This window comes from Sturnira hondurensis, unplaced genomic scaffold (assembly GCF_014824575.4).
Source record: "Sturnira hondurensis isolate 20B ecotype Veracruz unplaced genomic scaffold, ASM1482457v3 Scaffold0008850, whole genome shotgun sequence".
Lineage (NCBI taxonomy): Eukaryota > Metazoa > Chordata > Mammalia > Chiroptera > Phyllostomidae > Sturnira > Sturnira hondurensis.
This window is the reverse complement of record NW_028081481.1, coordinates 36427-108515: the sequence shown is the minus strand read 5'-3', so window position 1 is coordinate 108515 and position 72089 is coordinate 36427. Positions and strand designations below refer to the sequence as shown.

General features: G+C 42.0%; 1 protein-coding gene across 1 annotated transcript; it reads right to left on the bottom strand.

Annotated features, from left to right (window-relative positions):
* Nucleotides 1–42381: 42381 nt before the first annotated feature.
* LOC118993672 (isoniazid-induced protein IniB-like) lies at nucleotides 42382–55255 on the bottom strand (the record flags this gene model as incomplete). Its single annotated transcript, XM_037056161.1, has 8 exons — nucleotides 42382–42484; nucleotides 45315–45391; nucleotides 47151–47163; nucleotides 47499–47595; nucleotides 49715–49776; nucleotides 49944–49997; nucleotides 54819–54956; nucleotides 55179–55255. Coding segments are annotated over 8 exons (621 nt in total), but the record flags the coding sequence as incomplete, so codon positions are not given.
* Nucleotides 55256–72089: the final 16834 nt, after the last annotated feature.

Here is a 72089-nt window from a genome sequence, read left to right as displayed (position 1 = left end):
AAGAACACTTGGCAGAAGTGCCAGAAAAATTGAAGTATTTCAAAGAACATTGCATTTCTGTACCTCTTAAACGAGGAAGAGGTGAAACGCTTCACTATGCAGTTAACACTGTGCAATGCTCTAAGAGGCCCACAATGGTATCCTAGTATCCGATTCCCTTACAGCTTCCTATTTCTGTTCAACGTTGCATAGAATGTTCTAGATGCACTTCTTAGTTACGCTTCGCATTACTTCTTGAAAAAACACTTTAGACCTAGACTGCGAGTTACTTGCTTCCTGTGTGTTCCAGATGATATATTCTTGTGTGTGAATGCTCCCGTCTCGGCTGGCAGAAAAGTAATTACACAGCCCCCTCGCTACAGAACCTATTGCAACTCTGACTGCAGAAAAATACTTCTGCACCAGTGGTGCAATACGGTATTTATTGCCAGAGAAAACACCCGTCTCAACTTTCCCAGAACAGACTATAATTACTAAGCATTTTAAACACTCCAGACAGACTACTTCCATTGTTCTTGGCAAAAAACTTCGTGAAAGCCCAGTGATTTCAAAGATCACTGTGGTTTATCAGTGATACATCCTTGTAAGAAAAGAGAGAAATGCACTTGGTGTTAGCTTTATATTTCTTTTTGACAGTCAAACAAGAATTTCTTCACTATTCAGAGAACACTCAGTGCTTGGAAGTCTGAGCTACTCTGTTCTTTGTACAGAAAGATTCCCGGGAGGATACTCTACTGCGCGTGATTATTCCACTTAAAATGCACCACATTCTAGTGAATATTCACTCCTTTGAGGATAGAAAATAGCTTTCATGGTAAAACGAACTGCAGAACATATATTTCTGTAAGGCACTTGAAAGAAGTGATGAAAACAGTAAGGATTGCCATCCCTTTTTCAATTTGACTTCTGTTGAAATGACCTTTAACTCCCAGCTTTATAATGAATGCCACAACACCTGTATATGGTAAAGCCATTTTGAAAAAGAAAAACAGTCTCATTCTGGGAAGATATGTAATTCTGTCTCTGATTCATTCTACTTTATCATAAAGAAATGCCCTCACGACTCAAAGTAAACGGTGAGCACCTCTTTCCTTTAGACACTTAGAAGAGCTGTGCCAAGCAGGCCTTCGCATTTCTGTTCAAAGTTGCATTGTACACTCTAGATGCATTTGTTAGTTAGGCTTCACTTTACTTCTTGAAAAGCACTTTTCATCCAGACTGTGAGTTACTTGCTTCCTGTGTGTCACACATGATATATTCTTGTGTGTGAGTGTTCCCTTTTGGCCTGGCAGAAAGGTAATTCCATAGCCCCCTCGCTACCAAACCTACTGCAACCGTGACTGCAGAAAAATAGTTTTACGCAAGTGGTATCAAACAGTATTTATTGATAGAGACAAAACCCATTTCAACTTTCCAGGAATAGACTTCAATGACCAAGCATTTTAAACACACCAGACACACTACTTCCATTTTTCTTGGTGCAAAATATGGTGAAAGCCCAGTGATTTGGAATGGTTCCTTCAATTCATCAGTGTAAGAAAAGAGAGAAATGCACTTGGTGTTAGCTTCATATTTCTTTTTGACAGTCACACAAAAATTTCTTCACTAGTCAGACAGCACTCAGTGATGGAAGTCTGAGTTACCTGTTCTTTGTACAGAAAGATTCCGGGAAGGATACTCCACTGGGCATGATGATTCCATTTAAAATGCGCCACATTCTAGTGAATATTCACTCCTTTGAAGGCAGAAAATAGCTTTCACTATACTTTCGCGGTAAAACTAACTGCAGAACATATATTTCTATAAGGCACTTGAAAAGAAGTGATGAAAACAGTAAGGATTGCCATCCCTTTTTCAATTTTACTTCTGTTGAAGTGACCTTTAACTCCTAGCTTTATAATGAATGCCACCACGCGTGTGTATGGTAAAGCTGCTTTGAAAAAGAAAAACAATCTCATTCTGGGAATATGTGTAAGGCTGTCTCTGATTCATTCTACTTTATCATAAAGAAATGCACTCATGACTGAAAGTAAACGGTGAGCATCACTTTCCTTTTGACACTTAGAAAAGCTGTGCTAAGCAGGCCTTCGCATTTCTGTTCAAAGTTGCATAGTACATTGTAAATGTACTTCTTAGTTAGGCATCACATTTGTTCTTCAAAAACACTTTTGATCCATACTGCGAGTTACTTGCTTCCTCTGTGTCACAGATGATATATTCTTGTGTGTGAGTGGTCACTTTTTGGCTAGCAGAAAGGTAATTCCACACCCCCCTCCGTACCGAACCTACCGCAACCGTGACTGCAGAAAAATTCTTCTACACAAGTGGTACAAAACAGTATTTATTGCCAGAGACAACACCCGTTTCAACTTTCCCAGAACAGACTACAATGACTAAGCATTTTAAACGCAGCAGACACACTACTTCCATTGTTCTTGGCGCACAATATGGTGAAAGCCCAGTGATTTGTAAAGGTTCATTCAATTCATCACTGTAAGAAAAGAAAGAAATGCACTTGGTGTTAGCTTCATATTTCTTTTTGACAGTCAAACAAGAATTTCTTCACTATTCAGAGAGCACTCAGTGCTTGGAAGTCTGAGCTACTCTGTTCTTTGTACAGAAAGATTCCCGGGAGGATACTCTACTGTGCTTGATTATTCCACTTAAAATGCACCGCATTCTAGTGAATATTCACTCCTTTGAGGACAGAAAATAGCTTTCATTATGCTTTCACAGTAAAACTAACTGCAAAACATATATTTCTGTAAGGCACTTGAAAAGAAGTGATGAAAACAGTCAGGATTGCCATCCCTTTTCAATTTAACTTCTGTTGAAATGACCTTTTACTCCTAGATTTATAATGAATGGCACAACACCTGTATATGGTGAAGCCGCTTTGAAAAAGAAAAACAGTCTCATTCTGGGAAGATTTGTAAGGCTGTCTCTGATTCATTCTACTTTATCATAAAGAAATGCACTCAGGACTGAAAATAAATGGTGAGCATCTCTTTCCTTTAGACACTTAGAAGAGCTGTGCAAAGCAGGCCATCGCATTTCTGTTCAAAGTTGCATAGAACATTCTAGATTCTCTTCTTAGTTAAGTTTTGCATTTCTCCTTGAAAAACACGTTTGATCCAGAGTGCAAGTGACACACTTGCTTGACACACACTTGACACACACTTGCTTCCTGTGTGTCACACATGATATATTCTTGTGTGTGAGTGTTCCCTTTTTGCCTGTCAGAAAGGTAATTCCATAGCCCCCTCGCTACCCAACCTACCGCAACCATGACTGCAGAAAAATACTTTTACACAAGTGGTACAAAACAGTATTTATTGCCAGAGACAACACCCGTTTCAACTTTCCCAGAACAGACTACAATGACTAAGCATTTTAAACACAGCAGACACACTACTTCCATTTTTTTTTGGCGCAATATATCGTGAAAGCCCAGTGATTTGGAATGGTTCATTCAATTCATCAGTGTAAGAAAAGAGAGAAATGCACTTGGTGTTACCTTCATATTTCTTTTTTACAGTCACACAAGAATTTCTTCACTATTCAGAGAGCACTCAGTGCTTGGAAGTGTCAGTTACTCTCTTGTTTGTACAGAAAGATTCCCAGGAGGATACTCTACTGTGCATGATTATTCCACTCAAAATGTGGCACATATTAGTGAATATTCACTCCTTGAGGACAGAAAATAGCTTTCACGGTAAAACTGACTGCAGAACATATATTTCTCTAAGGCACTTGAAAAGAAGTGATGAAAACAGTAAGGATTGTCATCCCTTTTTCAATTTAACTTCTGTTGAAATGACCTTTAACTCCTAGCTTTATAATGAATGCCACCACAGGCGACTATGGTAAAGCCGCTTTGGAAAAGAAAAACAGTCTCATTCTGGGAAGATTTGTAAGGCTGTCTCTGATTCATTCTACTTTATCATAAAGAAATGCACTCAGGACTGAAAATAAACGGTGAGCATCTCTTTCCTTTCTAAACTTAGAAGAGCTGTGCCAAGCAGGCCTTGGGCTCTGCCTGCATGGCTTGGTGTAGCTATGTTTTTTTCTGGTGAAAAAGATACCTAGGAGAACACTGTACTCTGGGGGCAACTTTTACTTAGAACATCACCCAGTCCCTGGCTATCGCTCAACATTTGCTGATGGAGAATCCTTTCTGAACCTCTTTTGCTATCATGCACTCCTCAGAATTGATCTTTCAGGGAGATTCTTCAACACAATGCTAAACACAGTACATTCATTCTCAGACACCACCTACCTCATCTTCTTCTACAGTGAGTAAAATCATAAGGCCCACACTGCGTGGATATGTTTTGTTGCAATCCAGCTTGATAGCAATAGTTCCCATTTCCCAGTAACGAGGAAGAGCCGAAACGCTTCACTATGCAGTTAAGACAGTGCAATGCTCTGGGATCCCCAAACGGTTTCCCTAGTATCCGATTCCCTTAGGCCTTCGCACTTCTGTTCAAAGTTGCATAGTACATTCTAGATGCACTTCTTAGTTAGGCTTCTCTTTTCTTCTTGAAAAACACTTTTGACCCAGACTGTGAGTTACTTGCTTCCTGTGTGTCACAGATGATATATTCTTGTGTGTGAGTGTTCCCTTTTTGGCTGGCAGAAAGGTAATTCCACAGCCCTCTTGCTACCGAACCTTCCACAACCATGACTGTAGAAAAATACTTCTACACTAGTGGTACAAAACAGTATTTATTGCCAGAGACAACACCCATTTCAACTTTCCCAGAACAGACTACAATGACTAAGCATTTTAAACACAGCAGACACACTACTTCCATTGTTCTTGGCACCAAACTTGGTGAAAGCCCAGTGATTTGGAATGGTTCATTCAAATCATCAGTGTAAGAAAAGAGAGAAATGCACTTGGTGTTAGCTTTATATTTCTTTTGGACAGTCACACAAGAATTTCTTCACTATTCAGAGAGCACTCAGTGCTTGGAACTCTGAACTTCTCTATTCTGTTGTTCAGAAAGATTACCGGGAGAATACTCTACTGCTTATTATTCTACTTATAATGCACCACAGGCTTCTGAACTAAGCCCTCAATTAAGAAGAGAAAATAACTTTCACTATGCTTTCACAGTCAATCTAACACCAAAACACATATTTCTGTAAGACAAATTGTAAAAAAGTAATGAAAACAGTAAGGTTTATCATGCCCTTTTCATTTTAACTTCTGTTGCAATGACCTTTAACCTCTCCCTTTATTATTAATACCAGAAAATATGTATATAGTAAAGCTTCTTTGATAAAGAAAAACTTTCTCATTCTGGTTAGATTTGTAAGGGTTTCTCTGATTCATTCTACTTTATCATAAACAGATTCACCCATGACAGAATCTGAAGGGTTAGCATCTTTTTTACTTCAACAGTAAGAAGAGCTGTGCAAAGCAGGCCATAGGCCCTGCCTGCATGCCTTTGTGTAGCTATGTTTTACTGGTGAAAATGATGCCTTGGAAAACACTCAACTCTAAGACCAACATCTACTTAGAAGTTCACACAGTAAATGGTAGTCGCTAAACATTTGCTGATGGAGAATCCTTTCTGAACCTCTTTTGCTATGAAACACTCGTTAGAATTGATACTTGAGGGAGATACTTCAACACAGTGCTAAACACAGTGCATACATTCTCAGATACCACCTACTTCACCTTGTTCTAACGTAAGTAATACCATAACACAACACATGGTATACATATCTTTTGTTTCAAATCTGCTTGATGGCAAAAGAACCTATTGCTCAGTAACTGGAAATATCGATGCACTTCACTATACAGTTAACACAGTGCAATGCTCTCTGAGTCCCAATGTGGTTTCCCTAGAATCCTATTTTCTTCGGCCTTCGCAATTCTGTTCAAAGTTGAATGCTACATTCTAGATGCACTTCTTATTAGGCTTCGCTTTACTTCTTGAAAAACACTTCTGTTCTAGGCTGCGAGTTACTTGCCTACTGTTTATCACAGATGATATATTCCTGTGCGTGAGTGTTCCCTTTTTGACTGGCAGAAAGGTAATACCACAGCCCTCTCGCTATCGAAACTACCGCAAGAGTGACTGCAGAAAATACTTCTACACAATTGGTACAAAAGAGTGTTTATCGGCAGAGACACCACCTTTTTCAGCTTTCCCGGAATAGACTACAATGACTAAGCATTTTAATCGCAGCAGACACAATATATCCATTGGTCTTGCTGCAAAACATGGTGACTGGCCAGTGATTTAGAAGAAATCTTTTCACAATGCTTCTACTTAGAAAATCACACCTTCCCTGGGTATAGCTCAGGATTTGCTCATGGAAAATCATTTCCAAATGTGTTTTGCCCTCAAGCACTCCCTATAATTGATACTTCAGGAAGATACTTCAACACAGTGCCAAACACAGAACATATATTCTCAGATAAGACCTACTTCATCGTGTTCTAAAGGGAGTAAAACCATTAGGCAACACACGGTGTAGATATCATTTGTTGCAAACCAGCTACAAATAGGATACAAGGGAAACCACTTTGGCAATTTATTTCCCAGTCAGAAAGGCCTCACTGCTTGGATGTCTGAGCCACTCTGTTCTTTTGTACAGAAAGATTACTGGGAGGAACATGTACTGCGTATGATTATTCTAATTAAAACGCGCCACTGTCTTGGGAATCTGTTCGCTCATTTGAGGACAGAAAATCAGTTTCACTATGCTTTCACAAACTATCCGCAAAACACATATTTCAGTAAGACAGCTGAAAAGAAGTGATGAAAACAGTAAGGAGTACCAGCCCTTTTTCAATTTAACTTCTGTTGAAATGACCCTTAACTCCTAGCTTTATTATAAATGCCACAAAACATGTAAATAGAAAAGCCGCTTTGAAAGAGAAGAACAGTCTCATTCTCGAAGATTTGTAAGGGTTTCTCTGATTCGTCCTACTTTATCATAAAAAAATGCACTCATGATTGAAACTAAATGGTGAGCATTTTTTTTCATTTCAACAGTTCGAAAAAGTGTGCAAAGCAGGCCCTAGGCTATGCCTGCATGTCTTCGTGGTGCTATGTTTTTCTGGTGAAAAAGATACCTAGGAGAACACTGTACTCTGAGGGCAACTTCTACTTGGGAGATCACCCAGTCCCTGGCTATCGCTCAACATTTGCTGATGGAGAATCCTTTCTGAACCTCTATTGCAATCATGCACTCCTTAGAATTAATACTTCAGAGAGATAGATACTTCAACACAGTGCCAAACACAGTACATACATTCTCAGACACCACCTACTTCATCTTGTTCTACAGTGAGTAAAATCATAAGGCCCACACTGTGTAGATATGTTTTGTTGCAAACCAGCTTGGTACCAACCATTCCCTTTGTCCGGGAACATAGAAAAGTCAACATGCTTTCACTATGCAGTTACAGTGCAATGCTCTGAGATCCCCAAAACAGTTTCCCTAGTATCCGATTCCCTTAGGCCTTCGCACTTCTGTTCAAAATTTCATAGTACATTCTAGATGCACTTCTTAGTTAGGCTTCGCTTTTCTCCTTGAAAAACACTTTTGATCCAGACTGTGAGTTATTGGCTTCCTCTGTGTCACAGATGATATATTCCTGTGCGTGAGTGTTCCCCTTTTGGCTGGCAGAAAGGTAATTCCACAGCCCTCTCGCTATTGAACCTACCGCAACAGTGACTGTAGAAAAATACTTCTACACAAGTGGTACAAAACACTAATTATCGCCGGAGACCCCACCTTTTTCATCTTTCCCGCAATAGACTACAATGACTAAGTATTTTAAACACAGCAGACACACTGCTTCCATTCGTCTTGTTGCAAAAATGGTGACTGCCCAGTGATTTGGAATGGTTCATTCAATTCACCAGGGTAAGGAGAGAAATGTACTTGGTGCTATCTTCATATTTCTTTGACGTTGACACAAGGATTTCTTTCCCAGCCAGAAGGTTATCTGTGGTTGGATGTTTGAGCTACTCTGTACTTTTGTACAGGAAGATTACCAGAAGAAACATCTACTGCGTATGATTATTCTACTTAAAATGTGCCAGGGCCTTTGAATCTATTTTCTCATTTAAGGACAGAAAATAGCTTTCACTATGCTTTCCCGGTCAAACTAATGGGAAAATGCCTATTTCTGTAAGACACTTGAAGAGAAGTGATGAAAACAGTAAGGAAAACCAGGGCTTTTTCGGTTTAACTTCTGTTCAAATTATCTGTAACTCCTAGCTTTATTATGAGTGCCACAAAACTTGTATATAGTAAAGCCACTTTGAGAAAAAAACAGTATCGTTCGGGAAAGATTTCTAAGGATTTCTCCGATTCATTTTACTTTATCATAAACAAATGAACTCATGACAGAAACTGAACGGTTAGCATCTTTTTTAATTCAACAGTAAGAAGAGTGGAGCAAATCAGGCAACAGAATCCATCGGCATATTTGGTGTTTCTATGTTTTTCTGTTGAAAGAGATACCTCGGAGAACACTGTACTCTGAGGGCAACTTCTACCTAGACTATCACAAAGTTTCTGGCAAGTGCTCCACATTTGCTGATGGAGAATTATTTCTGAACCTGTTTTGCTATCAAGCACTCATTAGAATTGATACTTCAGGGACATATTTCTACACAGTGCTAAACAGAGTATATACATTCTCAGATGCCACCTACTTCATCTTGTTCCACAGTGAGTAAAATCATAAGGCAACATACGGTGTAGATATCGTTTGTTGCAAACCAGCTTGATACCAAACGTTCCTATTGCTCAGTAACATGGAAAAGTCGAAATGCTTCACTGTGCTGTTAACACAGTGCAATGCTCTCAGAGTACCAAAATGGTTTCCATAGAAATCTATTTCCCTTGGCCTTCGCAATTCTGATCAAAGTTGTATAGTACAGTCTAGATGCATTGCTTAGTTTGGCTTCGCTTTTCCTCTTGAAAAACACTTCTGATCCAAACTGCGAGTTACTTGACTACTGTGTGTCACAGATGATACATTTCTGTGCCTGAATCTTCTTTTTTGGCCAGGCAGAAATGTAACTCCACAGCCCTCTCGCTGTCGAACCTACCGCAAATTTTTCTCGCAGTGACTGGAGAAAAATTCTTCTACACAAGTGGTACAAAACAGTATTTATCGCCATAGACACCATCTGTTTCAACTTTTCCACAATAGACTACAGTGACTAAGCATTTTACACACAGCAGACAGACTACTTCCATTCATCTTGTGGCAAGAATGGGTTACTGCCCAATGATTTGGAATGGTTCATTCAATTCACCTCTGTAAGGAAAGAGAGAAATGCAGTTGGTGTTAGCTTCATTTTGCTTTGACATTCACACAAGGATTTCTGCCCCAGTCAGAAATCCCTCAGTGCTTGGACGTCTGAGCTACTGTGTTCTTTTATACAAAAAAAATTACTGGGAATATCCTCTACTGGGTATGATTATTCTACCTAAAATGTGCCACAGTCTTGTGAATCTATTTCATCATTTCAGGACAGAAAATAGCTTTCACTGTCAAAATAGCGGCAAAACACATATTTCTGTAAGACACTTGAAAAGAAGTGATGAAAACAGTAAGGATATCCACAGCCTTGTTCCTTGTTCAATTTAAGGTCAGTTGAAATGACCTTTATCTTGTAGCTTTATTATGAATGTCACAAAACATGTATATGGTAAAGCCTCTTTGGAAAAGAAAAACAGTCTCATTCTGGGAAGATTTGTAAGGCTGTCTCTGATTCATTCTACTTTATCATAAACAAATGCACTCATGACAGAAACTGAACGGTTAGCATCTTTTCTATTTCGACAGTAAGAAGAGTGGAGCAAATCAGGCCACAGGCTCCACCTGCATGTCTTCCTCTGGCTAGGTTTTTCTGGTGAAAAATATACCTAGGAGAACACTGTACTCTGAGGGCAACTTCTACTTAGAAGATCACCCAGTCCCTGGCTATCGCTCAACATTTGCTGATGGAGAATCCTTTCTGAACCTCTTTTACTATCATGCACTCCTTAGAATTGATACTTCAGGGAGATACTTCAACACAGTGCTAAACACAGTCCACACATTCTCAGATACCACCTACTTCATCTTGTTCTACAGTGAGCACAATCATAAGGCACCACACAGTTTAGATATCTTTTTTTGCAAACCAGGTTGATAGCAAACATTCCTATTTCCCAGTAACATAGAACAGTCAAAATGCTTCACTATGCAGTTAACACAGTGCAATGCTTTGAGAGTTTCAAAATGGTTTCCCTAGAATCCTATTCACTTAAGCCTTCCCAATTCTGTTCAAAGTTGCATAGTTCATTCTAGATGCACTTCTTAGTTAGGCTTCGCTTTTCTTCTTGAAAAACACTTCTGATCCAGACTGTGAGTTTCTTGCTTCCCATGTGTCACAGATGATATATTCCTGTGCATGAGCGTTCCCTTTTTGGCTGGCAGAAAGGTAATTCCACAGCCCACTCACTATTGATCCTACCGCAACAGTGACTGCAGAAAAATACTTCTACACAAGTGATAGAAAACAGTATTTAGCGCCAGAGACACCACCCATTTCAGCTTTTCCGGAATAGACTACAATGAGTAAGCACACTCCTGTGTGTGAGTGTCTCTTTTTTGACTGGCAGAAAGGTAATTGCACAGTCCTCTGGCCTTGGAACCTTTTGCAACACTGACTGCAACAAAATAGTTCTGCATATGTCATACAAAATAGTATTTATCGCCAGAGACACCACCCCTTTCCACTTTCCCGGTATAGACTACAGTGACTAAGCATTTTAAGCACAGCAGACAGACTACTTCCCTTCGTCTTTTGACAAAACATGGCGACAGCCCCGTGGTTTGGAACAGTTCATTCAATTCACCACTCTAAGAAAGAGAGAAATGCACTTGGTGTTAGCTTCATATTTCTTTTGACATTCTCACAAGAATTTCTTCCCCAGTCAGAAAGGACTCACTGCGTGGATGTCTAGCTATTCTCTTCTTTTGTACAGAATGATTTCCAGGAAAATCGTGTATTGTGTATGATTATTCTACTTTAAATATGCCACAGTCTTGTTAACCTATTCACTCATTTGAGGGTAGAAAATATCTCTCATTATGCTTGCACGGTAGAACTTTCCGCAAAACACATATTTCTGTAAGACACTTGAAAAGAAATGATGAAAACAGAAAGGATTACCAGCCCTTTTTCAATTTAACTTATGTTGAAATGACCTTTAACTCCTAGCTTTATTATGAATGCTACAAAACATGTATATAGTAAAGCCACTTTGCAAAATAAAAAGAGCCTCATTCTGAAAAGTTGTGTAAGAGTTTCTCTGATTAATTCTACCTTATCATAAACAAATTCACTCATGACAGAAACTGAACAGTTAGCATCTTTTTTATTTCGACAGTAAGAAGAGTGGAGCAAAGCAGGCCATAAGCTCTGCCTGCATGTCTTCGTGTTTCTATTTATTTCTGCTGAAAAATATACCTAGGAGATTCTGTACTCTGAGGGAAACTTCTACTTAAAAGATCACAAAGTCCCTGGGTATTGCTCAACATTTACTGATGGAGAATCATTTCCGAACCTCTTTTGCTGCCAAGCACTCCTGAGAATTGATACTTCTGGGAGATACTTTAAGGCATCACACTCTGAGGATACCGTTGTGAGAAGTTTCAGCTTCTCTAAGTAACCAGGCAATGGAAACACCTCGTATGATAAAGGTGTTCAACACAAGATATCTACAGTGTTTAGCAACTTAGAAGTTTGCCCCATTTAGAAGATGAAATGTGTGATATCTCTGAATATATGTACCGTTTTCCACACTCTCTTTAGGTATCCTTCAGAAATTTTTGTTCGTAAATAAGATTGATAGCCAAAAGGTTCTTGAACATCCCGCTCTTTCATCAAATAGGTGAATATATTCATGAAATTGTAGCGTATTTTAAGGGAATAATCACATGCAATACACTTTCCACCGCATTAATAGTTTCCATGCAAAAGCACAGAGAATCTAAGATTTAGGGGCCGTGCAATTCTTTCGTAAAAAGGAACTGCTTTGTTAATGTCAAAATAATGAGGATTCTAACCGTCCACTCTTTGTCACCAAGTGCATTTCTCTCTGGTATAACAGTATTGCATTGTTTGAATTCTTTCCAATCACTGGGGAATGGACCTGCTTTGTACAAAGAGTGTTTTAAGCCAAGTCTGTTGGCAGTGTTTTTAGTGCACTGTCAATGTACTCCTCTAGGAAGAGGTTGAAATGCATGGTGTCTCCTGTAATAAAGACTGTTTCTACTCCTCCGGTTGAAGTATTTCTTTTGAATTTAACTTTGGTTGCAGGTTTCTAGCAAAGGAGCTGCTGTATGACCTTTTCGTCAGCCAATGAGTGTACTCTAAGGGGAAAAGATATCCTCTAGGAAACACAGTCAGCCACCATACGACCGCTCCTTCAACAGTGTTTTCAGAGGAGGAAAGTGCGGCCTAAATAAGAAATACGAGTACTTGCTAACACGTCAACGTGAACAGAATGGCAAGTCTAATTGAATCAGAAACCAAAGTAACAACCTTAAGACCTTTACAGCATCACATTCTTAGGATGCAGTGGGGAGGAATTTAGACGTTTCCGAGTCACGAGGGAATGGAAACATTGTGCGAAAGAAAGCGTTGGAAACAAACGGTATCTACCCCGTTTAGCAGAGTATGAGTGGGCTCACTTTAGTAGAAGATGAAATGTGTCATGTCTCTTCATGTGTCTCCTGTTTTCGATGCTCGATTTCGGTATCTTTCAGAAATGCGCGTACTGCGGTAAGATTGATAGCACAGCGCTACTGAATATACTGCTCGGTCACCAAATGAGTGAACGGATTCATAAATTTTGGTGTATTTTAAGTGAATAATCTTCTGCAATACACCCTCCACTGAAGCCTTTTCTTCTCTACACAAGTTCCAAGAAGCTAAGTTTCAGAAACCATGTACCACCTGACTTGAAAATAACTGTTTTGGGAATGTCCACATGATTATGATGCTAACAGTCTACATATGATGCTCCAGTGAATTTCTCTCTCATGTAACAGTAATGCATTCTTTGAATTTTCTCAAATCAATGGGGAATGAACATGTTTTGTAACAAGGGTGTTTTAAGCCAACTCTGTCTGCAGTGTTTATAATGCAGTGTCATTGTACTTTTCTAGGAAAAATTTGAAATGCATGGTGTGTCTTGTAATAAGTTCATTTTCTACTTCACCTGTTCAAGTATTTCTTTTGAAATTAACTTTTGTTATAGGTTCTTAACAAAGGAGCTGCTGAATAATGATTTTGTCAACCAATGTGTCTACTATAAAGCATAAATATATCCTCTAAGAAACACAGTAACTACACCACAGTTTTTTCAACAGTAATTTTACAGAAAAAAAAGTGTAGGATAAATAAAATGTGCAAGTACATGGAAACTTGTAACTTTGAACAGAATTCAAAGTCTCAAAGAATGCAAGTCTAATTTAATATGAAACTGAAATATAAATCTTAAGACCTTTAACAGCATCACACTCTGATAATTCACTGCTGAGGAATTTAAACTTTTTGAAGTTACTAGGGCATGGAAATATTTTGCATGGGAAAGAATTCCAAACAAAAGATATACACACATATTAGCACCTTATGAGTGGGCTCACATCCTAGAAAATGAGTTGAGTAGTGTCTCAGAGTTTATTTCACAGTTTTCCCAAACGTGTTTTTATAAGAAAGAAGTGTAATCTAAGTAAGAAATGCATATAGATGGTACTATGTAAACCTCAGAATAATGGCAAGTGTCTAAGTGAATATGAAACTTAAGTAACAATCTTAAGACCTTTACAGCATCACATTGTGATAATACAGTAGTGAGGAATGTAAACTTTTGTAAATTACTAGGAAATGGAAACATTTCATATGAAGAGGGTTTTCAACAAAAGTTATCTACACTGTCTAGCACCTTATCAGAGGACTCACTTACTAGAAGAATAAAAGAGTTATGTCTCAGGGTGTATGTACTGTTTTCAGCATGCTGTTGAAATATCTTTCAGAAATATGTGTTTTCTGGTAAGATTGATACTGAAAGGCTTTTGAACATACTTTTCTCTCATGAAATGGGTGAATACATTCATGAAACCATAGCATATTTTAAGTGAATAATCTTATGCCATACACTTTCTACTAAAGTATTTTTTTCTCTACACAAGTTCAGAGAAGCTAAGATTCATAAACTGTGTACTACCTGACTTGAAAATAACCGTTTTGTGAATGTCCACATGATTATGATGCTAACAGTCTACCTATGGTGCTCAAGTGCATTTCTCTCCTATATAACAGTAATGAATTCTTTCATTCTTTAAAATCACTGGGAAGAGAACATGTTTCATAAGAAGTGAGTTTTATGCCAACTCTGCTGGGTTTATAACATTCTGTCAAGGTACTCCTTTAGGGCAAAGTTGAAGTGCATGATGTTTCTTGTAATGCATACTGTTTTAACCCCTCCTGTTCAAGTATTTCTCAAAATGTCACTTTATTGTAAGTTTTTAGCAGAAGAGCTCCCGAATAACCTTTTTGTCAGCCAATGAGTGAACAACAAGGCAAAAATATATTCTCTATAAAACAGAGTCAGCAACTATACCATAGTTTTCCCAAAGGGATTATTATAGAAGGAATGTGTAGCCTAAATAAGACATGCAATTACATGGTAACATGTAACTTTGAACAGAATTTCAAGTCTAAATGAGTATGAAATTCAATTAACAATCTTGAGACCTTTACAGCATCACACTCTGAGAATACAGTGGCGAGGAATTTAAACTCTTCTAAGTTACCAGTGAATGAAAACATTTTGTATGAGAAAGGGTTTTCAACACAAGATATCTACACTGTTTGGCACCTTATGAGAGGGCTCACTTTACTAGAAGAAAGGAGTTGTGTCTCAGGATGTATGTACTGTTTTCAGTACTGTGTTTAAGTATCTTTCAGAAATATGTGTTTTGCAGTAAGATTAACAGCGAAAGGCTTTTGAACATACTGTTCTGCCATCAAATGAGCGAGGTGTATTCTATTTCAAGTGAATAATTTTATGCAATACACTTTCCACCATAGTAGTTTTATCTCTACAAAAGAACAGAGAAGCTAAGATTCATGGACTGTGTAGTACTTGCCTTAAAAGGACCTGTTTCGCCAGTGTAAAAATGAATATGAGGCTATCAGTCCACTATTTATCACGAAGTGCATTTCTCTTTATTTCTAACCCTAGTCCTAATTGTAGCCCTAACCTTAATTCCTAACTTTAATACTAACACTGCCCCTGTCCTAGGCCTATCCCTAACCCTAACCCTAACCTATTCCTAATTCGGTGCTTAACTTCACCTCTAACTCTAAATCCAACCCTAGTGCTAACTGTAGCCAAACCCTAACCCTAACAATTACACTACCCCTAAACCTGTCCCTAACCCTCGTTTTAGCCCTAATCCTAAACCTATCCCTAACTCTAATCTTAGACCTAGCCCTAGCTCTACCCATAACATGAACCCAAACAATAACCCTAACTCTAAAACTAACCCTAAACGTATCCCTGACCCTAGCCTAGAACTATTCCTAACTCTAGTCCTAGCCCCAGTCATACCCCTACTTCTAATCTTAACCCTAACACTAACCTTAGCCATAGCCCTAAACCTATCCCTATTTTGAACCATGCCCTCAACATGACCCTAATCCTAACGAAGCCATAATGCTAACCCTCACTCTAGCTGCAAAGCTAATCCTAACCCTACCAATAACCCTATCCTAACCCTAACCTTAAGCCTACACTTAACCCTAACTTTAGACCTAACCCTAGCAATAGCCTTAGGCCTAACCCGAACCCTTTCACTAATTCTTACCATTTTCATTTTTCTAGCCCTAACCCTAACCTTAAACCTACTGCTACCCCTAATCTTAGTCATGGTCCTAACCATAAACCTAACCCTTACCCTAACCCTAGCCCTTGCCCTAACCCAAACCCTAGCCCTAACATTAACTCTAACCCTAGCCCAAGCCCTAATGTAAAACTTGACCATAGCCCTAGCACTAATCCTAAGTCTAACCCAAACACTAACCCTAGCACTAACCCTAATCCAAATCCTAACCCTAGCTCTAAACCTAACCTTAACCCACTCCCTTGCCCTTACCCTAACCCTACCAACTACCCTAGCCCTAATCCTAGCCTTAATCCTAAAAGTACCCCTAACCCTAGCCCTAAACCTAAAACTAACCCTATTTCTACACCTAGCACTAGCCATTACTGTACCACTAACCCTCACCCAAAACATAGACCTAGCCCTAAACCTAGCCCTACACCTGCCCCTAAATGAACTCTAACCCTAAATCTAATCCTAACCTCAGCCCTAACCCTAACTGTAGCCCTAGCCCTAATGTAAACCCTAACCAAATCCCTAGCCCTAACCCTAACCCTAACCCTAGCCCTTAGCCTAGGCTTAACCATAACCCTAGCCTTAACTGTAACCCTAACCCTACTGCTAGTTATAGCCTTAGCCAGAACACTGACCCTAGCGCTAGCCCCATCTCTAGCCTTAGGCCTAAACCTAACCCTATCTCTAAGTCTTACCCTAACCCTGACAATAACCCTAACCATAACCCTAGCCCTAAACTTTACAGTAGCCACAGCACTAACCCTAAACCTATCCCTAATTCTAACTATACCCTTACCCCTAGCCCTAAACCTAACCTTATCTCGAACCCTACCCTATATTTAGACCTTACCCAAAACCTAACCATAACGCTAAATGTAACCCTAGCCCTAAACCTCACAATAACCATAGCGCTGACCATAAACCTAATCCAAATTCTAACAATGACCCTAGCCCTAGCCCCAACCCTAGCACTACCCCTAACCCTCACCCTAAACCTAGCCCTACCCCAACCCTAACCCTATCTCTAGCCCTAGCTTTAGACCTAAGACTATCCTAACTTTAAGCATAGTCCTAACCCTAACCCTAACCCTATCTGTAACTGTAACACTATCTCTAACCTTAGCAGTAACTTGAACCCTAACCCTACCATTAACACTAGCCCTAGCCCTAAACCTAACCCTAGCCCTAGCCCTAACAGTAATTCTAACCTTAACACTACCCCTAGCCCTATGCCTAAAACTAGCCCTACACCTACCCATAACCCTAAACCTAACCCTAATGCTAGCCCTAACACTAACACTAACCCTAGCACTAACCTTAACCTTAACTGTAGCCCTAAAAGTAACTAAAACCCTAGCCTTAGACATGACCCTGATTCTAACCCTAACACCAAATCTATCTCTAAACTTAACTCTAAAAGTAAACTTAACTCAAGCCCTAAACCTAGATCTAGACCTACACCTTACCCTACCATGAACCTTACTCATAACCCTAATCCTAACCATAGACCTAACACTAACACTAAACCAAACCCTAGCTCTAGCTCTACCCCAAACACTAGCACTAACTGTAGCCCTAACTTTATACCTACCCTTAGCCCTAACCCTAGCCATAAACCTAACCCTAGCCCTAGCACTAACCCTTGCCCTATCCCAAACCCCAGCCCTAACCCAATACCTGACCCTTGGCCCTAAACCTGGTCCTAGCCCTAACCCTAGCTCTAACCCTAACACTAACCCTAATGCTACACCTCACCCTAACTCTAACCCTAGCCCTAGCACTAAGCCTAACCCTAATCCTAAACCAAAACCTAACCCCACCCTAACACTAACAATAACCCTATACCTAACCCTAACCCTAGACCTTATCCTAAACACTAACTCAAAACCTAGTTGTAGCTCTACCCCTAATTCTAACACTTTCTCTAGTCCTAACACTAACTGTTACCCTAAGCCTAATCAAAACACGAACCCTAGACCTAACCCTAACCCTAACCCTAGACCTAACCCAAACCTCAAACCTGACCTTAGCCTTAGATCTGACTGCCATTCTAACCCTATCACTAGCTCTAGCTCTAACCCTAATTCTAACCCTAACCCTAACTGAAGCCCTAACCATAGCTTTAAGACTAATCCTAATCCTAAACCTAGCCCTAACCCTAACCCTGATTCTAAACCCAATCCTAATCCTAGCCCTAAACCTAACCCTAAACCTAGCCCTAACCTCAAGCCTAGCCGAACTCTAACCCTAGCTCTAGCCCCAGACCTAACCCTAAAACTGACCCTAGGTCTTGCATTACACCTGACCTTGATGCTAACCCTAACCCTAGCCCTAGGTTTAACTCTGACCCTAACCCTAACTCTATCACTAACCTTAAACCTAACCTTAAAAAAATCCGAGATTTAGACCTGACCCTGATTCTAACCCTAACCGTAGCCCTAGCTTTAACCCTAAACGTAGTCCTAATCCTAACCCTCACTCTAACCCTAACATTATTTTAGAAATAAACATAGCCTTAGCCCTAACCCTAACACTAGACCTAATTCTAAACCTAATCCTACAACTAGCAGTAGCCCCAAACCTAACCCTAACCATAAGACTACCCCTACACCTAACCCTAACACTAATGGTTAACTTACACCTAACCATTATTCTAACCCTAACCCTAAATCTAACCATAACCCTAGCCCTTACCCTAACCCCAGACCTAACCCTAGACTAACCCTAACCCTAGCTCTAACCCTAGCCCTAAATCTAAACCTAACACTATCCATAGCCTTCAACCAGACCCCGATTGTAACCGTAACTCTAACCATAGCCCTAAACCTAACCCTAACCCTAACCCTAGCCCTGACCCTAACGTTAACCTTAACCATAAATTTAGCTATAACCCTAGCCCTAAACCTAACCATAGCCTTAACTCCAGCCATAACACTAATCCAAACCCTAAACTTAGCCCTATCCCTAACCCTAGCACTCACCTTAATCCTAACCCTAACCCTAACCCTAAGCCTAACCCGAGACCTAACCCTAACACGAAGCTTAGCCTTAGACCTGAACCTGATTCTAAACACAACCCTAACCCTAACCCTAAACCTAACTCTAACCCTAGCTCTACCCATAGCCCTAACCCTAAAAGTACCCTAGCTCTTGCATTACAACTGAGCCTGATGCTAAACCTACCCCTAGCCCTAGGTTTAACTCTAACCCTAACCCTAACCCTATCGCTAACTCTATCCTACCCTAGCTGTAATGCTAATATTAGCCCTAACCCTAACCCTAACCTGATTTTAGCAATAACTCTAGCCCTAACCCTAACACTAGACCTACCCTTGGCAGTAGCCCCACACCATAGCCCTAACACTAGACCTAGCCATAACATTAACCCTAGCCTTACACCAAACCACGATTCTAATCCTAACCCTAAACTTAACCCTAACCCTACTCCTTAGCATAAACCTAGACCTAACCCTAAACACAATCCTAACCCTAACCCTAAACCTAACTCTAACCCTAGCTCTACCCATAGCCCTAACCCTAAAATTAAATCTAGTTTTTACATTACACCTAACCCTGATGCTAACCATAACCCTAGCCCTAGGTTTAACAGTAAACCTAACCTTAAAGAAAATCCTACACTTAGACCTGACCCTGATTCTAACCCTAACCCTAAACATACCCTAGCTATAACCCTAACAGTAGCCCTAACCCTAACCCTAACCTGATTTTAGCAATAAAACTAGTGCTAACCCTAACACTAGACCTACCCTTAGCAGTAGCCCTACAACTAACCCTAACCATAATCCTAAACCTAGACCTAACCCCAACACTAATGCTAGCCTTACACTGAACCATGATTCTAACCCTAAACCTAAACCTAGCCCCAATCCTAACCCTTGCAATAGACCTGACCTTGATTCCAACACAACATAACCCTAGACCTAACCCTAACCTGCCCCCTAACCCTAGAACTAACTCTAGATTTAAGCCCGACCCTGACTCTCTTTATAGACATAACCCTAACCCTAAACTCAAGCCTAAAATTAGCCTTAGAACTGACCCTGATTGCAAATCTACCCCTAACTCCAGTCCTAACCCTAGCCCTAGCCCTAACCCCATCCCTAGCCCTGACCCTAACCCTAACCTTAACCCAAACCCTAACCCTAACCCTAACCGTAGCTGTAGTCCTAGACCTAACACTAACACCTAACCTAACCCTAGCTCTAGCCCTAGCCCTCGCTCTAACACTACCCCTTGGTCTAGCCCTAATGCTAACCCAAAACCTAATCCTAGCTCTAACCCTAACCCTAGCTGTGGACCTTACCCTACCCCAAAACCTCTCCATAATCCTAAACAGAGCCCTAACTCTAGATTTAGACCTGACCCTGACTGTAACTATAACCCTAACCATAGACCTTAACCTAACCCTAACCCTAACCCTCACCCTAACCTGATTTTAGCAATAACCTTAGCCCTAGCCTTTACTTTACTCCTAACCCTAAACCTAGACCTAACCCTAAAACTAACCCTACCCCTAGAAATAGGCCAAAACCTAACTCAAACTTTAACCCTAACCATAGACCTAACTCAAACACCAAACCTAGCTTTACATCTAACCATGATTCTAATTGTAACCCGAAACCTACCCCTAACCCTAGCCTTTACACTAACCCTAGACCTAACTGTAGACTAAATCTCACCCTATCTCTATCTCTAGCCCTAAGCCTAGACCTAACACTAGGCATAGCCTTAGACCTCACCCTGTTTATAACCATAACCCAAACCCTAGCTATAACCCTAAAACTAACAATAGCCCTAACCCTAACCTTAACCCTAACTGTAAAGCAATACCGAACAATAACACTAGCTCTTGCCTTAAACCTACTCCTAACCCTAAACCTAGCCCAAACCCTTGCACTACAGTTGAGCCTAATTCTAACACTAAACTTAACCCTAGAACTAACACAAGCCCAAAATCCAACTCTAAACCTAATCCTAACCCTAACCCTAGCTGTAGACCGACCCCTAAACCTAACTCTGAACCTAACCCTAACCCTAGCCCTAACCCTAAAACAAACTCTAGATTTAGACCTGACCGTGACTCTCTTTATAACCCTAACCATAGACCTAACCCTAGACCTAACCCTAACCCTAACCCTAAACTCAACATTAAAGCAAGACTTAGACCTGACCCTGATTGCAAACCTAACCCTAACCCTAACCCTAACCCCAACCATACCCTTTACCCTAACCCTAACCCTAGCCGTAGCCCTAGACCTAACACTAACACTAAACCTAACCCTAGCTGTAGCCCTATCGCTAAACCTAATCCTAGGCCTAGCCCTAAAACTAACCCTAACCTTAACCCTAGCTCTAACCCTAACCCTAGCCATGGACCTTACCATAACTCTAGCCCTAAACCTAGCTGTAGCCCTAGCCCTGACACTAACCCTAACCCTAACCCTAGACCTAACACTAACACTAACACTAACATTAACCCTAACCCTAAATGTAGCTCTAGTCCTAACCCTAACCCTAGCCTTAGGCTTAGTCCTAATGCTAACCTATCCCTAACCCTATCTATAACCGTATCCCATGCCTTGGACCTTACCCTAACCCTAACGCTAAGCCTCGCTGTAGCCCTAAGTCTAACACTAACCCTAGCCCTAATCGAACCCTAACCATATCCCCAACCCTAGCCCTAACAGTAATCCTATCCCTAACATTAGCCCTACACTTTACGATAAACCTAACCCTGGCCTTAATCCTAACCCTAGTCCTAACTCAAGATGTAGACCTGAACCTGACACTCTCCATAATACTAACATTAGACCTAACACTAACCCTAAAACTAACCCTAGCCCTACCCCTACCCTAGCTCTAGATCTAACCCTAACCCAAATTCTAAACCTAGCCCTAGCCTTAGACCTGACCGTGATTCTAATCCTACCCATAACCCTAACCCTAGACCTAACCTTAACCCTAACCCTAGACCTAACCCTAACTGTAACCCTGAACTTAAATGAAACCCAATCAATAACCCTAGCCCTAGCTATAACTCTAAACCTAAACCTAAACATAGCCCCAATCCTAATCCTTGCAATTGACCTGACCTTGATTCTAACACTAAATATAACCCTAGAAATAACCCAAACCCTAACCCTAACACTACACCTAGAACTAAATCTAGACTTAAACCTGACCCATACTCTACTTATAACCCAAACCCTAGCCCTGACCCAAACCCTACCCCTAAACCTAGCTGTAGCCCTAAAACTAACACTAACCTAACCCTAACCCTAGCTGTAGCCCTAGCCCTAACCCTAAAACTAAACCTAGGTCTAGCCCTAATGCTAACCCAAAACGTAACTCTAGCTCTAACCCTAACCCATAACTTGGAACTTACCCTAACCCTAACACTACCTGTAGTCATACCTCTAACCCTAACCCTAGCCCTAGCCCTAGCCCTAGCCCTAGCCCTAGCCCTAACCCTACCATAAAGCCAGCCAAACACTTACCCTAGCCCTCTACCTTACCTTAGCTCTAATGCAAATCCAAAACCTAACCCTAGCACTAACCATAGACCTTACCCTGATTCTCACCATAACCATAATCCTAACCCTAGACCTGACTCTAACCCTAATCCTAACCACAATGTTAAACTATATCCTGATTAGAACCCTAAACCTAACCCCAGGCATAAAACAAACCCTAACTCTAACCATAACCCGAGCCTTAGACCTGACCCTGATTTTTAACCTAACTAACTCTAGCCCTAAACCAAACATTAATACTAGCCCTAGCCCTAATCCTAACCCCAATCTAACCCTAATCCTAGAACTGAATCTAACCCTAACCTTAGATCTAGACCTAGCCCTAACCCTTCCCCTAACCTCAACCTTAATGATAACCCTAAACTAAACCTGTCCTTAACCAAGCCCTAGCTTTATCCCTAACCCTCACCCTGTCCCTAACACTACCCCTCACCCTAGCCTAAAACCTAGTGTGAGACTTCACCCTGATTCTAATTCTAATATTAACCTAGCCCAAATCCTAAACCTAAACCTAACCCCCGCCTTAATTCTAAATCTATCCCTAAGTTTACATTGAGACCTGCCCCTGACTCTAACAATAACCCTAACCTTGACCTAACCCAAACTCTATCCTTAACACTAACTGTAGCCCTAGACCTAACCCTAAACCTAGACACAGCCCTAACCCTAAACCTAGCATTAGAGCTAGCCCTAACCCTATCCCTAGCGCAAGCCCTAACACCATGCCTACCAATAACCCTAACTCTAACCCTAGCTTAAATCCTAATTCTTACCCTAAGAATATACATAACCATAGCTTTAACTCTAATCCTAAACCTAACTCTGGCCCTAAACCTAGCCTTAACCCAAACACTAGACCTAACCTAAACCTCAACCCTAAGCATAGCCTAACACCTGATTCCCATTGTAACCCTAATCCTAAACCTAACAATAACCCTAGCCCTAACACTAACCCTAACTTTAAGTCTAGCCCTAACTCTTACCCAGGTTTAGCTCTAGCTCTAAACCTAAACTTAACCTGGCTTTAACCTGACCCTGATCCTAACCTTAACCCTAACCCTAATCCTAAACCTACCCCTACCCCTAACCCTAAACCTAACCCTCACCCTAACCCTAGAACTAACCTTAAACCCAACATTAACCATAGTGTTAAATCTGATCCTATTAGAATCCTAACCCTAACCCCAGAAAAACCACTAACCCTAACGCTAACCATAACATGAGCCTTAAACCTAAACTTGATTTTAAACATGACCATAACCCTAGCCCTAAACCTAACCCTAACCATAGTCATAACCCTAATCCTAACCCTAACCCTATACCTAACCCCAAACCTTGCCCTAACCCTAACACTACACCTAACACTAACACTAATCTTAGACTTAGCTGTCGAACTATCCCTTACCGTAATCCTAAACCTATCCTAACCCTAAAACTAGCCATAATGCTAACACTAACTCTAACCCTTACCCTAGGTTTAGCTCTAGCCCTAACCCTAAACATAACCCTAGCCCTAGCCATAGACCTGACCCTGATTCGAACCCTAACCATAAACCTAAACCTAGACCTAAACCTAAACCTAACCAAGCCCTAACCTAACCCAAGACCTAACCCTAAACCCAACACTAACCGTACTGTTAAACCTGACCTTACATATAACCCTAACTATAAACCAAGCCATATCCCTAACCCTGCCATAACCGTAACCTGAGCGTTAGACATGACCCTGATTTTAACCCTAACCATAACCCTAGCCCTAAACCTAGCCATCACCATTGCCATAACTGTTACCCTATCTCCAGTCCTATCTGTAGGCTTAGCCCTATCACTAACCCTAACCCTAGACCTAAACCCAACCATAGCCCTAACCTTAACCCTAGACCTAACACTAACACTAACCTTCACCCTAGCTGTAGCCCTAGCCCTAACCATAACCCTAACCCTATCCAAACCCTAAACTTAACACTAGCCCTAATCATAACCCTATCCCAAACCCAAGCTGTACCCCTACATCTAACTCTAAACCTAGCCCTAGCCCTAACACTAATCCTAATTCTAAACCTAACCTAACAATAGCCATAACTCTTACCCTAGCTCTAGCTCTAGTGCTTATGCAAAACCTAACTCTAGCACTAACCTTAGACCATACCCTGATTCTAACCATAACCATACCCTAACCCTAGATCTAACACTAACACTAATCTTAACCCTAGCTGTAGCCCTAGCCCTAACTGTAACCCTAACCCTATTCTAACCCTAAACCTAACACTAGCCAAAATGCTATCCCTAACCCTGGCTCCACCCCTAACCCATGCCTTGGACCTTAAACTTACCCTAATCCTAACCCTAACCCTAACCCTACTTCTAACCATAACCCTAGTCCTAGCCCTAGCCCTAAACCTAACCCTAAAGCTAACCTAACACTAACCCTAGCCCTAATACTTACCCTGGCTCTAGCTCTAGCCCTAACCCAAAACCTAAACCTAGTACTAACCTTAGACCTTACCCAGATTCTAACCCTAACCCTAACCCTAACCACAGTGTTGAACGTTACCCTGAATGAAACCCTAACATTAACCCCAGGAATAATACTCCTAACCCGAGCCTTAGACCTGAACCTGATTTTAAACCTATCCCTAACCCCAGCCCTAAATCTAACCCTAACTCTAGCCCTAGCCCTAAACCTAACACTAACCCTAATCTAACCTTAACCCTAGCCATAAATCTAAACCTAACCCTTAACCTAGCCCTAATCCTAGCCCTAACCTTAACACTAACCTTAATGATAACCCAAAACTAAAACCTGTCCCTTAACCTAGCGCTAGCTTTATCCCTCACCCTAACCCTATTCCTAACACTACCCCTAACCCTGGCCTAAAACCAAATATTACACATAAGCCTGATTCTAATTCTAACTCTAACCTTAGCCCAATCCCTAATCCTGAACCTAAGCCTCCCATTAATTATAACCCTACCGCTAACTTTGAATTTAGACCTGTCCCTGAATCTTACCATAACCCTCACCCTAGACCTAACCCTAAACCTAAACCTGAACCTAACTGTAGCCCTAGTCCTAACCATAACCTAAGCCCCAGCCCTAACCCTAACCCTATCATTAGAGCTAGCCCTAACCCTAACGCTAGCCCTAACACCAATTCTAGCCCTAAACCTAGCATAAACCATAGCTTTAATGCTAATCCTAACCCTAACTTTGGCCCTAAACCTAGCCTTTAACCTAATGCTAGACCTAACTTCAACCTCCAATGCAACCATAGCTTTAGATCTGATTCCCATTGTACCATAATGCTAACTTTTGCTGTAACACTAACCTTAACCGTAACCCCAGCCCTAGCCCTTACCCTAGGTGTAGCTCTAGCCCTAACCATAAAATTCACCCTAGGCCTAGCCTTAGACCTGACCCTGACTGTAACCCTAACCCTAACCCCAGCCATACCCCTAACCCTAATGCTGACCATAAACCAAGCTTTCGGCCTGACCCTGGTTTTAAACCTAAACTTAACCCTAGCCCTAAACCTAACCCTAGCCATAGCCCTAACCCTAACCCCAACCCTAACCCTGTTTGTAGCCTTAGCCCTATCACTAATCCTAACCCTAGACCTAACTCCAAATCTAGCCCTAACCCAACCACAGACCCAACCCTACCCTTGACCCTATCCCTACCCATAAACCTAACCCTAACCCTAACACTAACCCTAACCTTAATGATAACCTTAAACTAAAACCTGTCTCTTAACCTAGCCCTAGCTTTATCCTTAACCCTAACCCTATCCCTAACACTATCCCTCACCCTAGCCTAAAACCTAGTGTTAGACCACACCCTGATTCTAATTCTAACTCTAATTTTAGCCCGATCTCTAACCCTAGCCCTAACCCTCACCTTACCTCTAACCCTAGCCCAAACTTTAGATTTAGACCCGTCCATGACTATAACCATAACTCTCAGCATGGACCTAATCCTAACCCTAAACCTAGTCCAAACCCAAACTCTGTCCCTAACCCTAACTGTAGCCCTAGCCCTAATCCTAACCCTAGACTCAGTTCTAATTCTAACGCTAGCATTAGAGCTAGCTCTAACCCTAACGCTAGTCTAAGCCCTAACTCTAAGCCTACCCATACACCTAAACCTAACCCTAGCTCTACCCCTAATTCTAACTCTAAGCCAAGCCCTAACTGTAGCATTAACTCTAACCCTAAACCTAACCCTGGCCCTAAATTTAGCTTTAACCCAAACAATAGACCTAACCCAAAACTCAACCCAAACCATAGCCTTAGACCTGATTCGCATTGTAACCCTAACCCTAGCCCTAACACTAGTTCTCACCCTTACCCTAGGTTTAGCTAAACCTAACCTTAACCCTAACCTTCAACCTAAGCCTAGACCTAACCCTAACCCTAGCCCTAAGCTTTACCCTAGGTTTAGCTCTAGCCCTAATTCTAAACTTATCTCTAGCCTAGCTTTAGACCTGACCCTGATTCTGACCGTAACAATAAACCTAACATTAGACCTAAAGCGACCCCTAACCCTAGCCCTAACACTAACCCTAACCATAGACCTAACCCTAAACCCAACACTAACCATAGTGTTAAACCTGACCCTATTAGAATCCTACCCTTAACCCCAGAAATACTCCTAACCTTAACACTAAACATAACTTGAAGCTTAAACCTGACCCTGGTTTTAACCCTAACTATAATCCTAGCCCAAAACCTAACCCTAGTTATAGCCATAACCCTAACCCTATGTGTAGCCCTAGCCCTATCACTAACCCTAGCCCTATCAATAACGCTAATCCTAGACCTAACCCTGACCCTAGCTCTAACCCAAACATTAGACCTAACACTAACACTAACCTTAACCCTAGCTGTAGCCCTAGCCCGAACCATAATCCTAACTCTATACTAACTCTAACCCTAACACTTCCCCTAGTGCTAAACCTAACCCTAACCCTAGCTGTAACCCTAGCACATGCCTTGGACCTTGCCCTAATCCTAAGCCTAACCCTAAGCCTAACCCTAGCTGTAGCCCTACCTCTAACCCTAACCTTATTTCTACCCCTAACCCAAACCCTAACCCTAAAATTAACCTAACCCTAAACCTAGCCCTAGCCCTAACCCTAACCCAAAATGTAACACTTACCTAACTCTAGCACTAACCTTAGACATTACCCTGATTCTAACCCTAACCATAACCCTAACCCTAGACCTAACCTTAACCCTAACCACAGTGTTAATAATAACCCTGATTATAACCCTAACATTAACCCCAGGCATAACATTAACCCTAACCATAACCCGAGCCTTAGACCTGGTCCTGATTTTTAAACCTAACCCTAACCCTAGCCCTAAACTTAACTATAATAATAGCCCCAGCCCTAACCCTAACACTAACCCTAATCCTAACTTAAACCTAACCCTAAACCTAACCCTAATCATAGCCCTAGCCCGAGCCCTAACCCTAACCATAGTCTTAGCCCTAACCCTAATACTAGCCCAAACCCTAACCTTATCAATACCCCTAAACTAAAACCTGTCCCTTAACCTAACCCTAGCTTTATCCCTAACCCTAAGCCTATCCCTAACACTATCCCTCACCCTAGCCTAAAACCTAGTGTTAGACCTCACTCTGATTCTAACTATAACTCTAACCTCAACCCCATCTCTAACCATAACCTTAAACTTCACCTTAATTCTAACCCTAGCCCAAAGTTTAGTTTTAGACCTGCCCCTGACTCTTACCATAACCCTAACCATAGACCTAACACTAACCGTAACATTAACCCTAGCCCTAACCCTTATCCTAGGTTCAGCTCTAGCCCTAAAGTTAACCCTAGGCATAGCCTTACATCTGACTCTGATTCTAACCCTAACCATATCCCAAACCCTAGACATAACCCTAACCCTAACCCTAAATCTAGACCTAATCTGAAACCCAACACTATTTATAGTGTTAAACCTAATCCTGATTATAACCCTAAACCGAACCACAGCCATACACCTAACCCAAACCCTAAACATAACCAAAGTCTTAGATCTAACCCCAGTCATATCCCTCACCCTTACCCTACCCCTAACCGTAAAACTATCTGTAGCCCTAGTCCTATCACTAACCCTAACTCTAAACCTAATTCCAACCCTAGTCCTAACCTCAACCCTGAACCTAACACTAACAGTAATCTTAAACCCAGCTGTAGCCCTAGCCATAAATGTAACCCTAAACCTATCCTGACCCTAACCCTAACACTAGTCCATATACTAACCCTAACCCTTACCCTAGGTTTAGCTTGAGCCCTAACCCTGAACTTAACCCTAGCCCTAGCCATAGACCTGACCCTGATTCTAAACCTAACCATAAACCTAACCCTAGACCTAAACCTAACCCTAATCCTAGTCCCAGCCCTAACTCAAGACCTAACCCTAAGCCCAACATTACCATCGTGTTGAACCTGACCCTGCATATAACCCTAACCCTAATTCCAGCCATACCCCTAACCCTAACCCTAACCATAAGTCGAGTCTTGAACCTGATCCTGATTTTAACCCTACCATGACCCTAGCCATAAACCTAGCCCTTGCCATAGTCATAACCATTACCCTAACACTAGCCCTATCTGTAGACCTAGCCCTATTACTAAACCTAACCCTAGACCTAAACCCAACCCTAGCCCTAACCTTAACCCTAGACCTACACTAACACAAACCTTCACCCTAGCTCTAGCCTTACCCCTAACCATACTCCTAACCCTATCCTAACCCTAAACCTACACTAGCCCTACTGATAACCCTAAACTTAACTCTAGCTCTAACCCTCACTCATGCCTCAGACCTTACCCTAACCCTAATCCTAGCTGTAGCCCTACCTCTAAATCTAACCCTAAACCTAGTCCTTACACTAACCCTAACCCTAACCTAATCCTAACCTTGAACCTTACTGTAGCTCTAGCACTAACCCAAAACCTAACCCTAGCACTAAACTTAGACCTTACCCTGACTATATCCCTAACACTAACCCCACGCATAACACTAACCCTAACCCTAACCTGACCCTGATTTTGAACATAACCCTAACCTAAACCCTAATTCTAGTCCTAACCCTAACCAAACCTACCTTAAATCTAGCCGTAAACCTAAACCTAACCCTAGACCTAGACCTAACCCTAACCTTAACAATAACCCTAAAATAAAACCAGCCCCTCAACCTAGCCCCAGGTTTATCCCTAACCCTAAACCTATCCCTAACACTACCCCTCACCCTAGCCTAAAATCTAGTGTTAGACTTCATCCTGAATTTAACTCTAACTCTAAACTTAGTCCGATCCCTAACCCTAACCCTAACCCTCACCTTAATTCTATCCCTACTCCTAACTTTAGATTTAGACCTGTCCCTGACTCTAACCACAGCCCTCACCCTAGACTAAACCCTAACCCTAAACCTAGTCCTAAACCTAACCCTGGGCCTAACACTAAAACTAACCCTAACCCTAATCCTAGCCCTAACTCTTACCCTAGGTTTAGCTCTAGCCCTAACCCTAAACTTAACCCTAGCTCTAGCCTTATATATCACCCTGATTCTAACCCCATCCCTAACCCTAAACCTAGACCTAAACATAACCCTAGCCCTACATCTAACCCTAACCCTACACCTAACCTTAAACCCAACAGTAACCATAGTGTTAAACCTGACCCTGATTACAACACTAAACCTAACCACATGAATACCCCTAACCCAAACCCTAAACATAACCCGATTCTTAGACCTAAACCTAGCCATAGCCCTAACCCTAACCGTAACCCCATCTGTAGCCCTAGGCCTATCACTAATCCTAACGTTAGATCTAACCCCAAATCTAGCCTTAACTTTAACAGTAGACCTAATGCTAACCCTAACCCTACCCTAGCTCTAACCCTAATTCATGCCTTGAACCTTACCCTAACCCCAACCTTAGCGGCAGCATTACTTCTAACCGTAGACCTAACCTTAACCCTAATTTAATTCAAACCCTAGCTCTAACCCTACCCATAGACATAGTTCTAAACCCAACACTAACAATAGTGTTAAACCTTACCCTGATTATAACCCTAACCCTATCCCCAGCCATAGCCCTAAACCTAACACTAACCCTATATGTAGCCCTAGCCTTATCACTAAACCTAAACCTAGACCTAACACCAACATAGCCCTAACCCTAACCCTAGACCTAACACTGACACTAACCTTCATACTAGCTGTAGCCCTAGCCCTAAGGGTAAACATAAACCTACACTAATCCTAATTCTACCACTAGCCCTAATGCTAACCCTAACCCTAACCCTAGCAATAACACTAACTGTGCCTTTGACCTTACCCCAAACTTAACCATAATCCTAGCTGTAGCCATACCTCTAAACCTAACACTAACCATAGTCCTAACCCTAACCTAAACCCTAACCTAGCCCTACCCCTTATCCTAGACCTAACCCTAAACCCAACACTAACAATAGTGTTAAACCTTAGCCAGATTAAAACCCTAAACCTATCCCCAGCCATACCTATTACCCTAAACCTAACCCTAACCATAACCATAACCCTGACCCTGTCCTAACCCTAACCACAGTGTTAAACTTCATTCTGATTATAGCCCTAACACTAACCACAGGCATAACATTAACCCTTACCAAAACCCGAGCCTTAGACCTGACCATGATTTTAAACCTAACCCTAGCCCTAGACCTAAACCTAACCCTAGACCTAATCCTAACTCTAACCTTAAACGTACCCTAACCCAAAAACTAACTATAACCCTAAACCTAACCAAATCCTAACTCTTGCCTGAACCCTTACCCTAGCTCTAGTTCTAGCACTAACTCAAAACCTAACCCTAGCGCTAAACTTAGACCTTACCCTGATTCTAATCCTAACCCTAACCTTAACCCTAACACTAAATGTTGGCATAACACTAACTCTAACCATAACCCGACCCTTAGTCCTGACCCTGGTTTTAAATCTAACCCTAACCTTAATGATAATCATAAACTAAAACCTGTCCCTTAACCTAGTCCTAGCTTTATCCCTAACCCGAACCCTATGCCTAACACTACCCCTCACCATAGCCTAAAACCTAGTGTTAATCCACACGCTGACTCTAATTCTAACTCTAACCTTAGCCCTAATTTTAAATTTAGACCTGTCCCTGAATCTAACTATAACCCTCACCCTAGACCTAACCCTAACCCTAAACCTAGTCCTAACCATAACCCTAACCTCAACCCAAAGCCTACCCCTAGACCTGTCCCTGATTTTAACTCTAAGCTTTACCCTAGCCCAAACACTAACCCTAACACTTACCCAATACTAATTCTAACCTTCGCTTTATCCCTAGCCCTAAATATAATGCTACCCCTAGCCATAGCCTTTGTCTTGACCCTGGTTATAACCCTAACCATAACCCTAAAATTAAACCTAACTCTAACCCTAGACCTAACCCTAATACTAACCCTAACTGTAGTCATAACCCTAACCCTACTCTTAGTCCTAACCATAATCCTAGCATTACACTTAGCCCTACCATAACCTTAGCCTAAGCTCTAACACTAAGCCTAACCCAAATCTAAGCCTAACCCTAGCCCTAAGACTAACCCTTCACCTAACCTTAAACCCAACACTAACCATAGTGTTAAACCTGATCCTGGTTATAACCCTAAGCCAAACCTAAGGCATAGCCCTTACCCAAACGCTAAACATAACACGAGCCTTAGACCTAAACCTAGCCAAAGACCTAACCCTAACCCTAAACCTAACCCTATCTGTGACCCTAGCCCTATCACTAAATCTAACCCTAGACCTAACCCCAATGGTAACCCTCACCCTAAACCTAGACCTAACACTGATACTAACCTTAACCCTAGCTGTAGCCCTAGCCCTAACTGTAACCTTAACCTACCCTAACAATAGCCCTAATGCTAAACTTAACCCTAACCCTAGCTCTAACCCTAACCATGCCTTGGACCTTACCCTACCCCTAACACTAACCCTAGCTGTAGCCCTAACTCTACCACTAAACCTAGCCCTAGAACTAGCCCTAACCCAAACCCTAACCCTAACCCTATTTGTAGCCCTAGCCCTACCACTAACCCTAACCTTAGACCTAACCCAAACCCTAGTCCTACCCTAACTCTAGACCTAACACTAACACTAACCTTTTTTTTGACAGAGTATATACATTTTTATTTTAGTGCTGCATAAGCATGTAATTTTAGAACCATGCAAGATCCACCTCTAATTCACATTCAGCCATGGTTAATGCTACTAATACAAATACCTGCAGAGACAATAAATGAATCATTTATTGGGTTGGCCAAAATTCATCTGTTTTTTTTTTCATAAGATGGCTCTAGTTGTTCTTAGATGTCTTTAGCTTCATTTGAAACAATTTTGTTAGACTGTATTGTGACAGATGTCATATCAGTGTGCATTTTAAAAAAAAAACATCAAAATTGGTGAATTTTTGTGTAGCCATTTTAATATTGAAGATGGAAGAAAATACACAACATTTATTCTGGTTTATTATTTCAAGAAACATAAAAATGCAACTATAATGCAAAAAAAAGATTAATGCAGTGTCTGAAAAAGGTGTGACTGATTGAATGTGTCAGAAGTGGTTTGCACAGTTTTGTGCTGAAGATTTCTCACTGGATGATGCTCCACGGTCAGGTAGGCCAGTTGAAGTGGGTAACAATCAAGTTGAAATTTGAGAACAATCAATGTTATACCCTATAGGAGATAGTCAGCATACTCAAAATATCCAAATCAATATAATTATTGGTGAAAAATAAAAGCATTTTTATGGAAAAAATTAAATTGACTTTTTGGCCAGCCTAATATTTGCAAATATAAGTTCTTACATATATGTGAGATAACTATATCACAGCTGAACAATTTCTTTTGTCATTTATTATAAGATACATTTCAATTTCAATAATTCTAGGTCTCGGAAAATATTGGTGTGTTTTTCTTTTAATTAAAGAACCAGGCCATTAGTTTATTTGTGGGTTGCCTGAGAGCAGTCATTTCAGTTCTAGTCCCTATATTTCTTTTTTTTTTAAATTTATTTAATTATTTTTCAAGTACAGTATTCTGNTTTATTATAGATACATTTCAATTTCAATAATTCTAGGTCTCGGAAAATATTGGTGTGTTTTTCTTTTAATTAAAGAACCAGGCCATTAGTTTATTTGTGGGTTGCCTGAGAGCAGTCATTTCAGTTCTAGTCCCTATATTTCTTTTTTTTAAAAATTTATTTAATTATTTTTCAAGTACAGTATTCTGTCTATTACTCCCATCCCCTCCCACCCCCGTGGTCTCCCCTCCCTCCCATTTCCACCCTTTTCAGTTGTTGTCCAATGTATCCTTTATATATGTTCCTCTAAATCCCTCCCCTATTTCCCCTGAAATTCCCTCCCTTCTTCCCTCTGGTCACTGTCAACCTGTTTTCTATTTCAGTGTCTTTGCTTGCTTGCTTGCTTGCTTGCTTGCTTGCTTGCTTATATTTTGCTTGCTTGTTTGTTTTGTTGTTTAAATTCCTGTTAAAGGTGAGATCATATGGTATTTGTCCTTCAACACCTGGCTTATTTCACTCAGCATAATGCTTTCCAGTTCCATCCATGTTGTTGCAAAAGGTAGGAGCTCCTTCTTTCTTTCTGCTGCATAGAATTCCATTCTGCATATGTACCATAGCTTTTTGATCCATTCATTTACTGATGGGCACCTAGGTTGCTTCCAACTCTTGGCTATTGTAAATTGTGCTGCTATGAACATTGGGGTTCATGTGTTCTTTGGGATTGGTGTTTTAGGGTTCTTAGGATACAATCCTAGCAGTGGGATTGCTGGGTCAAAAGCCAGGTCCAATTTAAGATTTCTGAGAAAATTCCATACTGTTTTCCATAATGGTTGTACCAGTCTGCAATCCCACCAACAGTGGACCAGAGTCCCCTTTTCCCCACACCCTCTCCAACATTTGTTGCTTATTGCTTTGTTTATGATACCCATTCTCACCAGTGTAAAGTGGTATTTAATTGTGGTTTTAATTTGCATCTCTCTGATAGCAAGTGATATTGAGCATCTCTTCATGTGTCTCTGGGTCCTCTGTATGTCCTCCTTGGAGAAGACTAATACTAACCTTAAACCTAGCTGTAGCCGTAGCCCTAACCATAACCCTAACTGTATCCTAACCCGAACTCTAACACTACCGCTAATGCTAACCCTAACACTAACGCCACCTCTAACCCTAACCTGTGCCTTGAACCTTACCCTAACCCTAGCTGCAGCCCTACCTCTAAACTAGCCTCAGCTGCAACCCTAACCCTGACACTGACCCTAATATAACCCTAACCCTAGCGTTAACCTTAACCCTAGACCTAACCCTAAACTCAACACTAACCATAGTGTAAAACCTGACCCTGATTCCAACCCTAACACAAACCCAGCCACACCCCTAACCCTAATCTTATCCATAACCCGAGCCTTAGACCTGACCCTGATTTCAAACCTGACCCTAACCTTAGCCCTGAGCCTTACCCTAAACCAAGGATTAACCCTTGCCCTAGCTATAGCTCTAGTGCTAACCCAAAACCTAAACCTAGCACTAACCTTAAACCTTACCCTGATTCTAACCCTAACCCTAACCCTAACCCTAACCACAGTGCTTAACTTTACCCTGAATGTAACCCTAACACTAACCCCAGGAATAACACTAACCTTAACCATAACCTGAGCCTTAGGCCTGACTTAACCCTAGACTTAACCCTAAGCTAAACACTAACCATAGTGTTAAAACAGACCCTGATTTCAAGCCTAACCCAAACCGCAGCCATACCCATAACCCTAACCGAATCCATAACCCAAGCCCTATAACTTACCTTGATTTCAAACCTGACCTTAGCCTTAGCCCTGAGCCTAATCCTAAACCAAGGATTAACCCTTACCCTAGCTCTAGCTCTAGAGCTAACCCAAAACCTAACCCTAGCACTAACCTTAAACCTTACCTTGATTCTAAACCTAACCATAAGCCTAACCCTAGACTTTCACCTAACCGTAAACCTAACCACAGTGTTAAACGTTATCCTTACTATAACCCTACGACTAACCCCAGGCATAACACTAACCCTAAACCTAACCATAACCCAAACCTTAGTACTGAACCTGATTTCAAACCTAACCATAACCTTAGCATGAAACCTAACCCTAAACTTATCCCTAGCCTTAACCCTAACCCTAACACTAACCTAAACCTAAACCTAAACCTAGCCCTAAACCTAACCCTAACTCTAGCACTAGGTGTAACCCTAGACCTAACCTAACCCTAACCTAAATGGTAACCCTACCTTATCCCTATCCTTAATCCTAACCCTAACCCTAACACTAACCTTAAACCTAACCCTAACTTTAGCCCTGACATTTACCCTAGATTTAGCTCTAGCCCTAACCCTAAACTTAATCCTACATCTAGACTTAGACTACACCCTGATCCTAACCCTAACACTAACCCTAACCCTAGGCCCAAACCTAACCCTAACCTAGCCCTAACCCTAACCCTAGAACTAACTCTAAATTCAACACTAACCATAGTGTTAAACCTGACCCTGATTATAACCCTAACCCTAAACATAGCCATAGCCCTAACCCTAAATCTAACCCTTACCCTATCTGTAGCCCTAGCACTATTACTAACCCTAAAACTAGACCTAACCCCAAACTGAGCACTAACTTTAACCCTAGACCAAACTCTAACACTAACCTTAATTCTAGCTGTAGCCCTAGCCATAACCATAACACTAACTCTACCTTAAAGCTAACCCTAACACCAGCCCTAATGCTAACCATAACACTAACCCTAGTTCTAACCCTAACCCATGCACTGGAACTTACCATAACCCTAAACCTAGCTGTAGTCCTAACTCTAACTCTAACCCTAGCCTTACCCCTAAAACTAACCCTAACTCTAACCTAAACCTAAACCTAGGCATAATTATTTTCCTAGCTCTAGATCTAGTGCTAAACCAAAACCTAACCCTAGCACTAACCTTAGACCTTACCCTGATTCTAACCCTAACCCTAACCCTAGACCTAACATGAACCACAGTGTTAAACTATACTCTGATTATAATTGTTACACTAACCCCAGGCATGACATTAATCCTAACCATAACCGGAGATTTACAACTGACCCTGTTGGCAAACCTAATCCTAACCCTACCTGTAGCCATAACCCTAACCTAACCCTACCCCTAGCCCTAAACTTAACCAATACCTTAGACCTTGCCATAACCCTTACCTTAACAGTAACCCTAAACTAAAACCCATCTCTTAAACTAGCCCTAGCTTTATCCTTAACACTAACCCTATCCCTAAAACTACCCTTCACCCTAGCCTAAAACCTAGTGTTAGACCTCACTCTGATTCTAATTCTACTCTAACCTTAGCTCAATACCTAACCCTAAATCAAACCCTCACCTTAATTCTAATCCTAGCCCTAACGTTAGATATAGACCTGTCCCTGACTCTAAACACAACCCTCATCCTAGAGCTAACCCTAAACCTAATCCTAACCCTAAAGGTAGCCCTATCCCTAACCCTAAACCTAACCCCAGGCCTAAACCTAACCCTAGCATTAGAGCTAGTCCTAATCCTAACCACAGCCAAAGCACTAACTCTAACTCTAACCTAAGCATAATCCTAACCCTGTCCCTATCCCTGACCATAGCTTTAATGCTAATCCTAACCTTAACACTAGTCCTAACCCTCACCTTAAACCTAACATTAGACCTAACTGTAAACTCAACCATAACCATAGCCTTAAACCTGATTCCCATTGTAAACCTAACCCTAAATCTTGCCCAAATAATAACACTAAACCTAGCCCTAAACCATACCCTTGGCTTAGCTCTAGCCCCAACCCTAAATTTAACACTAGCCCTAACATTAGACCTGACCCTGATTCTAACCCTACCATAAACCTAATCGTAAACCTAAACCTAACCCTAACCCTAGACCTAACCTAAACCCGACACTAACCATAGTGTTAAACCTGACACTAATTATAACCCTTACCCTAACCCTAGCAATACCCCTAACCATAACCATAACCTAAGCTTTAGACCTGACCCTGATTTTAAACCTAACAATAACTCTAGCCCTAAACCTAACTCTAACCTAACCCTAACCCTAACCCTAGCCCTAGCTCTAAACTTAACATTAACCCAAAACTAAAACCTGTTGCTTAATCTAGCCCTAGCTTTATCCCTAACCCTAACACTATCCCTAACATTACCACTCACCATAGCCTAAAACCTAGTGTTAGGCTCACCCTGATTCTAATTCTAAATCTAACCTTAGCCCAATCCCTTGCCCTAACCCTCGCCTTAATTCTAACCCTAGCCCTAACTTTAGATTTAAACCTGTCCATGACTCTAACCAGAACCATAACACTAGACCTAAACCTAACTGTAACTCTAGCCCTAATCCTTAACCTAGACCTAACCCTAACCTCAACCCTAAACTTAGCCTTAAACCTGACCCTGATGGTAACCATAACCATAACCATAACCGTAACCCTAACACTAACCCTAAACCTAACCCTACTCCTAACCCTTACCCTAGCACTAGCACTAGCCCTAAACTAAAACCTAACCGAAGCACTGACCATAGAGCTTACCTTGAATCTTAACCTAACTATAATTCTAACCCTAAACGTAGTCTTAACCCTAACCCTAGACCTAACCCTAAACCTAAAGATAAACATAGTGTTAAATCTTACCTTGATTATAACCCTAAAACTAACCCAAGCTATTACACTAACCCTAACCCTAACAATAACCTGAGCCTTAGACCTGACCCAGATTTTAAACCTAACCCTAACCTTAGCCCTAAGCCTAACATTAACACTACCCTTAGCCCTAAACCTAACCCTAGGTTTAACACTAATCCTAACCCTAACACTAGTGCTAAACCTAACTCTAATATTAATGATAACCCTAAACTAAAACCTGCCTCTTAATAGAGCCCTAACTTTACCCATAAACCTAACCACAAACCTATTCCTAAAACTACCCCTCACCCTAGCCCAAAACCTAGTGTTAGACTTCACCATGATCCTAAATTTAACCCTAATCTTAGCCCTATCCCTAACCTTAATCTTAACACTCACCTTAATTCCAACCCTAGCTCTAACTCTGGATTTAGACCTTTCCCTGACTCTAACCATAACCCAAACCCTAGACTTAACCCTAACCCTAAATCTAGCCATAACCCTAACCCTAGACCTAACCCTAACCTCAACCCTAAACCTAGCCTTAGACCTGTCCCTGATTGTAACTCCAACTGTATCTTTGGCCCTAACCTTAACCCTAACACTTACCCTATACATATCCTAACACTAGCTGTGTACCTAGCTTTTAATCTAACCCTAACCCTAGCTACAGCCTTTGTCCTGACCCTGATTATAACCCTAACCATAAACCTAGTGCTAAACCTAACTCTAACCCTAGCCCTAAACCTAACCCTAACACTAGCCCTAATCCTATCCTTAACAATAACCATAAACTAAAACCTGTCCCTTTATATAGCCATAGCTTTATCCCTAACCCTAACCCTATCCCTAACACTACTCCTCACCGTAGGCAAAAACGCAGTGTTAGATCTCACCCCGATTTTAATTCTAATAGTCACCTTAGCCCGATCCTTAGCCCTAACCATAACCTTTGCCTTAATTCTAACCCTAACCCTAACTTTAGATTTAGACCTCTCCCTGATTCTAACCATACTCTCACCCTAGACCTAACCCTAACCCTAAACCTAGTTCAAACCCTAACCCTAGAATTAACCCTAACCTCCATTCAAAACCTAGCTTTAGACCTGTATCTGATTTTAGCTCTATCCTTCACTGTAGCCCTAACACTAACCCTAACCCTTACCCTATTCAAATCATAGCCCTAACTTTATCGCTAGCCCTAAATTGAACCCTAACCCTAGAAATAGCCTTAGTCCTGACCCTGATTATAACCCTAAACATAACCCTAGCACTAAACCTAACCCTAAACCTAGACCTAACCCTAACCCTAACTGTAGCCCTAGCTTTAACGCTAACCCTAGCCCCAGTCTTAACACTTACCATTGCATTAGAGCTAGCCATAACTCCAACACTAGCCTAAACCCTAACTCTAAGCCTAAGCTGAATCCTAACCCTAGTCCTAACCCTAATTCTAACCCTAAAACTAGCCCTATCCATAGCTTTAACTATAATCCTAATCCTGGCCCTAAACCTAGCCTTAAACCTAACACTAAACCTTAACCTAAACTCAAACCTAACCATAGCCTTAGACCTGATTCCCATTGAATCCCTAACCCTAACTCTACCCCTAACATTAAACCTAACCATATCACTAGCCCTAACCCTTACCCTAGGTTTAGCTCTAGCCCCAACCCTAAACTTAACCCTAACCCTAGCCTTAGACATGATCCTGATTCTAACCCTAACTATAAACCTAATCCTAGACCTAAACCTAAACCTAACTCTAGCCGTAACCCTAACCCTAGACCTAACCGTAAACCCGACATGAACCACAGTGTTAAACCTGACCCTGATTGTAAACATAACCCTAACACTAGCCCTAATGCTAACACTAGTTCTAACCCTAACCATGACTTGGACCTTACCTTATCCCTAACACCCACCCTAGCTATAGCCCTACCTCTCACCCTAACTGCAGTCCTAAAACTAACACTAACCCTAAGCCTAGCCCTAACCCTTACCCTAGTTCTAACCCTAAGCCATGCCTTGGACATTACACACACCCTAACCATAACCCTAGCTGTAGCCCTAACTCTAAACCTAACCCTGACCTAGCCCAAACCCTAACCCTAATCCTAACCCAACTCTAACCCTGGCCCTATCCGTAACTCTAGCTCTAGCACTAAACCAAAACCTAACACTAGCACTAACCTTAGACATTACCATGAAACTAACTCTAACCAAAACACTAGCCCTGGACCTAAAACTAACCCTAATGCTAACCACAGTGTTAAACTTTACCCTGATTACAACCCTAACACTAACCCCAGGCATAACATTAATCCTAACCCCAAAAATAACTCGAGCCTTAGACCTGAACCTAATTTTAAACCTAACCCTGACTCTAGCCCTAACCCTAACCCTAAACCTAACCCAAACATTAGCCCTAGCCCTAACCCAATGCTAAACCTAGCCCTAAAAATAAACTGAACCCTAGCCCTAGCCATAATTCTACCCCTAGCCCCAACCCTAACCCTAACCTTAACAATAACTCTAAAGGAAAATGTGAAACTTAACCTAACCCTAGCCTTATCCTTAACTCTAACTCGGATTTTAACACTACCCCTCACCCCAGCATAAAACCTAGTGAGAGATGTAATCCTGATTCTAATTCTAACTCTAAACTTAGCCTGATACCTAGCCCTAACCCTAACCCTCTCCTTAATTCTCACCCTACTCCTAACTTTGGATTTACACCAGTCTCATCCTAGACCTAATCCTAATCCTAATCCTAGTCCTAACTTTAACCCTAGACCTAACCCTAACCTCAAGCTGAAACCTAGCCTTAGACCTGTCCCTGATTTTAACTCTAACCTTCACCCTAACCCTAACACTAAATCTAACCCTTACCCTATATTAATCCTAACCCTAGGTTTATTGCTAGCCCCAAATCTAACCCAAAGCTTAGGCATAGCCTTTGTCCTAATCCTGATGATAACCCTAACCATAACTTCAGCACTAATGTAAAACCTAACCCTAGACCTAATCCTAAACCTAATCCTAACCCAAAATGTAGCCCTAGCCCTAACCCTAACCCCAGCCCTAAACCCAACCCTAGCATTAGAACTAGCTCTAACCCTAACCCTAGCCAAAGCCCTAACTCTAAGCCTAACCCTATGCATAACTCTAACTCTAGCCTTAACCATAATTATAACCCTAACTGTAACCCTATCCCTAACCTTAAACCTAGACACAGCCCTAACCCTAGCCCTAGCATTAGAGTCATCCCTAGCCCTAACCCTAGCCTAAGCACTAATTCCAAGCCTATCCCTAACTCTAACCCTGCCCTAACCCTAATTCTAACCCAAATCCTAGCCCTAACCCTAGCTTTAATGCTAAACCTAACCCTAACCCTGGTCCTAACCTGAGACTTAACCCTAACACTAGAACGAACTCTAACCTCAGCCGTAAACATAGCCTTAAACCTGATTTCCCTTGTAACACTAATGCTAACTCTAGCCCTAACACTAACCCTAACCCTAATCCTATCCCTAGACCTAACTCCAACCCAAGCCCTAAGCCTAACCCTAGACCTAACACTAACCCAGGTCTTGGACCTTACCATAACCTTAACCCTAGCTGTAGTCCTACCTCTAACCCTAACCCTAGCACTAACCCTAGCCCTAACCCTAACCCCAAACCTAACCTAATCCTAACCCAAAACTTAACCCTTACCCTAGCTCTAGATCCAGCGCTAAACCAAAACCTAACCCTAGCACTAACCTTAGACCTTACCCTGATTCTACCCCTAACAATTACCCTTGCACTAGAACTAGCACTAAACTTAGACCTTACCCTGATTCTAACCCTAGCTATTACCCTTGCACTAGAACCCTAACCCTAACACCAAACACAGTATTAAACTGTACCCTGAGTATAAACCTAACACTAACCATAGGCATAATATGAACCCTAAACATAACCATAACCCGAGCCTTAAACCTGACCCTGATTTGAAACCTAACCCTAACAATAGACCTAACCCTAACCCCAGACCTAACCGGAAACCTAACACTAACCATAGTGCTAAACAGGACCCAGATTATAACTGTAACCCTATCCCCAGCCATACCTTTAACCTTAACCCTAACCATAAACCGAGGCTTAGACCTAACCCTACCCATAACCCTAAGCCTAACCCTAGTCTAACAATAACCTCAACCCAAAAGCGAGCCTTAGACCTGTCCCTGATTTTAACTCTAACCTTCACCCTAGCCCTAAAACTAACCCTAACCCTTAACTTATACTAACCCCAGCTTTATCCCTAGCTCTAAATCTAACCCAAAACCTAGCCATAGCCTTTGTCCTGACCCTGCTTATAATCCTAACCATAAACCTAGAACTAAACTTAAACTTAACCATAGACCCTAAGCTAACCCCAACCATAACCCTAGCTGTAGCCCTAGCCCTAACTCTACCCTAGTCCCAGTTCTAACCAGAACCCTACCATTAGAGCTAGCTCTAACTCTAACTCTAACCCTAGCCTAAGCCTGAACTCTAAGCCTAACCCTAACCCTTACCCTAATTCTAAACCTAACACTAGCCCTATCCGTAGTTTTAGCTATAATCCTAACCCTAACCCTGGCCCTAACCCTAGCCTTAAACCTAACACAAGACCTAACCCTAAACTCAACCCTAACAATAGTCTTTGATCTGATTCCCATTGTAACCTTAACTCTAATCCTTACCCTAAACCTATCCTAACCCTAGCCATAACCCTAGACCTAACCATAAACACAACACTAACCATAGTGTAAAACCTGACCCTGATTAGAATCTGGACTGTAGCCCCAGGAATACCCCTAACAATAACCCGAGCCTTAAACCTGACCCTGATTTTAACCTTAACCTTAACCCTAGCCCTAAACCTAACTCTAACCATAGCCCTAACCCTAACCCTAAACCTACCCTATCCTAGCCCTATCACTAATCTTAACCCTAGAATTAACCCCAACCCTAGTGCTAAACCTAGGACAAAAACTAATGCTAACCTTATACCTAGCTGTAGCCCTACTCTTAACTGCAACCCTAACACTATCCTAACCCTAACCCAACCCTAACCCTAGCCATTAACCTAGCTGTAGTTCTAGTGTTAACCCAAAGCCTAACCTGAGCATTAACCTTAGATTACCCTGATTTCTAACCCTAAATATAATTTTAACCCTAGAACTAACCCTAACCCTAAAGCTAACCACAGTGTTAAATTTTACCTAGATTATAACACTAAGACTAACCCCAGGAATAACACTAACACTAACCCTAACTATACCCTGAGCCTTAGACTGAACTCTGATTTCAAATCTAACCCTTACCCTGGCCCTAGCCTTAACCCTAACCCTAGCCCTAACCCTAACCTTAAGGGTAACCAGAAACTAAAACCTGTCCCTCAACCTAGTCCTAGCTTTATGTGTAAAACTAACCCTATCCTTAACACTACCCCTCACCCTAGCCTAAAACCTAGTTATAGACCTCACACTGATTGTAATTATAAGTCTAAACTTAGCCTGATCCTAAACTTTAGCCCTAAGCTTCCCCTTAATTCTAACCCTACCCTAACTTTAGATTTCGACCTGTGCATGAGTCAAACCATAACCCTCACGCTAGACCTAACCCTAACCCTAAACCAAGTGCCAAACCTTACCCTAACCTCAATCCAAGACCTACCCTTAGACCTCTCCCTGATTTTATCTCTAACCTTCACCTAGCCCTAACAATAACCCCAACCCTTACCCTATACTAATCCTAAACCTAGCTTTCTCCCTAGCCCTAAATCTAACCCTAGCCTAAGCCATGGCCTTTGTCCTGCCCCTGATTATAACCCTAACAATAAAACTAGCACTAAACCTAACCCTAAGCCTAGACTTAACCCTACCCCTACCCCTCGTCTTAATTCGCACCCTACCCCTAACTTTAGATTTAGACCTGTCCCTGACTCTAACCATAACCATATCCCTAGACCTAGCCTAACCTAAACATAATCCTAACCCTAACCCTAGCCCTAGCCATAACCCTAACCCTAGGCATACTCTAAACCTAGCTCTAAACCTAACCCCAAAACTAGCTGTAGCCGTAACCTTAATGATAACTCTAAACTATAACCTGCCCCTTAACCTAGCCCAAGATTTATCCCTAATCCTAACCCTATCCTTAACATGACCTCTCACCCTAGCCGAAAACCTAGTGTTAGACCTCACTGATTCTAATTCTAACTCTAACCTTAGTCAGAACTCTAACCCTCGCCTTAATTCTAACCCTAGCACTAACTTTAGATTTAGAACTGTCTCTGATTCTAACCATAAACCTCACACTAGACCTAACCCTACACCTAAATTTAGTCCTAACCCTAACCCTAGACATAACCCTAACCTCAAACCAAAACCTAGCCTTAGACCTGCCCCTGATTTTAGCTCTAAACTTCACCCTAGCTGTAATCCTACCCCTAACCCTAACTAACCCTAACCCTTGCATTAGAGCTAGCCCTAACCCTAACCCTAGCCTAAGCCCTGGCTGTAAGCCTGAACCTAACCCTAACCCTAGCCCTAACCATAATTGTAAACCTAACCCTAGCCCTAACAGTAGCTTTAATGCTAATCCTAACCCAAACCCTGTCCTTAACCATTGCCTAAACCCTACCACTTGACCCAAACCAAACCTCAACCATAACCATGCCTTATACTTGACACTCATTGTAACCCTAACAATCAACCTAACCCTAATCCTAACCTTAGATTTAACCCTTACCCTAGGCCTAGCTGTAGCCCTAATCATAAACTTAACCCTAGCCCTAGTCATAGACCTGTCTCTGATTCTAACCCTAACCCTAAACCTAACGCTAGACCTAAAATTAACCCTAATCCTAACCCTAAATATAACACTAACCCTAGACCTGACCCTAAACCTAAAGTTAACCACAGTGTTAAACTTTACCCTTATTATAACGCTAAGAATGACCCCAGGCATAACACTAACCCTCACCCTAACCATAACCCCAGCCTTAGACCTGACTCTGATTTCAAACCTATTCCTAAACCTAGCCCTAAACCTAACCCTAAACCTACCCCTAGCCATAACCCTAACCTAACCATAGCCCTAACCCTAACCCTAACCTTAATGGTAACCTTACACCTAAACCTGTTCCTCAACCTAGCCCCAGCTTTATCCCTAAAATTAACCCTATCCCTAATTCTACCCGTCACCCTAGCCTAAAACCTAGTTTTAGATATCACACTGATTCTAATTCTAACTCTATCCTTAGCCCAATCACTAACTTTAACCCCAAGCCTCGCCTTAATTCTAACCCTACCACTAACTTTAGATTTAGACCTGTGCCTGACTCTAACCATGACCCTTACCCTAGACCTAATCCTAACCGTAAACCTAGTCTTAACCCTGACCCTAACCCTAACCTCAACTCGAAACCTACCCTTAGACTTTTTTCTAATTTTAACTCTAACCTTCACCCTAGACCTAACAGCAACCCCAAACCTTACCCTATACTAATCCTAACCCTAGCTTTATTGCTAGCCCTAAATCTAACCCTAACCTAAGCCATAGCATTTGTCCTGTCCCTGATTATAACCCTAAAAATAAAACTAGCACTAAAACTAACCCTAACTCTAGACCTAAGCCTAACACAAACCCTAACTGTAGCCCTAGCCCTAAACCTAATCCTAGCCCTAGTCCTAACCCTAACCCTAGCATTAGACCTAGCCCTAACGCAAATTCTAGCCTAAGCTCTAACTCTAAGCCTAAACCTAAACCTAACCCTAAACCTAGCCCTAACCCTAATTCTAGCTCTACACCTAGCTCTAACTGTAGCTTTAAAGTTAATCCTAACCCTAAACCTGGCCCTAACACTAGCCTTAAACCTAACACTAGACCTAACCCAGACCTCAACCCTAACCACAGCCATTGACCACAGTCAATTTTAACCCCAACCCTAACCATAACCCTAGCCCTTAAACTAACCCTAGCCATAGGCCTAACCCTAACCCTAAATTTATCTGTAGTCCTAGCCTTATAATGAAATGTAAGCCTAGACCTAACCAAAACCCCAGTTTTAACCCTAAACCTAGACCTAACACTCACCTTAACCCTAGCTGTAGCCCTAGCCCTAACCTTAATGCTAACTCTATCCTAACACTAACAATAACCCTAGTTCTAACAGTAGCTTTAACGCTAATTCTAAACTTAACCCTGGCCCAAACAGCAGCCTTAACCCTAACATAGACCTAACCATAACCTCAACCCTAACCATAGCTTTAGACCTGATTTCCATTGTAACCCTAACCCTAGCCATAGTCCTAACACTAACCTTAACCCTAACCCTAACTCTTTCCATAGGCTTAGCTCTAGCCCTAACTTTAAACTTAACCTTAGCTCGACACCTAAACCCAAACCTAACCCTAGCCCTATCCCTCACCCTGGAACTAAATCTAAACCCCACGTTAACCATAATGTTAAACCTGATCCTGATTATAACCCTTACCCTTACCACAGCCATACCCATAACCCAAACCCCAAACATAAACCAAGACTTAGACCCAAACCTAGCCATAGCCCTAACCCTAATTCTAACACTAACAATATATTTATTCCTAGACCTACCAGTAACCCTAACCCTAGACTTAACCCCAACCTTAGAACTAACCTAACCCTAATCTTAGCAGTAACCCTTACCCTAGCTCTAGCTCTAGCACTAACCTAGACTTTAAACCTAGCACAAAGTTTAGACCTTACCCTGATTCTAACCCTAACCATAACCCTAATCATACACCTAACCCTAAACCTAACCACAGTGTTAAACTTTACCTTGATTATAACCCTAAGACCAACCCCAGGCACAACACTAACACTAACACTAATCGTAACCTAAGCCTTAGACTGGACCCTGATTTCAAACCTAACCCTAACTCTAGCCCTAAACCTAGCACTAAATATAACCCTAACCCTAGCCCTAGCCCTAACCCTTACCCTGGCTCTAGCTCTAATGCTAACCCAAAATCTAGCCCTAGCAATAACCTTACACATTACCCTGATTCTAAACCTAACCACAAACCTAACCAAATACCTAAACCTAGCCCTAACACCTACACTAACCACAGTGTTAAACTTTACTCTGATAATAACCCTAACACTAAACTCAAGCATAACACTAACCATAACATGAGCTTTAGACCTGACCCTAATTTTAAACCTAACCCTACTCCTAGCCCTAAACCAAACCCTAATCTTAACGATAACTCTAAGCGAATACCTGTCTCTTAATATAGCCCTCAATTTATCACTAACCCTAATCCTGTCCCTAACACTACCACTCTCCTTGGCCTAAAACCTAGTGTTAGACTTCACACGGATCCTAATTCTATCTCTAAACTTAGACTGATACCTAATCTTAACCCTAAACCTCACGTTAATACTAACCCTACACCTCACGTTAATACTAACCCTACACCTGACTTTACATTTAGACCTGTTCCTGACTCTAAACATAACACTCACCCTAGACCTAACGCTAACTCTAAACCTAGTCCTAACCCAAACCCTAGACCGAACCTCAACCTCAACCTGAATCTTAGCCTTAGACCTGTCCCTGATTTTAATTCCAACCTTCACCATAGCCTTAAAACTAACCCTAACCCTAAACCTATACTAATCCTAACCCTAGCTTTATCCCTAACCCTAAATCTGACCCCAACCCTAGCCATAGACTTTGTCCTTACTCTGATTATAACCCTAACCATACGCCTAGCACTAAACATAACCCTAACCCTAGACCTAACCCTAATCTTGACTTTAACCCTAACCATAACACTAGTCCCAGTCCTAAACCTAACCCTAGCATTAGAGCAGGCCCTAAACCTAACTCTAGCCTAGGCAGTAACTCTAAACCTAACACTGACCCTAACCCTAGCCCTACCCTAATGCTAACCCTAAGCCTAGCCCGAACTGTAGCTTTAACGCTAATCCTAACACTAAACCTGGCCCTAACCCTAGCCTTAACACTACTGCTAGACCTAACCCCAACCTCAACCCTCACCATAGCCTTAGACCTGATCCCCATTGTAACCCTAACCCTAACCCTAGTCCTAACACTAACCCTAACTCTAGCCCTAGTGTTAACCCTTAACCTAGGTTTAGCTCTAGCCCTAATCCTAAACTTAACCCTAGCCCCAGCCTTGGACCTGACCCTGATTCTGACCCTAATCATAACCCTAATCCTAAACCTAGACCTAAAACTAACCCTAACCCTAGTACTAACCCTAACCCTAGACCTAACCCTAAACCCAACACTAACCATAGTGTTAAACCTTACTCTGCTTATCACCCTGACCCCAACCCCAGAAATACCCCTAACGCAAACCCTAAACATAACGTGAGTCTTAGACCCAACCCCAGCCATAGTCCTGATCCTAACTCTAACCCTATCTTGTAACCCGAGCCCTATCACTAACCCTAGACCTAACCCTAACCCTAGACCTAACCTTAAACCGAACACTAACCATAGTGTTAAACCTGACCCTGATTATAACCTTAAACCTAACCCCAGCCATACACCTAACCCAAACCCTAAACATAACCCGAGCCTTAGACCTAACCCTAGCCATAGTCCTAACCCTAACCCTAAACCTATCTGTAGTCCCAGCCCCATAACCAACCCTAAACCTAGATCTAACCCAACCCTAGCCCTAACCCTAGACCTAACAACAATAACCTTAACCCTAGCTCTACCCCTAGCCTTAACCTTAACTCTATCCCTACCGTAACCCTAACCCTAACACCTGCCCTAATGCTAACACTAACACTAACCCTATCTCTAACCCTAACCGATACCTTGGTACAAACTCTATCCCTAACCCTCACCTAATCTGTAGCCCTAGCCCTATTATTAACCTAACCCTAGACCTAACACCAACATTAGCTCTATCCATAACCCTAGACCTAACACTGACATTACCTTAAACCTAGCTGTAGCCCTAGCTGTACCCTTAACATTTACCCTACCCTAACCCTAACACTAGCCCTAATGCTAACCCTAATCCTAACCCAAGCTCTAACTCTAACCCATGCCTTGAACCTCACCCTAACTCTAACCCTAACGTAAGCTGTAGCTCTACCTCTAACCCTAAAGCTAGCCTTAGCTCTAGCCTTAACCCTAACCCTAACCCTAACCCTAACCCTAACCCTAACCCTAGCCCTATCCCTAATCCTTACCCTAGCTCTACCTCTAGCACTAACCCCAAACCTAAACATAGCACTAACCTTAGACCTTACCCTGAATCTAACCCTAAGCATAAACCTAACCTTAGACATACCCTAAAGATAAACCTAATCACAGTGTAAAACTTTACACTGATTATAACCCTAACACTAACCCCAGGCATCATACCCTGATTTAAAACCTAACCCTAATTCTAGCCGTAAACTAACCCTAATCCTAACCCTATTCCTAAACCTAACCTTAACCCTAAAGAAAATCCTAGCCTTGGATATGACCCTGGATCAAACCCTAACCCTAACCATAGCCCTAAACTTAAAACTAACCATCACCCTCACCTTAAACCTGACCCTGATTTTAACCCTAACCCTAGCCCTAAACCTTACCCTGGTTTTAGCTCTAGCCCTAACCTTAACCCTAAACCTAACCCGAGCCCTAGCCTTAGACGTGACCCTTATTCTAAATCGAACCATAACCCTAAACCTAGACCTAACCATATCCCTAACCCTAACCTAAATAGAACCCTAACCCTAGTGTTAATCTTGACCCTGATTGTAATCCTAACCCTGAACCTAGCCCTAACACTAAGCCTAACCCTAAGCATAACCATAGACTTAGACCTGACCATGATTTCAACCCTAAATGTAGCCCTAGAACTAGCTGTCATCCTAACCCTAGCCCTGCACCAACCCTTCACCAAAGGTATTCCTAGCCATAACCCTAACCCTAGCTCTAAACCTAACCATAATCCTAACCCTATTTTAAAACCTACCCTTAACTGTAAAGAAAACCCTAGCCTTCTACCTGACACTGGTTCTAACACTAACCCTAGCCCTAAACTTAAGGCTAACCCTAACACTCACATTAGACCTGACCCTAATTTTAACCTTAACCCTAGCCCTAACACTAACCTTCCCATCCATCCTAAAACTAACCCTAGCTGTAGATTAGCACCAAGCCCTGACTCTACCCATAAGCCTAAGCCTAGACATAATCCCTAATTGTAACCCTAGCGCTAACCCTGACACTAGAACTAACCCTAAACCGAAACCTAATCCTAGCCATAAAAACGATGCTGATTGTAACCCTAACTATAACCCTAGCCCTTAAAATAAAGGAAACCCTAACCCTAACACCAGCCTTAGACCTCACCTTGATTTTAACTGTAACCATAACCAGAAAGAAAACACTAACCTAACACCTGACCCTGAATCTACACCTAATCCAACCCTACATCTAACCTGAACTCTAACCCTAACACTCGCATTAGAACTGACCCTGATTTTAACCCTAACCCTAACTCTAGCCATAACCCTAAACCTGACCTTAATCCTAACTCTAACTCTACACTGACCCTAAACCAGACTCTAGCTATAACCCTAGCACTATCCAAAAACCTACACCTAATGTAACCCTAGACTTAACCCTTACACTAACCCTAAACCGAGTGCCAGCTCTAGCTTTAACTGTGACACTAACCCTAGCCCTGGCACTAAGCCTACCCCTAGTCTTAGACCTGACAGTGATTCTACCACTAATCCTTACCTTACACCTAAGGATATTTCTAACCCAAGCCCTAACTATAAAACTAGAACTCACACTAAACCTAACATTAACCATAGCTGTAGTTATACTCCTAACACTAACCCTAATCCTAGCTCTAACCCTAACACAAGACATAGCCCTTACCCTAACCCTAATCCTAACGCCAACCCGAATTCTAGCTGTCATGCAGCCCTAACCCTGACCGTAGCCTTAGCCGGAATCTAACCCAAACCCTAACACTAGTCCTATCTCTAGTCATAACACTAAACCTAACCCTAACCCCAGCCCTAACCCTAACCCTTACCCTAAATAAAACCCTATTGCTAACACTAGCCCCCATTTTAACCCCGAAACTAATCTTAACCATCACAATATCCTAACCTTAAAACTAACCCTAGCACTAACCCAAACACTAAACCAAGCCCCAACTCTATCCCCAACCATAACCATAATCCTGAAGGCAACCAAATGCCTAAACTTAGCACTAGTAATAACCCTGACCCTAATCGTAACCCTACTTTTAACACTAACCAAAACGCAAGTCTAAGACCTCACCCTGATTCTAATTCTAACCATAAGACAAGACCCATTACTAACCCTAACCTCAATTCTAACCCTAAACATAACACTAGATTTAGACCTTACCCTGATTCTAACCATAAACTTAACCCTAGCCTTAAAACCTAGCCCTAAACTTAGGCTAGACCTAAACCTAATCTCAACGCTACCACTAGCCTTAAACCTGACACTGACGGTAACACTAACCCTGACATAACACAAACCCTAAACTTTACCCTAGCTCTAGCCCTAGCCCTAATCCTAAACCTAACACTAGCCCTAACCATAGACCTCACCCGAATTCTAATTCTTACCCTAACCCTAAACCTATCAGTGAACCTAATCCAAATCCTTGCCTTAATCCTAACCCCAAACCTACTTTAGATTTAGACCTTACTCTGACTCTAAGCATAACCCTAAACCTAGACCCGATTCGAACACTAACCCTAGCCATAAAACTAACACTAGACAGTCTAAGACCTGCCCCTCATTCTCTCCCTAACCCTTACCCTTATCCTATCCCTAATTCTAACCCTAGCCATAACGTGAACCTTAACCCAAAACCTACACAAAACCCTATCCATAACCCTATCCCTGGCTTTAAACCAAACCCTAACCCTGACTGTAAACCTAGCCCTATCCCCAACCCTAATCCTAAGCTTAGCCTTAGACCTGACCCTGATTCTAAGCCTAACGATCACCCTAAAAATAACCTTCACCCTAGCTCTAGCTCTACACCTAATCCTATATGTAAACATATCCTTTGCCTTAAACCTGACCCTGATGATAACCCTAACACTAAACCTAACCCTAGCCCTGACACTAACCCTAGCCCTAGTCTTAAACCTGACACTGATTCTAACACTAACTCTTACTCTAGACCTAAGACTAACTCTAACCCTAGCCCTACCTATAACTCTAGAACTCACACTAAACCTAACACTAACACTAGCTGTAGCCCTAGGCCTAACCCTAACCCTCAACCTAGGTCTAAACCTAATCCTATCTTAGGCCTAATGCTAACCCTAACCCTAACCCTAACCCTAACCCTAACCCTAACCCTAACTGTAACCCTATCCCTAGCTCTAACCCTAAGCCTAAAATTAGCCCTTACCCTAACCCCAACCCTAATCCTAACTCCAACCCTAATTCTAGGTGTCGTCCAGCCCTAACCCTAACCGTAGCCTTAGACCGAACCGAACCTGAACCCTAACACTAGCTCTAACTCTAGCCCTAACACTAAACCTAACCTTAACCCTAGTCGTAACCCTAACCCTAATCTTTGCCCTAAACAAAGCCCCATCATGAACACTAGCCCTAATATTAACCCTAATAATAGCCTTAAACCTCACCCTGTCCTAACCGTAAAACTAACCCTAACCCTAAACCGAGCCCTAATTATATCCCCAACCCGACTATAATCTTGAAAGCAACCCTATGCCTAAACTTAGCCCTAACATTATCCCTAACCCTAACCCTACATCTAACACCAAAAAAAAAAAAACACCCGCTAACCTTAGACCTCACCCTGATTCGAAGTCTAATAATAACCCTAGCCCTATCCCTAAACCTAGTCCTCGCCTTAATCCTAACCGTTACCATAACACCATATTTACACCTGACCCTCATTCTAACCACAAACTTAACCCAAGCCCAAAACCTAACCCTAGTCCTAACCCTAAAGCTAGACCTAAACCTAATCTTGACCCGATCCCTAGCCTTACACATGACCATAATTTTAACCCCAACCCTAGCCCTAGCCCTAACACTAACCCTAATCCTCTCCCTATCCCTTACCCTACATCTAGCTCTAGTGCTAAACCTAAACCTAACCCTACCTCAAGCCTTAGACCTGATGCTGAGTTTAACCCTAAGGATACCCCGAATTCAAGACCTAATCCTAACCCTAACCCTAAATCTATACTTGACCCTAATCCTAACCCTAACCCTAGCCTTAAACTTGGCACTGATTTTAACACTAATTTTTACCCTAGACCTAAGCCTAATTCTAACCATAGCCCTAAAGATAACACTAGAACTCACCCTAAACCTAACACTAACCCTATCTGTAGCCGTAGACATAACCCTAACCCTTAATCATAGGTCTAAACTTTAACCTAGCCTTAGCCCTAACGATGACACTCACAATAAACTGAACTCTACCTCTAACCTTAACCCCAGACTCAGCTCTTAACCTAACCCTAATTCTAAACGTAACCCTAACCCTAATTCCAGCTGTCGTCTAGCCTTAACCCTAACCGTAGCCTTAGTCCGAACCAAACCCTAACCCTAACACTAGCCCTAACCCTAGCACTAACACTAAAACTAACCCTAACCCTAACCCTAAGACTAACACTTACCCTAAACAAAACCCTATCGCTAACACTAGCCCAAATATTCACCCTAAAAGTAGCCTTAACACTCACCCTATCCTAACTCTAAAACTAACCCTAGCATGAACATTAACTTTAACCTGAGCCCTAACTCTATCCCAAACCATAACCATAATTCTGAAAGCAACCTAATGCCTAAACTTAGCCCCAGTGTTATCATTAACCCTAACCCTAACTGTACCACTAACACTAACCAAAATGCTAGCCTTAGAACTCACCCTGATTCTATTCTAACCATAACCCTAGCCCTGTCTCTAAACATAACGCTCGCCTTAATACTAACCTAAACATAACATTAGATTTAGACCTGACCCCGATTCTAACCATAAACTTACCCCTAGCCATAATCCTAATGCTAGAAGTAAACCTAATATTAACCCTAAACCTAGCCTTTGACCTGACCCTGATTGTAACCCTAGCACTAACCATGCCCTAACACAAACCCTAACCTTAACCTGAAACCTAGCACTAAATTTTACCCTAGCTCTAGCTCTAGCCCTAACCCTAAACCTAATACTAGCCCTAGGCATAGATCTAACTTGATTCTAATTCTTATCCTAAACCTGACCTTGACTGTAACACTAACCCAAACCCTCGCCTTAATCCTAACCTCAAGTCTAACTTTAGATTAAAACCCACCCTGAACCTAACCATAACCCTAACCCTAGACCCAACACTAACCCTAACCCTAGCCCTAACCCTAACAATAGACCTAGTCTTTGACCTGACCTTCATATTATCCCTAACCCTGACCCTAGACCTAACCCTAATTCTAATCCTAGCCATAACCCAAACCTTAACCCTAACCCTACACAAAACCCTAACCATAACTCTATCCCTACCTTTATCTCTAACCCTAACCATAAACCTAGCCCTAACCTTATCCCTAACTCTAAATCTATGCTTAGACTTAGACCTGATTTTGATTCTAAAGCTACCACTAGTGCTAGAAATAACCCTCACCCTAGCTCTAGCTCTACACCTAATCCTAGATCTAAACCTATCCCTTGCCTCACACCTGACCCTGATGCTAACCCTAACACTAACCCTAGGTTTAGCCCTAACCCTAATCCTAGCCCAAACCATAAACCTGACCTTAATCCTAGCAATAACCCTAACCCTAACCCTAAACGTAGACCTGACTCTAGAAATAACCCTAACCTTATACCAAAACCTACACGTAATCTAAACCTAGATCTAACCTTTACAGTAACCCGAAAACAAGTTCTAGTTCTATCCCTAACCCTAAAACTAACCCTAGCCCTGACACTAGCACTAACAGAGTTCTAGCACTAGCCCTAATTCTAACACTAACCCTAGCCCTGACACTAACCCTAGTCCTACCCTTAGACCTGACCCTGATTCTAAGACTTATCCTTTCCCTAGATGTAACCCAAACTCTAACCCTATCCATAAGTATAACCTAGAACTAACACTAATAATAACGCAAGTGGTAGCCCTATTCCTAAACCTAACCCTAACCTTAGGTCTAACCCGAATCCTAACCTTAGCCCTAATGCTAACACTAATATTAATTCTAATCCTAGCCATAATGCGAACCTTAACCTTAACCCTATATGAAACCCTATCCATAACCCTATCCCTATCTTTAAGCCTAACCTTAACCCTAACAGTGAACCTAGCCCTAAACCTAACCCTAACCCTAAGCTTAGCCTTAGACCTGACCCTGATTCCAAGCCTACCGCTCACCCTAGCCCTACACCTGATCCCAGATCTAACTCTATCCCTGGCCTCACACCTGACCCTGATGCTAACCCTAACACTAACCCTAACCCTAGCCCTAGCACCATCCCTAGGTTTAACCCTAAACCTCACTCTAACCCTAATCTTAAACCTGACCTTAATCCTAGCAATAATCCTACCACTAACACTAACCAAATCCTGACTCTAGAAATAAACCTAGCCCTATACAAAAACCCACAAGTAATCTAAACCTAGACCTAACCTTTACACTAACCCTGACCTGAGTACTAGCTATAGCCCTAAGACTAAAACTAACCCTAGCCCCGGCACTAACTCTAACCTGAGTTCTAACTCTAGCTCTAACCCTAACACTAACCCTAACCCTGAGAATAACCCTAGCCTTAGCCTTAGACCTGACTTTGATTGTAACTCTAATCCTTTCCCTAGACGTAACCCTAACTCTTAACCTAGCCCTAAGTATAACCCTACAACTAACACTAACACTAACCCAAGCTGTAGCCCTAATCTTAAACCTAACCCTAACCCTAGGTCTAACCCTAATCCTTACCTTACCCTAACGCTAACCCTAACACTAATTCTTGCTCTAACCCTAAACCTAAACTTAGCCCTTACCCTACCCCTAAATTTAACCTAACCCCAACCCTAATTCTAGCTGTTCTCCAAGCCCTAACCCTAACCATAGCCCTAGCCCAAGCCCTAACCCTAACCCTAACTGCAGCCCTAACCCTACCTTTAACAAAAAACCTAACCCTAACCCTTACCCTAAACAAAACCCTATCCCTAACACTACACCTAATTTTAACCCTAAAACTGGCCCTAACCCTATCTGAACCCTAAAATTAACCCTAGAATTAACCCTATTTCTAACTCGAGTTCTAACACTATACCTAACTGTAACCATAATCCTAAAAGAAAACCTATCTCTAAACCAAGTGCTAGTGTTACACCTAACCCTAACACTACCCCTAACACTAACAAAAATGCTAGCCTTAGACCTCACCCTTATTCTAATTCTAACCATAAACCTAGACTTATCTCTTACCTTAACCCTTGCCTTAATCCTAATCCTATCCATAACTACATTTAGATCTGACCCTGATTCTAACCATAAATTTAACACTAGCCCTAACACTAACACTAGACCTAAAACTAATCTCAAACCTCAGCGTAGCTTTAGAACTGACCCTGATTGCAACCCTAACTCTAACCCTGCCCTAACACAAACACAAACCCTAACCTGAACAATAGCACTAAACCTGAACCTAGCTCTAGCTCTAGCCCTAACTCTAAATCTAAACTACGCCGACTCAAACACCTTATCCAAATTCTAATTCTTATCCTAAACCTAGCCTTATCCATAACCCTAACAATAACCCTTGCTTTAATCCTAATCCGAAACTTAACTCTAGATTTAGACCTTACCTTGACTCTAACCATAAGCCTAAACCTAGATCCAACCCTATCACTAACCTTAGCCCTAACCCTAACACTAGACCTAGTCATACACGTGACACTCATTCTATCCCTAACCCTTACCCTAGCCCTAACCCTAATCCTAACCCGAGCCGGAACACAAACCTTAACCCTAACCCTACAAGAAATCCAATCCATAACCCTATCACTACACTAACCCTAACCGTAATCATAAACCTAGCCCTAACCCTAACCCTAACCCAAAGTTTAGACTTAGACCTGACCCTGATTCTAAACCTAATGCTCACCCTATAAATGACCCTCACCCTAACCCTAGCCCTACATCTAATTCTAGATCTAACCCTATCCTTTGCCTTAAACCTGACCCTGATGATTACCCTAACACTAACCCTAACCCTAGCCCTAACAGATGCCCTAGGTTTAATCCTAATTCTAACCCTAGCACTACCTCTGATCGAAACATGAAACTAAACACTCGCCTTTGACCTGACCCTGATTTTAACCTTAACCCGAATTCTAGCCCTAACCCTAATTCTGTCCTTAATCCTAGCCATAAATCTAACACTAACCCTAGACCTAACTCAAGCAATAACTCTAGCACTATCCAAAAACCTACATCTAATATAACCCTAGACATAACCCTTACACTAACCCTAAACTGGGCGCCAGATCTAGGTCTAACACTAACACTAACCCTAGCGCTGACACTAATCCTAGCCCTAGCCCTAAATCTGACACTGATTCTAACAAATTCTTACCCTACACCTGAGCATAATTCTAACCCTACCCATAACTATAATGCTAGCTCTCACACGAAACCCAACACTAACCCTAACTCTAGCACTCATCCTAACCCTAAACCTAAACCTAGGTGTAAAATTAACCCTAGACTTATCCTTAATGCTAACCCTAACCCTAACCGTAGCTCTTACACTAATCCTAGACTTAGTCCTTACCCTAACCCTAAACCTAACCCTAACCCTAATTTTAGCTTTTGTCCAGCCTGAACCCTAACCACAGCCTTAGCCTGAACCCTAACCCTAATCCTAACACTACCCCTAACCCTAGCCCTAACACTAAATCTAACCCTAACCCTAGCCCTAACCATAACCCTTACCATAAACAAAGCCCTATCGCGAACACTAGCCCTAATTTTAACCCTAAAACTTGCCTTAACACTCACCCTATCCTAATTCAAAAACTAATCCTAACATAAACTCTAACCTTAACATGAGCCCTAACTCTATACCAAAACCTAACCATAATCCTGAAAGCAACCCTATGCCTAAACTTAGCCCTATAGTTATCCCTAACCCTAACCATAATCCTAAATCTAACATGAAAAACAACTGATAGCCTTAGACCTCACCCTTATTCTAATTCTACCCATAACCCCAGCCCTATCCCAAACCCAAGCCTTTATCCTAACCCTACCCGTAACACTAGATTTAGACCTGAACCTAATTCTAACCATTTATGAGGGCTTACCCCTAGTCCTCACCCTAATGCTAGACCTAAACCTAATCCCTAACCCTAGCTTTAGACCTGACCCTGATTGTAAACCTAACACTAACCATACCCTAACACAAACCCCAAACTGAACCCTAACTCTAGCCCTAAACTTTACCCTAGCTATAGCTCTAACCCTAACCCTAAAGTTAAAACTAACCCTGACAATAGACTTCACCCTGATTCTAATTCTTATTCTAGCACTATACGTAACCGTAACCATAACCCTCGCCTTAATCCTAACCCCAAACCTAACTCTAGCTTTGGACCTTACCCTGACTCTACCCATAATCCTAACTGCAGACCCAACCCTAATGCTAACTCTAGCCCTAACGCTAATCCTAGCCCTAACCCTAACACTAGACCTAGTCTTATACCTGAACCTCACTCTATCCCTAACCCTTACCCTAGCCATAACCCTAGCCAGAATCCCAACCTTAACCCTTAACCTACACAAAATCCTATATATAACCATACCCCTAGCTTTAATCCTAACCTTAATCATAAACATAGCCCTAACCCTAACTATAACCCTAACCTTAGGCTTGGACCTTACCTTGATTATAAAACTAATGCTCACCCTAGAACTAACCCTCAGCATAGCTCTAGCCCTACACCTAATCCTAGATCTAACCCTATCCCTTGTCTTACACCTGACCCTGATGCTAACCATAACACTAACCCTAGCCTTAATTCTAGCCCTAACACCCGCCCTAGGTTTAACCCTAACTGTAACCCTAGCCCTAACCCTAAACCTAACCATAATCCTAGCCCTAACCCTAACCCTAGACCTGAAACTAGAAATAACCCATGCCCTATATCGAAACCTACATATAATGTAACCCTAGACATAACCTTTGCACTAACCCTAACTCTAGCTACAGCTGTAGCACTAACCCAAACAATAACCCTAGCCCTGACACTAACCCTAGCCATAGCCTTAGACCTGACCCTGATTATAACACTAATACTTTCCCTAGACATAACCCTAACTCTAAACCTAGCCCAAACTATAACCCTAGAATGAACACTGACAAACTAACCCAAGTTTTAGCCCTATTTCTAACCGTAACCCTAACCCTAGGTCTAACCCTAACCCTAATCTTAGCCCTAAGGCTAACCTTCACCCTAACCAGACCTCTAACCCTAACCATAGACTTAGTTCTTACCCTAACTCTAACCCTAATCCTAATCCTAACTCTAAAATTCTTGCTGTCGTCCAGCCCTAACCCTAACCATAGCCTTAGCCCAAACCCTAACCCTAAACCTAACACTCGCTCTAACTCTAGTCCATACACTAAACCTAACAATAACCCTAGCCCTAACCATAAATCTAACTCTCACCCTAAACAAAACCCTATCGCTAACACTAGAACTAATTTTAACGCTAAAACTAGGCTTAACCCTCACCCTAGCCTAAGCCTAAAACTAACCCAAGCACTAACGCTAACCCTAACCCGAGTCCTAACACTACCCCAAAACTTAACTATAATCCTGAAAGCAACCCTACGCCTAAACTTAGCCCTAATGTTATCCCTAACCCTAATCCTAATCCTGCCCTAACACTAAAAAGCTAGATTTAGACATGACCGTGATTCTAATTCTAAGCATAAACCTAGCCCTATCCCTAACCCAAACCTTTGCCTTAATCCTAACCCTAACCATAATGCTAGATTTAGACTTGAACCTGATTCTAACCATAAATTTAATCCTCGTCCTAACCCTAATGCTAGACCTAAACCTAATCCAACCCTAACCCTAGCCTTAGACCTGACCCTGATTGTTACCCCAACCTTAAACCTGCTTTAACACAAACCCTAACTCGAACCCAAACTCTAGCCCTAACATTTACCCTAGCTCTATCTGTAGCCCTGACGCTAAACTTAACAGTAGCCCTAGCCATAGACATCACCCTGATTCTAATTCTTACCCTAGCCCCATCCATAACCCTAACCGTCGCCTAAATCCTAACCCCAACCCTAACTCTAGATTTAGACCTTACCCTGACTCTACCCATAAACCTAACCCTAGACCCAACCCTAACAGTCACCCTAGCCCTAACTCTAACACTAGACCTAGACTTAGACCTGACCCTCCTTCTATTCCTAACCCTTAGGCCAGCCCTAACCCTAAATGTAACCCTAGCCATAAACTGAACCTTAACCCTAACCCTACATGAAACCCTACCAATAACCCTATCCCTAGGTTTAACCCTAACCCTAATCATAAACCTAGCTCTAACCCTAACCCTAACCCTAAGCTTAGCCTTAGACCTAACCCTGATTCTAAACCTAATGCTAATCCTAGAAATAACCCTCACCCTAGCTCTAGCCCTACAACTAATCCTAGATCTAACCCTATCCTTTGCCTTAAACCGAACTCTGATAATAACACTATTACTAACCCAAACCCTAGCCCTAACACCAGCCCTATGTTTAACCCTAAACCTGACCCAAACCCTAGCCCTAAATCTCACCAAAACCTAAACATAACCCTCACCTTTGACCTGACCCCGATTTTAACCTTAACCCTAACTCTAGCCCTAATGCTAAACCTGACCTTAATCCTAGCCATAATTCTAACACTAACAGTAGAACTGACTCTAGCAATAACTCTAGCACTATCCAAAAACCTACAGCTAATGTAATTTTAGACTTAACCCTTACACTAACCCTAAACCAAGTGCCAGCTCTAGCTCTAACCCTAAGACTAACCCTACTCCAGACACTAACCCTAGCCCTAACCTTAAACCTGACACTTATTCTAACACTAATTCTTACCCTGGACCTAAGCCTAATTCTAACCTTAGCCCTAACTATAATACTAGAACGCACACTAAACTTGGTTTACTAATACTAACCCTAGCTGTAGCCCTAGTTCTAACCCTAACCCTAATCCTAGGTCTAAACATAACCGTAGACTTAGTCCTTACCCTAACCCTAACCCTAATCCTAACCCTAACCCTAATCCTAGCTGGCATCCAGGCAGAATCCTAACCATAGCCTTACCCCAAACCCTAACCCTAACCTTAATACTAACCTTTACCCTGGCCGTAACACTAAACCTAACCCTAATCCTAGGCCTAACCCTAACCCTTACCCTAAACAAAACTCTAACACTAACACTAGCCCTAATATTAACCGTAAAACTAGCCTTAATCCTAACTCTATCCGAACCCTAAAATTAACCCTAGAACTAACCCTAACCCTAACCCAAGCCCTAACTCTATCCCTAGCCCTAACCATAATGCTGAAAAAAAAAACTTATCCCTATACCTAGCCCTAGCGTTATACCAAACCCTACCCCAAACCCTAACCATAATCAAAACACTAGCCTTAGACCTCACCCTGATTCTAATTCTAACCATAAACCTATCCCTATCCCTAACCCTAACCCACACCTTAATCCTAACCCTAACCATAACTCTAGATTTAGACCTGGCCCCGATTCTAACAACAAACTTAAACCTAGCCATAACCCTAAACCTAGACTTGGCCCTTACCCTAAACATGACCTAATCGTAAACCTTATCCTAATTCTAGCTGTCGTCCAGCCCTAACACCAACCATAGCTTTAGCCTGAACCCTAACCCTAAACCTAATACAAGCCCTAACTCTAGCCCTAACACTAAACCTAAATCTAACCCTAGCCCTAACCCTAAAACCCTATTGCTAACACTAGCCCTAATTTTAAGCCTAAAACTAGCCTTAACCCTAACCCATCCTAATGCTAAAACCCACCCTAGCACTACCCCTAACCCTAAACCAATCCCTAACTCTATCCCAAACCATATCCATAATCCTGAAAGTAACCCTATGCCTAAACTTAGCTCTAGCGTTAACCCTAACCCTAGTCCTACCCCCAACACTAAAAAAACAAAAAAACGCTAGCCTTAGACCTGACCATCACTCTATTTCTACCCATAAGCCTAGCCCTATCCCTAACCCTAGCCCTCAAATTAATCCCTACCATAACCACAACTCTAGATTTAGAACTCACCCTGATTCTAACCATAAAGTTACCTCTAGCCCAAATCATAACGCTAGACCTAAACCTAATCTCAACCCTAACTCTAGCCTTAGACTTCACCCTGATTGTAACTCTAACCCTAGACATGCCGTAATGCAAACCCTAATCCAAACAAAAACTCTAGCCCTAAACTTTACCCTAGCTCTAGCTATAGCCCTAACCCTAAACTTAACACTAGCCCAAGCCATAGACCACGCCCTGATTCTAATTCTTTCCCTGACCCTAAACCTGACCTTAATTTTAGCCTTAACCCTAACCCTAACTCTATACCTGACTCTAGCAATAACCCTAGCCCTATCTCAAATGCTACCCCTAATGTAAACCTAAACTAACCCTTACACTAACCCTAACTGGAGCTCTACATCTACCCATAACCCAAACACAAACCCTAGCCCTGACACAAACCCTAGCCCTAGCCTTAGACCCGACACTGATTCTAACACTAATCCTTACCCTATACCTAACATTAATTCTAACCCTAGCCCTAAGTATAACTCTAGAACTAAGACTAAAACTAACCCTAGCCTTAGCTCTAACGCTAACCCTAACCTTAGCTGTAACTCTTCCCCTAACCTTAACCCTAACCCTAGACTTAACCCTATTCCTAGCTCTACATATAATTCTAGTTGTACTCTATCCCTAACCCTAGATCTAACCCTAACTCTAACCCTACCACTAACCTAGCCCTAGCTGTATCTCTAGCCTGAACCATAACCATAACACTAGCCTTAACCCACTCATAACTCTAATCCTAGCCCTAAACTTAAACCTAATCGTAACCATTGTCCTAAACAAAATACTAACCATAACACAAACCCTAGCCCTGAACCTAGATTTAACTGTAACCCTAGCCCTAGAAACAGCATTAGGACTAAACTTAACGATAACCCAAACTCTAACACTAGCCCTAATGCTAAACCTAACCCTAAACTAAATCCTAGCCTTAGCCATGGCTCTAGCCCTTATTCTAAACTTAACCGTAACCGTAACCCTAGTCCTCCCTCTAGCCCTAACATTAAACGTATCCTAACCCTTACACTAACCCTAACTTTAGAACTAACCCTAAACATGGCCCTATACCTAATCCTAGCCTTACCCTAAGCCTAACTCTAACCCTAGACCTAACACTAACGCTAACGCTAATGCAAAAGCTAATGCTAACGCTAACACCAACACTAACCCAAAACCTAGCTGTAGCTCTAGCCTTAATCCTAACCCAAAACCTAACCCTAACCCTAACCCTTACCCTAGCTCTAGCTGTAACTGGCCCTAACACTAACCCTAACCGTGACCCTGACAGTAAACGAAAATCTAACTATAACCCTATACTTAGCCCAAACCCTAACTGTAATCCTAATCCTAATCCTAACTGTAGACCTATCCCTAGCCCTAACCCTACCCTACCCCTGCCATAGCCCTAGCTGTAACCCTAGCCCAAACCATAACCCTAACACTAGCTCTAAAACAACCTTAAACCCTAACACTAGCCCTAACACAATACACCTAATCCTAGTCCTAACCCTAACCCCTAACCCTAGTCTTAGTCCTAACCATAAGATTAACACTAACCCTAGGTCTAGCCTGACTTCTATCCATAAAACTAGCCATAACCCTACCTATCACTCTAGCCCTAGCCCTGACCGTAGCCTCAGACCTTACCCTGATTCTAACTCTAACCCTAGCTCTAGCCCTAAACCTAAAACTAACCCTAACCCTAACCATAACCATAAACATAAACCTAACACTAACCTTAGCCCTGACCCTAGTCCTAATCCTAACCCTAGACCTAACGCTGACTCTAAACCAAAACCAAGCTCTAATCCTAGGTATAGCCCTAAATCTTACCCTAACACTAGCCCTAACCCTAGCTCTAGATCTACTCCTAAATCCAATACAAATGCTAGCCAAAACCCTAAACCTAAACCTAGCCCTAGACATATGCCAAACACTAACCCTAGCTCTAGCCCTAAACCTAACACTAATCCTAGCACTAACCTTAACGCTAACCCCAACCCTAACCCTAGCCCTAACCATAACCCTAGCCCTAGAGTTACCCCCATCTCTAGCCCTAATTTTAACCCTAACCCAAGATCTAACCCTAACACTAACCCAAACCCTAGCTTGAGTCCTATCACTAACACAAACACTAATCCTAAACCTACCCCTAACACCAACCCTAACCCTAGATTTTATCCAAGACCTAACCATAGTCCCAATCCAGACCCTAGCCCTAACCCTCACACAAGCCCTAGCTATAACACTAGCCCTAACTCTAACCATAACACTAGCCCTACCCTAACCCTGGACCTAAGCCTAACACAAACCCCATCCCTGCCTCTAGCTTTAGCCTTATGCCTAGCCCTCACCCTAGCCATAACCATAACCCTAAACCTAACCCTAGACTGAACCATATCACTAACCTTAAACCTAGCTCTAGCCTTATCCCTAACCCTAAAACTAACCCTAGCCCTAAATCTAACCCTAAACCTAAACCTACCAATAACACTGATGCAAGCCATAACCCTAGGCCTAATCTTAGCCCTTACATAAACCTAGACCTAAACCTAACCCAAGCTCTCACCCTAGCTCTTGCCCTAGTCTTAAATCTTACCCAGACCCTAGCCCTAACCCTAGACCTAGCCCTAACATTAGCCCTAACATGAACTCTTGATCGAAACCTAACACTAACCCTAATCCCAGCACTAGCTCTATTCGTAATCCTGAAACTAACTGTAGCACAAACCCTGACCCTAATTCTAACTCTACACCTAACCTTAAAAATAACCCTCATCCTAAACCTAGACTTAATCCTAAGAGTAACCTTAAACCTAGACCTAGCCTTAACTCTAAACCTAACAAAAGCTCTAGCTCTAGCCCTAGACCTAGCCTTGAAACTTACCCTAAACCTAACTCCAGACTAACCCTAACACTAACCCTAAACCTAGCTCTGGCCCTAGGCCTAACCCGATAGCTAACGCTAGAAGTAACCCAAGCCTTCATTCTAACCCTAAAACAAAACGGATCCTAACCCATACCCTAACCCTAACCCTAATTTTAACACTACCCATAAACCTAAACTTAACCCTTGCCCTAACCCTAAACATAATCTTAACCCTAACCCTATCAATAACCCTATCTCTACCCATAACCCTAACCCTAAACAAAGCATAAAACCTGACCCTGATTCTAAACCTAACCCTAGCCCTATCCCTAACCCCAACACTAAGTGAAACCCTAACCCTAATGCTAGCCCTAGCCCTAACCTTAACAATAACCATAATCATAATCCTAACCCTAACCCTAACCATACCCTTAGTCCTAGACCTATCTCTATCCCTAGACCTACCCTAACCATACCCGTAGCCCGAGCTGTAACCCTACCCCATACGCTAATCCTAACCCTAGCCCTAACACTAACCCTCACCCTAGCACTAGTTGTAACTCTAGCCCAGACCCAAATGCTAACTCTAACCTTAAATTAAACCTTAACCTTAGCCCTATTGTGAAACAAAGCCAAAATCTAATTATTATCCTAACCCTAACACTAGACCTATACCTAACCCTAGCTCTAACACTAAACCTCAGCCTAGCCTGTACCATGACCCTAGCCTTACCCCTAAACCTAGCCCTAAACATATCTCTACCCCTTATACTATCCAAAGACCTAACACTAACCCCAAACCTAGCTCTAGCTCTAACTTCAACCCTAACAATAACCCTAGCCCTAACCCTAACCCTAAACCTACAACTAACTCTCACCTTAGCCATATAACTAAACTTACATCTATCCCTAACCCTAAACCAAACCCTAAAAGTAACCCTAACCTTAGACCAAACCCAAACACTAACCCTAAACCTACCACTAGGTGTAGCACTAACCATAATAATAACCCTAGACCTAACCCTAACACGAAACTGAACCCAAACTCTACCCCTAGCCCTAGAGTTAAACCTTACCTTAACCCTAGCCCTAACCTAAATCTAGCCATACACCTAATCCTAGCCCTTACCTTAACTCTAACCCTAAACATACACCTAACACTAACCCTAACCCCAAACCTAACTCTAGCCCTAGACCTAACTTCAGCCCTAACCCAAACCCTAACCCTAGACCTATCTGTACCTCTAGCCCTAGCCCTAGCCCTAATCCTAGTTCTAATCCTAAACCTAACCCTAAATGAAACCCTAACCATAATTCTAGGCCTAGCCCTAACCCTAACACTAACTCTAATTTATTATACTCCAATTAAAAACATATTTAGACAGAAGAGTCGAAGCCATCTTACCCTCAGATTTTATATTGAGATCCTTTATGAGTTGGCACTCTGCAGGGTCCTGTACAACTTCAACTTGGGGAAGAGGGTATGCTTGCTTTTGCTTTCCAGAATCACCTTTGCAATTGCCGGCTAAGAGGGTGAAGCCATATCAAGGAAAGGCTTTCCTCAGGAAAAACAAGGGGAGCGATGTAGGGAACAGCTTCTCAAGATGTGGAAACCTAGCTCAACATACCCATGAGAAACAAGCGCAGTGTAAGTCTGCATGCAAGACCACCCCCGTAAAGAAGTACTCCTGTAAGTGATTAGGCCGGCTTTGTATATAGGCTGATTTGTGATTTGAAATTCCTGAAGTCTTTGCAAATCCTCCCAAGGTTAAAAATGTAATCAGACCTGTGAGTTTTGTTATTCCCTTCCATTTGAAACATTTTCCGAGGGACTGAATTAAGGAGCTTGGGTCTTGGCAGCTTGTGGGCTCCTCCTTGTCTTACAGCCCTAACTCTAGACCTAATCCTTACACTAACCCTAGCCCTGGCCTTAGCCCTAAACCTAACCCTAACCCTAACCCTTCCCCTAGACATAACCAAAATACTTACCCCAGCCCTAGTCTCATTCTTAGCCCTAACCTCAAACATAACGGTACACCTAACCCTAGCCCCAATCCTAACCCTAGCTCTACCCCTAATCCTGAACCTAACCCTAGCACTAGCCCTTGCCCTAACCCTAAACCGAACTCTAAACCCAACACTAGACCTAACCCTAACACTAACCCTAGCCTTAGCCCTAACCCTAACTCTAACCCTAAACGTAACCCTAGACATAGCTGTAGCTCTAACCCTAATTCTAACCATAAGAGTAGGCCTAGCACTAGTGCTAACCCTAACCCGAGAACCAGCCCAAAACCTAACCCTAACACTAGATCTAACCCTAACCTTAAACCTAAACTTAATTCTCACCCTAACCCTAAATGTAACCTTAACTCTAACCCTATCAATAAACCTATTTCTAGCCCTCATCATAACCCTATCTAATCCTAGCCCTAGTCCGAGCCCTAACACTAGACCTAACCATAACCCTAACCCAGACCTAGACTTAGACTTCATCATAACCCTAACCCAGACCTAGACCTAACCCTAGCCTTAAACCTAAACAAAAACTTAAACCTAACCCTAGCTTTTGCCCTAACCCCAACCCTAATAATAATCCTAACCCTAACATAAACCCTCGTACTAGCTATTAACCTAGCCCTAACCCTACCCCTAGTGCAAGTCATAACCTAGCTGTAACCCTAACTCTAACTCTAACCCTAGCCCTCACCCTAAACTTACCACTACACCTAATAGTAGCCCTTACCCTAACCCTCACATTAGACCAAAAGAAAACACTATCCAAAAGCCTAGATGTAGCTCTAGCCCTTACCCTATTACTAACCATAGAACAAACACTTGCCCTAACCCTAAAACTAACCATAACCCTAACAATAAATGAAACCCTAACCCTAATTCTAACCCTAATCACAATCCAAACCCTAATCCTAACCCTCGCAATAGCTGTAACCCTACCTCTAATCCTAACGCTTAGCCTAGCCCTAACCCTAACCTTAGCCCTACACCTAACCTAGCCCTTACACTAACCCTAACCCTAGACCAAACAGAACAACTAACCCTAGGAGTAGCTCTATCTCTACCCCTAAACGTAATCCTAACTCTAGAACTAGTCCTGCCCTTATCCTAACCCTAACCAGAATCCTAGCCCTAACCCTAGCACTAAACTTGACCCTAGCCCTAAATCTACACCTACGCCTAAACCTAGACATAACTGTAACACTACCCCTAGTTCTGGTCCCAGTCCTATACCTCACCCTAATTGTAACCCTAGACGTAACCCTAACAGTACACCTAGCCCTAGGCCTAGTCCTCACCGTAACCCTAAAACTAGCCCTAGCTCTAGCCATAACCCTAGACATAAATCTAACCCTAACACTAGACATAGCTCTAGGCCTAACCCGAACCCTAACACTAACACTAACACTAACCCTAGCCCTAGCCCTAGCGTTAAACCTTAACCTAACCCTAGCCCTAGCCCTAACCATAGCCATACACCTAATCCTAGCACTTACCTTAACTCTAAAACTAAACATAATGTTAAACTAACCCTAACTCTAGCCCTAGACCTAACCCTAGCACTAACCCAAACCCTAACCTTAGCCCTAGCTGTAACTCTAGCTATAGCCCTAACCCTAGCCCTAACCCTAAATGAAACCCTAACCATATTTCTAGCGGTAGCCCTAAGCATAAACCTAATTTTTATACTCCAATTTAAGATATATTTAGACAGAAGAGTCGAAGCCATCTTACCCACAGATTTTACATAGAGATCCTTTATGAGTTGGCACTATGCAGGGTCCTGTACAACTTTTTACTTGGGGAATAGGGCATGCTTGTGTTTGCTTTCCAGAATGACCTTTGCAACGGCTGGCTATGAGGGTTTAGCCATATCAAAAGAAAAGCTCCCCTGGACATGACCCACCTATATGCATTGAACTCTCTTTATCCAGACTTCTCTAGGCTGTGTGCTATCTACCTGAATTGGAATTCCTGGAGTGGTATTCATCACCTCAGGATATTTTTCTACCAACATAAAGGGAAAAATCGATAAAACGCATTTGTAGCTACTTCAGCAGCTACAGGACATTTAGTGCCTAACCAAGCAAGAGGATTTTCAGACCCTCTGTGAAAATGTTGGCTGGTTGAACACAAACACTTGGTTTGATGAACTTCATCTGAGAATGTGGGTCTTTGGAGCTGCCTGTTGTTTACTAATTCTAATAATGCTTTGTGAACTTCGAAGCATTTGATAATTATTTTCCCAAGGTCATATAAGGGAGGAATAAGTGGCTACCTTTATGGGATTTAGAGCAGTTTTCACTAAAAACGAGGGGAGAGATGTAGGGAATGGCTTCTCGAGGCTTGATAAGCTAGCTAAACCCCCACGAGGGAAACCAGTGAGGGGTAAGTCAGCATGCAAGACCACCCCCGTGAAGAAGTACTCCTGTGGGTGATCAGGCCTTCTTTGTACTTAGGCTGCTTGTGATTTGCATTTTCAGAAGCCTGGGGAAATCCTCCCAAAGATCAAAATGTCACCAGACCTGTCAATTTTGTTATTCCCTTGCATTTGCAACATTTTTCAATAGACTCAACTCAGGAGCTTGGGTCTTGACAGCTCTTTGGCTCCTTCTTGTCTTACTCTTTATTATTGTTGCCTTATGATTTATATGGTGGTTGTTTTCTTATGATTGCATTTGCTAACAGCAAGTAGTAGGTTTCACAGGACTGACAGCTACAATTTATTTAAAAAACAAAAGGAAAAAAGAGATGTTTGGACCTGCTCTGCCGGTTCCACTAAGTGTAACTGTCTCCCATGGCTAAGAATGAGTGAGCAACCTCAGGAATGTGAGCCACAAGAAAACATAATGTTTCTTTTTTTTTCAAATATTTTATTTATTTGTCTTTAGAGGGGAAGGGAAGGAAAGAGGAAGAGAAACATCAATGTATGGTTGTTTCTCATGCACCCCCTGCGGGGTACTGTCCCCTGCTGGAAGTGGCCTGCAACCCAGGCATGTGTCCTGCTGGGAATCGAACTGCGATTGTCTGGTTCGAAACATAATGTTTCTTTGGTGGCAAACACTACCTCTACTTACTCCACTGCCCCCAGAGCTTAGTCAGATACTCAGAGATGGATAACACTCCTCAGAAAAGGGGCAACCTATGCCAAGTACGAACACTTGAGAGGCCATCATGGAAGGACTCTGGGGCCAACAGCAAAGAGAAAGTGATTGACCCTCACACCCAGTTATTCTAACTTAACCCAATCCTTAAGTCTCTGGGGAGAAGTGCTTCTTGGCTCGAATCCACAGAAGCCTTAAAACCTGTGATGGGGGAGGTGGTGCAGTCCCTTGCCAGATAAAGCAGGATCTCGGGTGATCCTGCATAAGAGAGAAGTTCTAAAAATCCTGTGAAGACTGCTTTGCGAAGAATGCCTTAGTTAAATGATGAAGACCAGGGTAGAAAATAAGTGTTTTCCCAAAGTTCTGTAGCTTTTTAGCTGATAAACCCAGACTTACAAGACACCCTAATGGCTCTTTGTATACAGTGTCCTGTATACTGCCTAACAAGGCTTAATGAGTTATACCTGAAGTTCTGTGCCAAAAACTCAGTAAAACCTGCTTAAGCAAGGGTCAGCACACTATAGCCTTCAGAGACTTGCCATGACACTCTGAGGCTCTCTCCACTGGAGGCTGGAGGCAATACATCCCTTTCCCTACACAGGATTCAGTAGTGTGTGTGATTCCTCAATTTAAAAAAATTAATCTTCAAGGACTAAGTTTTCAACTAATTTGGCAAACAGATGTCACTCATTACACTGTCCTTGAAAAATTCAACTACGCTCATTTTTCTTTTGATAGTTATCCTCATGCCCTAAATACCTCCACTTTGACAGGAGCATTTTACAGTCCAACTGGTCAGGCAATTGTGGTTCAGCCACATCATTCCTTCAAAAATCTTTTTATTTTATTTTTTAAAGATTTTATTTATTTATCTTTAGAGAAGAAGGGAAGGAGAGAAGGGGGGAAATATCAATGTATGGTTGCCCCTCATGAGTACCCTGCTGGGAACTAGCCTGCAACCCAGGCATGTACCCTGATTGGGAATTGAACCGCGATCGTGTGGTTTGCAGGCCCACGCTCAATCCACTGAGCTACAACAGCCAGGGCCTCAAAAATCTTTTCAGAAAACTAAAAAGAGGGAGTCATGATTTCTTCCCATCAAAATTTCTTTTTTGCCATACTTACCTATAAATTTTTGAAATGACAATATATTGTTTTATACTCTACTTGAATAACATTTTTAGACAGAATAGTTGAAGCCACCTTACCCTTAGATTTTACAGAGGTTCTTTAGAAGATTTTGCTTGGCAGGGTCCTGTAGGACTTTACTTGGGGAAGAGGGTATGCTTGAGTTTGCTTTCCAAGATGCCTTTTGAACTTCAGGCAAAGAAGGTGAAG